At 39.2% G+C, this 60,948-nt stretch overlaps 1 protein-coding gene across 1 annotated transcript; it reads right to left on the bottom strand.

Moving 5' to 3' along the window:
• Positions 1 to 13,864: 13,864 nt before the first annotated feature.
• LOC121515880 (cathepsin Z-like) lies at positions 13,865 to 19,779 on the bottom strand. The gene is made up of 6 exons (XM_041796819.1): positions 19,582 to 19,779; positions 18,700 to 18,863; positions 15,713 to 15,892; positions 15,484 to 15,634; positions 15,163 to 15,325; positions 13,865 to 14,016 (listed from the first exon to the last, which is right to left on the bottom strand). Exons 1-6 carry the CDS (start codon positions 19,701 to 19,703, stop codon positions 13,891 to 13,893), a joined length of 906 nt encoding a protein of 301 aa, XP_041652753.1. The 5' UTR covers positions 19,704 to 19,779; the 3' UTR covers positions 13,865 to 13,890.
• Positions 19,780 to 60,948: the final 41,169 nt, after the last annotated feature.

Here is a 60,948-nt window from a genome sequence, read left to right as displayed (position 1 = left end):
ACATTACAATTCTGCAGCTTTTGTGAATCAATATCGTTAATCATTGTGCACGAGGAACATCAACGCCAACTCTGCCGTTCACACACTTTAACCCCTTGTTTTCCAGCAGGGAGCGAAGGCCCCTTTGTTCCACACAGCAGCCCTGCTATCACTGTCCTGGGAGAAATAATCTGTGCTGATGCATCCTATTATGTTACAGTGGAGTCAATATGAGACAAAGCTATTAAGAAAATGCTCAAATTTCCATGTTTCCTCCTGCTGAAGAGGTTTACGGCTCCATCAGGGAACATATAAATCTGCACAGGAGGATATTCAGCTGTGAAAACAACTTTGATTATGATATGTAGCTTTTCTTCCAAGAACACGGTCTCAGAGGGATTTAAGCAGGGCTACTGCATCATTCTGCACCACTATAGGTGTAAAAAAACATCAAAAGTTCCATTTTTAAGTACGGAAAATTTGGATTTGTATATAGAAAACAGCATCTGTGGAAACATTACAACCAATTTAGCATCAAAAGTCTGTTTGCTTCCCAGAATTGTCAATTTCCGAAAAGTAAACTGACTTTTTTATGAGATCTCAGTGAGTCCAAATGTTATTAAACCATTAGTGAGCACATGGTGTCATAAAATCCACACAAACACATGGCAGTCCACTTGGCAGGATGTAAACACAGCATGCAGAGTGGATTTTCAACAGGGGGCAGCAGAGTGCAGATACAGGTCAGTACATCTCAACCACAACAGCCCCCCACCCTCCTCTGTTCTCTCTTCTCTCCCTCCGAATGAATGAGAGCTCCAAACAAAACCTACAGTAATGACGGCCACTGGCTGCAAGATGAAAGTCACCCATGATGCTCCAGCAGCCAGATGTCGTTCATATATTTAGATTCCAGCGTGGCAATAAAAGGTCAAACAGAGAGAGGGGAGCAGACAGCCAAACCGCACAAAATCAGCCAATCAAATTAGGACTCTACATCCAAATGTTATCAGTATGCACATGCAGAAGTGATGCAGAGCCGCGCAACATAAATGTATTATTGTATATGTGTATTCAGAGAGCACTAACTGTGATTTAATGCTGAAATCTGGTTAAAAACAAATGGGAATGGGGCTCGTTTTCCATTCAAATGTTATTTAAAACTAAGAATTGATTGATTGCGCTTTATTTAAATGTCATGTGCACAAATTTCTCATCCTTCATAAGTTTATAAGCCAAAAGAGATCCTGTTACAGTGTTTCAACAAGTCAGTTTATTACAAAGCAAAACAAAATTGCACATTCCTTTAAGAGCTATGTCTTGAATAGTATAATTAGCCTCAGCTCCCTGGCTTTGCAGTTAAATCTGCTACAAAAAAGTTGCTTTTCTAGTAAACAACTTTTTTTTAAGTTGTCAACTAGAAGAAATTAACTTTAATGTAAGACATTTTTTAGAAAGCAGTCATGGCTACACTTTTGCAGTTACAAATGCAAAACTTAATTTAGTTATATAATTTTGATAACTTGTTCTTTTAAGGGTTACATATATAGACTAGAAAATACCTAAAACTTTGAAAAACAGAACAAGATTAATTTAAGATTCAGGTGGAAAAATATTAGAAACACTATCACATGCAGTGCCGTCCAGCAGACAAGCTCCACCCACTATGACAATAATCATTAGTACACTGTTCAAGTATGACATACACTATAATGCCAAAAGTATTCATTCACCCATCCAAATAATTGAAATCAGGCGTTCCAATCACTTCCATGGCCACAGGTGTATAAAAAACACTTTTCCACCACTTTTTCTGAAAATTTGAGCCCCTTTTAACCCATTTTTGCCACTGGTAACCACTTTCAGGCCATTTTTGTCCATTCTAACTATATTTCAGTGCTTGTTACACCCATTTTTGCTACTTCAAAGCCATTTTTGTCACTTGTAACTCATTTTGCCCACCTTTTTTGCCTCTTTTTGCCTATGTTAACCTATTTTGGAACATTTGAACATCTCTTTAAACATTTTTGCAACTTTTTGTCCATTTTTGCTACTTCTAAAATCTAATTTTCATCCCTTATTAATCCCCTTTCACCACTTTCTCTGCCCTTTTTTCCTGTTTAGACACTTTCTGCCTGTTGTTTGCCTCTTTTCACCCAATTTTACCTCTGCCATGAGGTTATGTGATCGGGTGGGTTTGTTCGTTGGCTAGTTTGTTTGTTAGTTTGTTAGTTTGTTAGCAACATAACTCAAAAAGTTGCAGACAGATTTTGATAAAATTTTCAGGAAATGTCAGAAATGGCATAAGGAAGAACTGATTAGATATTGGTAGTGATCCAGATTACCATCTGGATCAAGGAATTTTTAAAGGGTTCTGTACTATTGGGAGATAGGGCTAATGGTGGAGGTCTGCGCTGTTACCACTGTACACCAGGAGATGGCAGACATGAGTAACTTCAATCCCAGCAGCATTTTTGGGTGTGTTTTCATTCAAAGTTTTGGAGTTTATAGAGTTTGAAAGATTGGTCGAGGAGACGAGTCGGAGCGTAACAGAGAGAAAGACAGCAGACTGTAGCGAGATTACTCACAATGCTGGGAGGAGTAGAGGACTATTCACCCTCTGCCATGACTTCCAGTCATCCGGTGAGACCATGGGTGAGACTGTCAGTGCATCTGTTGGCACCCGTAGCGAAGCTAATAATATCTCTCATCGTGTTTCCACCCCACCAGGGAGGGAATGATCAAGTAATGCCATGTTGGGGGGCACATGGGGATGGATCCAGGAAACTTTAGAGGATTCTTCACTACTGGGAGTTAGGGCTAATGGTGGAGGTCTGCGCCCTCTGAGTGCTTTTCTAGTTTCTACTGTTAAGCCATTTTTAGCATTTTAAAAATTATATTTTACCACTTTTTCAAAAAAATGTGTCCCCCTTTTAACCCATTTTTGCCACTACTAGCCACTTTGAACCACTTTCATGCCATATTTTTCTATTTTTTACTGTATTTCACTGCTTGTTATGCCCATTTTTGCAACTTTGAACCCATTTTTCTCACTTGTAACTCATTTTGCCCACCATTTTTGCCTCTTTTTGGCTACGTTAACCCATTTCTGCCACTTTACACACATTTTTGCAACTTTTTATCCCATTTTATCATACTTCTAAAATCTCATTTTCACCCCTTTCATCGCTTTTTCTGCCCTTTTTTCCTGCTCAGACACTTTCTGCCTATTGTTTGCCTCTTTTCGCCCATTTTTTCTATTGTTAAACCATTTTTAGCATTTTTTAAAGAATTCTGTTTCACTATCGTTTCTGCCAAATTTTTCCACCTTTCAGCCAAATTTTTAAAACACTTTTCCACCACTTTTTCTGAAAATTTGTTCCCACTTTGAACCCATTTTTACCATTGTTTACCACTTTGCACCACTTTTATGCCATTTTTGTCCATTTTAACCACATTTCACTGCTTGTTACGCCCATTTTTGCAGCTTTGCAACCCCTTTTTCTCACTTGTAACTCATTTTGCCCACCATTTTTGCCTTTTTGCCTATGTTGACCCATTTTTGGCACTTTTAACCATTTTTTCACCACTTTAAACCCATTTTAATTCTGTTTTAAGAAAAGAGTTTACATTTACCTAAACTACAAAAGAAATAAAATATTTGTATTAATTCAAAATATTTGTTGCTTTGATAGGAGTGGTTATTATTCAGGTAAAAAATATAATATAGTTATCACAGCTTAACTTTAACATGGACCATGCTCTTGCAGACCTCCTTTGGCTCCCATCTGGCTGGGCCCCAGAAAGCTCTCCCCTTTACCCCCCTCATGGTCAGCCTTGGCTACCATTAAAGCAGATAAGATATCTGAGTATGTTCAAACACTTTTATTCATCACATTGAAGCACAAATCTATAGGCTGGAAATGCAAGACATCACAACCCTGGCCTGTGTTGAAGTATTTCCAAACCCTAATATTCAGTTGTTGTTGTTGTTGTTGTTGTTTTCCCACTTTGTAAACAAGCAGATCTTTGATGTGAAGTTTCTAATTCTGCCTTCAGCTGCATTTTCACTTGAAAGCAGTGAGCTGTAGCTTGAAGTATGAAATCAGTTCGTCATCTGAAACATCAACAACAGCAAAGAGAAACCTCTCTCTGTTTTCTAAGTGCCGCAGACATCCAATATGGCTGCTAGAGGGTGTTTTTTTGCAACAAAAACCCTCTTTATGCAGCCTTCCTTTGTCCGCTCTTTCAAATGCACATATCTGGAAAGCTCATTGCATTCAGAGAGATACGTTTAATCTTCTGCTCTTGCATCATTTGTTTTCCCTGTAAAGAACCCTCTACAAGTCCATAAAAGTACATTTTATGTCTCTACATTAATCCTGGCCATTAAATCAGAGCATATTTCAGTATGAGAAGTAATCTGGAGGTAAGATCCAGTGTGAAGATGAGCCAGTCGTCCTGAACAGTCGGCTCATTGCTGATCCTGTGATGAAGTGGGCAGCTCAGGAATGTGGAAGCGGCCCTCTTGAAACAACGATAACACGAGTGACTGCTGTTCTAATTAAAACTTCCAGGGGGAGGCTGCAAGAACCCACTGACTTGGAAGGCTCACATCTATTTTTAAGGGATCTAATAAGAATGCGCAGCTACCTTCAGAGAAACAGCGTGATAAAAGCAGAACAAAAGCACGCTTCAGTGAGCTGCAGTGTTTTTTAGAGGCCGCTTCTCTCCATTCTGTGTGTTCAGCAAGTTAGTTGGAGATAGTATTGACTGCTCATTGGATTTTCACTGCGTAGCCTCCATTCAGCTGCTGCAAAATATGAATTTTATGATGAAGCATTAATAATGAATGCCATCGCCAATTCTTTTTTTGCAAGCCTGGGCGGAGTGAGCAGCAGATTCGTGTGTTGCTGCAGTGTAACTGAAATATTCATGGCTGTATCATTCCTTAATTTTGTTGTGACTAAGAAGGATTAATACTCATCCATTAACTCAAGCTAATGCTGTGGATGCCTCGAGGCTGCATGAGTGCACTGGATGAGGAAGTGAGATTAGCAGTGGAATGATGCATAACATCAGCGGCATTGCTTGGACTGTAAATCGATGTAGGAATCACACAGACAAAGTGGTTGCTGTGTGAATGTTTCTTTTTGCCTGACAAATGGAAAAACACAGATCATCAGGAAAAGTGGGGTCTAGCTGAGGGAGACACTTTGTTTTTAATGATCAAATCATATCCCCGTATGAGCTCATTAGCAACAGAGAGGCCTACATCTTCTTTTTTTTTTTTAACTGTTTGTGCTTATTATGTATCATGCAAAGCAAATCAGCTCAGATGGATACTTTGCTGAAGTTAGTGCTATGATAATAAGTGATTTATAGAATCTCTGAAGGCTCATCTTCTTCATGCATCATGGTTGTAATCATGAACAGCCTGTGCTCTGATCAGGGCCTTTCAACATCTACTCTTAGTGGTTTTAAGCCTCTGAAAACTTATTTTGAAACAATAAAAATGCATTTCGGCCAGGAACACTCTCGTCATACATTTTGCCATTTCATTGCAAAAGGGGGATACAGTCTTACTTGGCTCTACTCAAAAGATGATCCCTGGATTAGCCAAGCAGCATGCTTTAACTTTCCAGGGAGTGCATGGCTAGAAACCCCCACATAAATGGATACATTTATAACAATGCGTACTCAATACAATAAATTAATCCATAGTAGCATGAATCTGAATATGAGGGTGCAAGAAGCTTTATGCTATAAAGGAGGAGGCTGGGGTGGAGGAGGTTAAGCTTTGCCAGCAGCGTGGTGCATCAGCTTCAATGCAAACTGGGATAAGTACGTCATATTTAAACACACTGCTGTGTTGAGAGAAAGAGTTGTAATTGGCTATGAGAGCTGGGGGGCAATAACTGGGATCAGATGGCCGTCAGCTAATCACAGCTGGGAATGTGACTGCTGTGTCCTACATGAGCTAACTCTAAACTTTATTATGATTTTGGAGTAGAGGTTTTATTCAGCTCCCAAAAAACTGTAAGAAAGCTCAGCTAAGAAATCGAGAGTTTCATGTTAGATGTTGTCTATGTTAGAACAGAAATACCTCCAAAACATTTGAAATAAAATTAATTAAAATGTCTTAGGGTTGACGTAATGGTTAAGATATCAAAAGTCTGAAGTTCAACACTTCACCTGCAAAAACTGCTAAACAATATTTAATAAACCTGAGTTAACAACCTGCTTATACAGGAAATAAAGCTAGATCTCCATGAAAACATTCTAATGTAGGAAGCTTAGCTTCCATAGCTTTGTTAGCTGCATGGGCTAAAAAGGTTATGTAGCTATGTTAGCTACATTAGCTATGTAGTTAACATACCTACATTGACTATGCAAGATTATCTCACTAAACAACTATGCAATGTTGTGAATATGAATATAACTGCAAGACTTAATGAATAAAGTTGTAAAAGAAATCTACACCTGGAAATACACTGTAGCAACAAATTACGGCATCTCCATTCTGAGACAGACGGTGTCTCTGAGAGTGACCATCAGAGGCAAACAATCTGCAGCCAGACTGTTTTGAAGAAATCCGTGTATTTGAGAGGCATCTGACTCCAGACCTCGACCGTGGGGCGACCTTGACCATAGGGCAGGAAGTTTACTTACTTTCTGGGTTAAGTAACACAACACTATAAGATATTTCTCTTTGCATTTTATCCTTGTATACTGGTCACAGGTATTTAGGGTGCAGCCCACTTTTTAGATAAAAAAGTGTTAAAGTGCTTCTTCCATGGCAAGTTTTATGGTACTTTGAAGGAGCCATGATGTGCAATAGGCCTTTGATCATCCTGTGTTTTAGCTGCTCTCATGGGTTCGCTCATAGGTGACTTTCTTCTGGAGTGTTTTCATTATTTTCACATCATTAAACATATTTCCATCTTAAGTGTTTGCACATTGTGTTTTTGGTTTCATGTCTTTTACTTTCCTGCACTGTTCTTACTCAAATAAACAAAATAAAATCACACTTACCAAACAAACTTGTGTTTCCAGATGCACACAGACAGGCTCAGAAATGATAACTCGTACCCATTTGCAGCAGGTTCACTCTCTATGATCTATTTCCTGCCACTGTAGAGCAGCCCTCAAAGCCCTAGAACCAGCCCAGCCCATCTGGGATGTGCCTGGTTCTCTAGATTAGCTCCTCCTGGCCTGGTATTACTCAACAAAAATCTTCGCTAGTGGCATATTTCTTGAAATAACTGTTTCAGCAGTATGCAAATCTGTCTGACACCTTGCCCATGGCATGGTTTCAGACATCAAAAATAGCCATATAGTTGAAGTCAGTCTTTATGTTGGTGATCAGCTTTGCTTTTGTAGCTCATGCAGAGACAGTTATTATAAAATCAGTTTGTTTCACACCCAGCTTAAACCCCCTGACAGTAGTTTCAATTTGAAGGAGTTCCACCCTTTACTTCCACTGGCATTTGCATAATCAAAACTTTAAAAAGGAACTGTGATTGAGTTCAAGGGCAAATGCCATCATGCATTTCTTTAAAATTTGCAACCAAAATGCAATTACTTTGACTCACCTCCACTGATTTTCAGAAAAAACTCACTCTTTAGAAGCCACTAAAAATGCAGATTATCATGCAAGTAATCATGAACTATTAAACAGCATTACTATGAGACAGACCAAGGGGAGGCTTTCCTTTTCCACATAAAAATGTCCACATAAAACGGCTGCTTTACAACCGTCGTTGCCCTCTAACTGACGTGAGACTTATTTTGGAGTGGACATTGAAACTCCACTAGAGGTTGCTGTCTATCACAAAACAACTTTGAAGCCACTCTGTCCGTCCATCCTGACCGAGGCACCAAGACGGGCAACTGGAAGAGCACAGCAGAGAGCAGAGATGCCTGTCTTTGTGCCTCAGTGAGCTAACAGCATAGATATGTTTGTATTTTCTAACATCTCACTCATTATTTGAAATTATTTCCTCAAAAAAATTGAAGTTGTTCCACCTTTTATCAAATGCTTCTTCTTCGTTGTGATTTGCTACTCTGAGTTAAACTGTTGGCTGCGTTGCTCAACACTGCCCCAAGATTGGTGGTGGTATTGCAACATTTGGTCTTTATCTGTAACTTAGAGAGGACTGATGAAAAATGGACAAATGAACAGACAGAAAAGTCAGTCCATTTCTGTATCAAATTTGGAGCATAGGGGAACCTTCAGTCTGATGTAAACAACCGCTCACTGCTTTAGCATTGATAGCATCTCATAGGAACAATTTGGTTTAGCGCTATTCAGATCTAAAAAATGGCGATAAGGTTGTCAAGATGTTGTGTCAGGTTGTACTTACTTACAACTGAAGCACTGAGGAAAGATATCCAGCTCAAAATGTGAACATTAACCTGCCAAAAGGACCAAAGAGAGACTATAGAGAGACTACTGCTATTGCTGCCAGCGTTATCCACATTCCTCAAACAATATCACATCATAACAGAGTGATGTGTTTTTACTGTTGCAGTATGAGGTTGGCTTACAAAATGTATTTGAGTTTAGACCAGTGCAATAATATTCTGTGTTTAAATGGATGGGAAATTATATATTTAAGGACACCAATTGGAAAGAGATGAATCAGAATTAAGCCAATGACTCCATTTTTCTTCATTGTGTCAGTTATAATACACACACAATACCCTAAAGTATAGTTACAGGGATTCTGTGGATTAATGCTTCTACTGGCTTCAAATGTAGCATTATGTTTAAAACCAACACCATTGGATATGGTGTTTCTAACCTTTCAGGCACATGTTTTCATGAAATACCAGCATGTTCTCTACAGCTGTCTGCTTATCCTTTGTGCTTTGTTACTTATTTCATGAGGCAAGTTTTAGCGCTGGCCTTGAAGAGGAGAAAGCATTGGGAAGGATTACACAAAGCACACAAGCTTTCTGCATATTCCTACACAGCTCCTGAAGGCAGCTTTCCTGGATAAATCATTACAATGCCTTGCTCAAAGATACTTAAGAAGTAGATATCCCCTTCAACTCCATTTAAGCTGATAATCCAGGCCTCGGCACGACCAAAAGGCCTCAGTAATACTGATTTCATAAAACAACCGCCCTCTCAGGGTCCATGTTTACGGAGCCCTGTATTGATCAGTGAAACAATGCATAATGGCTTTGCAGGAATTGCTGAAAAATCCATTTTGTCGTATCGATTAGTGTAATGAAGATGAATGCTGAATTGCTAAGTATGAAAATGGCTCATGTGCATTTTTCATATCATATTTTTGTCACACTAGAAGGACCGCTCTTTCTGCTTGGGCCCCAAACCCAAAGATTAGCATGTGTTTTCATTCACAGCCATTAGAGCTCTGTTTGTGATTATGCAAATGAGAAAACATGCAGGAAATTTAATCAGAGCGCAAATTTGATTTCACGTGAAAGATTGCTCAAGGATGGGAGGGAGGAGGGGGGGCTCGATCACGTAATATTGAGCAACCAAATTATGTTCAATATTTGTTTTCACAGTGGGCCTCCACTCGGACACGCCACGGCTTTATAGGCTTAAGGTTCGCCTCGGCTCCGAGGCTTGAAGTTAACAGCGCTGCACGAGGTTTGATTATCCTTTGTTCTCCCCAGAGATGCTGAATGGAAAATGCAGCTAATGGGAAACATTTCCATATCAGCAGCAAAGCATAGCAGCTTGTGTTTATGCATTTTTATTATTGTTGCGTCCCTGTACCAAATATCTAAGTGCTCCGTTTTCTTTTGTTCCCCAGCCGAGCAGCAAGAAAATGGGCTCTTTGTAATTGCACATAAACTCAAAGGATGGCATTGTGCTGCTGTGTGTGCAGTTGCAGATAACTGGTGATTAAACAGAATGTTTCTCCAGAAGCATGACAGAATTGAAACTAATAAAGCATGTCAGTCAATAAAGGAGGTGGGTCTGTTTATCAAGCTCAGAGATGTAGAACAATCAAATGTCAGACGGCTTTCTTAGTGGCTGTGTGACCCTGAAGTCTGAGGGGTTGTGTGTCAGTCACAATAGTTTGAGGAAACACTCAGTGGTGTTGAAGGGCGCTATGGCTTTGACAGTTTTTTATTTACATCCTCTTAAAACCTGACCTTGATGTAGCAATCTACATAAACATCTTGGCGGAGGCAATCCATTCTGCTTGATTTGCAACAGAAATGCATTGAAATATTGTCAATCCTGAATCAGTACAAGTGAAGTAGCTTTAAAGGAAATGGATTCAAGTTTTTCAGTGGATAGAAAGAGATTCTTTAGTATTTGGACAGCAGCATGATTTGTTGTTTTGCCTCCATTTACCACAACAATTGAGCTGAAATAAAACAAGATGAGACTGAAGTATATTTACAGCTTTCACAAAAATCTGACTTTTAACATTTAGGTACTTTCAGGAGTTGACTGAGGAGCAGTTTCATGACTAATTTAGATCTGTTCCTTCATTACTTCTAGACAAATGAAGCAGATACTGGAGATGCTTTCAGTATAAACTGGCATTCGGTAGCTTTTTGACTAAATTTAGATTATTTGCACAACTTGACCAATGTCGCTCCTTAGTCCGATGCAGGGTTAGAAGTTTACTTTTTCTCCTACCAGCCACTTTAACTTTACAAGCAGCATAATGAGATGAGCTATAGTATGAATATCAAGAATTATAGTATTTAGAGTTAGGTTTGTCCAATACTGCTTAAAATGCAGGTATTGGTATCGGCGAGTACATGAATTTATGCACTGATCTGATACCATTTGGTTTAGCTTGAAATTTTTCCTCGTTTATCCATGCTAAATGTTAGTAACCTTGCAAAGCAGATGGATACGCCTGTTTAAGTGTTTCTCACGGGCGAATCCATCTTGCAAAGCTCCCATCTGAACCATTTGGGCCTGGTTAGAAAGTGACAGGACCAATCGGTGTCAAGGGGCAGTACTTTTGGGAGTGGTGGAGCCGTGATGTAAGCAAGCAGCAACAAGAGGCCGTTGCAATTATGGCGGAAGAGATTGCCATGGATGCTGTTAAAGCATCAGTTTCATCAGAACTTAACGACATTTCTTCATTAGAAGAAGAACAAAAAACAGCATTGAGTTGTTTTCTTTTCAAAAATGACAAAAGTCGTGTAGTGACATGTCTACATTCGCCATGGTTTGTTGCTCTGATTGGCCCGTAAAGATGTGACAGACAGATTGTTCAATCACCAATCACCCCCCAAGTTTTTTTTCAAAGGCTCTGCGCGTTCCCAAATGCTGCCTATGGGAGGTTTACCAGATGGCTGTGTGAAACAAATCCATCTGGCATGTCAGGTTAAAATGTTAGTGCTATAAACTGGAAATCAATTCATCCCTGCTGTCAGAAAGCACTGCATGCATGGGCTACCATTTTTAGAGCAGCAAAGAAAAATCAAAGGACCCACTGCAGCAGTAAAGAATGGTGGCTGTGTGACAGTTTTCCTCTGAATATGTGGTTAAAATGCCTTCCAGACCGGCGCTCTCGAACACAAGAAGTGACACAGTTTCTTAAAAGTTTAATAACTTTTAAAAAATAAATCGTTGCTTCTTGTTTTTCCTCTTGAAGCTAGCCATTGTGCCTTCCCACTGACACTTTTTTGCTGCCTTTGAATCCTGTGGGCAGCATTTTCAGTGAGCCTGGAACTTGTGAGACTTTTGGCCACTTTAATGTTTAAATCCACAACAGCAAACCTGATATGTCTTTTTATCCATTTTAATACAAGGATCATTTATACTGGTAGCTTGAATGCTAACTGCCATATTGTTTTCCCTTTGTGAGGGTCTGTCAGCCAATGGCAGGCTGTTGTATAATCAAGTGATGCTGCCTGAATAGAGCATAATGGAGAGATAGAGATGCTGTGATACAGCCACCTGTATTATTGTTATTTTAATATTTAGGAGTAAAACTCAATCAGCAGGAAAACAACTTTAGGGTCACAGAGATGCTGAACATTATGATTCTGTTTGTTGATTCATGTTCTGAGTCAAAAATAGTTCTAAAATTATTTGCTAGTTGACACAGTCAGTTCAGACAGTTTACACTGGTATCTTGTGCACCAATGATACAAACTGTTGCTCATTTTAAAGGATGTTTTCGACCAGTTTGTCCTATTCCCATCCACACAAATGTTTGCTGCATGACATACGAGGGCACCATAAACTCATGCTGTGTTTAGATTATGAGTTTCAGAATTAAGAGAATTGAATATTTTGGGAACAATTCCTGCAATCACATGCTGGTATTCAAGCTATGTTCAAATACCTTGGACTTATGAGTGAAACATCTGTTTAAAGACATCTTTAGCAGGTAGACCAGCTGTAGCACTACTCACATACTGAGTCAAACCATTCAGCAGACTTAACATTTGACAGCAGCTCTAACACAGGGAGGAGGAGGCAGGATCCTTCAATCAATTAGGGATTCGGTCTGATCAGATCTGGTCACAAAGTTGGTAGAAGCAAGCAAAATTGATCAATTGATCAATCTACGTAGTTTACCGTCACAATGTCATTCTGTTGTATGACTTATTCACCAGCCCCAGTGGCTAGTAAGTCGAGAAAATTCAGGGACTACTCAAAAATACCTGCATTTGGCTGGTGGCAGGTGCTAATTTCACCACCCTGGTGTGATGTCAAAAATGTTTCTAGTTTATTTTTAAGCCTTAAGGTTAGTGATAAATCCAGAAGACATTTCTTTTTGATTGTTGCTTTTGAGTCAGTAGACAAGGTCACATAATCAGTGATTAACACCAAACAGCCCAGTTACCTTGGTAGACCGGGATGACATCCTGCGGTTCAGCTCGCTTAAATAAAAGCCAGTCAGCTGAGATTTTCCCCTTTTAAAGCTACCATGTTCATAAATTTGGCATTGGGAGCTTCTCACCACAGAACTTCATCCATCCTAACGTCCTCTCTCCTCGACCGACCCGGAAATCGTTCTCCCGCCGCCATGATGAAGGATCTTCCAACTCCTTAAATGAACCTGGAGGAGGGGAGGATGAAGGAGGCTCCTGGAGGAGCTCAGACCGAGGAAACACCAGTCTATCCTCCACGGAAGTCTTTTTACCAAAGGCGCAATGTGATTGGTTTACAGGCACAGCATCTGCCAAAAAGCCACACCTCTGATGGTTCATGACTGTTATATTTATTCTCACAGCACTGATCTGCTTAAAATAAAATTCTTTAATGATTGATTAGATATATTTATGCACTTAACTTCATTCAGGATGATATAATCTCACAGAATTATGGCTTCACTAAGGCAGAAGTTTTTGTTGTTCCTATTTTACTGAACATTAGTATTAACTCAGAGCTCTGTATTGGATTATTAATCAGATTACAAGAATGTGAAAGACAGCCTCAGTTATCAGACCTAATGACATGGATGTGTTGGCTACATACATGAGGACATGAACGATGACCAAATGATTGAATTTATCAAAATAATTCTACTGAAGATCAGATATGAACAATAAAGAATGCTTTAAGACATTTTACCATTCTTATGAGTCATCACATAGTTTTTGAAATTTTAAATGAGGGTCTGCTAAAGGTTTGGGCTCTGAGGTGAATCAGGTGATGGTCGGTACCTGACATCACTCAGACCCACACTGAAGTGAAGGATTTCTCTTTCACTAAATTGTGCATCCTCTCATCTCTCTCAATTCCTCGCAAGTGCAGCTAACAAACTAGGAAACGACAAACGGAGGAAGGAAGGATACCAAAATGTGAAATGAGAAAGACCAATTGAGAACTGCAACCAGTCTTATTGCAAATGAGTTTTTTTGGCTTTAATTCGGGTCAGCACTGACAAAGGAAACCACACCAAGACAAAGGCCATACTACAGACTAAAAGTTTTATTTTCATATCATACATAGTTATCTGGAACAATCATATCTCCATACACGCAGTCTTCCTCCAATGCAAGATTGTACTGGCTTCCACTTCCTCCTTTGTAGGCACTGGTCACAATCCTGAGCCAGCCTTTCTCACCCTAGAAAAAATAAAATCAGGGTCACAAAATCAAGAACAAAGTACATCAGTCCAACATTTGTAAACTGAAATTTTTAACTTCAGCACTAAGCTGTGAATTAATATCTCCAACCTCCAATAACTGTATCTGTCTTACCATCGTAACCATGATGAGAAACAATGAAACCTGGCATGCCAGGTTATATCTAAAGCCCCTCATACAGTGTTGGGAAAGGGCAGAGGCTTTTAAAAAAAGAAATCAAAGAGTGATTGGATGAACATTCTGTCACATCTTTACAGGCCAATCAGAGCAACAAAATGCGTGATGTAGCCGCTACAGAGGAGTAAACTCCATACAGAACTGCATAATGTGAACCATGGCGACTGTAAACATGTCAGTGCACAATTTTTGAAAAGCAAACATCTCACTGCTGTTCTTTGTTCTTCTTTTAACGAAGAAATGTTGTCAAGTCTGATAAAACTAGAGCTTTAGCAGCATCCACGCTAATGTCTTCTGCCAAATCTGCACTGGCCTCCTGTTGCTGCTTTCTTATGTCACGACTCCATTGCACCCGAAAGTACTGCCCCTCGACGCTGATTGGTCCTGTCACTTTCTAACCGGGCCCAGACGGTTCAGAGGGAAGCTTTGCAAGATGGATTCGCCAGTAAGAAACACGGAAACGGGCGTATCCATCTGCTTTGCAAGGTTACTTAGTCATCCTTTTAGCATGGCTGGTCTCAGTTCTTTGGAGATCCCAGGCAAAGACCTATGAAACCATTTGCCTGATACAAGGAGATTTGAGGACCCCTTAAAAACTTTGACAATATATACATTTTGTTGCCATTTCATTTTTGGTCCCATATTTAAAAATACACATCTTTCAAAGGAATTTAAAACATACCAAACATTTACTGCTTGGATACAATAATTATGTCTTGAGGCCCCAGGCTATTTCCTACCTTTGCCAAATGGCAAACAATCCATAAATTTCAGATATACAAGTATGCAGCTTGCCCATCATTGCTATATTCAATAAAAAATCTACATTAACACAATTTACAAACCTTGAACACAGCAGTAGTGCATTTATGATTGAGGCATCTGTTCCCAAGCATAAAGAAATAAACAAAGAGGGTCACCATGAAAAGGTGAATATGTTTTACTCACCCAGGGCTCTCCCCAGGAGTTGCGAACAATCCAGTACTCTGTGCCATTTTCTACTCCCCAGCCTGACACTGTCACTATGTGGTTGATTTCACGAGACTCAACATACTCCAAGTAAAGACCCCCGGAGTACTCGTCAAGTTTCTCCGTGGCCATGATTCCACAGCTGAAAGATAAAGAGTAGTTTATTATTTATAGTAGAAGTGGTATTTATAAATTCCAACACATTTCTTCATGTTCTCATATTCAAATGATCACCATGCTTACAACTGAGGACATTTATCTCACAAAATAAAAAAAATTGAAAACTGTTCAATTAAAAACCTGATTGGCCCTCCAGTGAAGATTTCTGCCTTCATAGCATCACGTCCACTAATGGCTCCAAAGTCGCCCACTCTCCACAGAGTGTAGTTCTCCACGATGTTGCAAATCCCAAATGTTGTGCAAGTCCCACAGGCGTTGAATGGGTTGCATTCTGAGAGAAAGAGGATTAATTAAAACAAAAGCTTGTGAATGAAAACTGAGTCAGTGTGCACTGCTGCAGGGTTCTTACTTTGGTCAATTGCCTGGTAGTTGTTGCAGGTCTCATCAGGGATGCCATGCTTGTGGGCATACTCCCACACACCTCCGTGGTCCCCTCCGTCACAGGTCCCACAGTCAGAGCAGTCGACAACGTGTTGGACAGAAAGATAAGCAGATGGCCAAACTCCTTTGCGCTTGATGTTGATACGATCTGCACACGGCAAAGACAGCAAAAGTTAGCCCAGAAATGTAATATTTGGTCTAAAAAAGCTTGGATCAAATCCCTAGTGGTTCGATACCACAGAGGATACCATCTGTTATTTTGTCCCAGGATTTAATTTGCATGCTATTCTTGAGCATAGTCAGACTTCCCTCCAGCACTTCCATGTCCAAATTGGTGAGCTCCAAACTCATAACAGCCGACACATGAGAGCTGGTGCACCAGAACCATGTGTTCAAAGAAAACACTGCAAGGTTTGGATGAGGCGTGTTAGAGGAAAGACGATTTAGCCATGTTCAGACACCTTTTGAGAGAGTTGTGTTCAAAAATGACAGCCACACATTTTAGATTTTGGTTCAGTTAGGGATGTTTTGCTGCCCAAATGTAGTCTGTTGAATTGCAATAGATTAAAAAGAAAGTCAAAGTTCAGCACACTAAGATTGGTGGTGTAATTTGGTACAACAGTTATGTGGTTTTACTCTGTGATCCAGCTAATACCAATCTAAAGCTACAGAATTTCTGCACTGCAATGTCAGTTAAAAAAAGAATAATCCCAACCCTACGCTAGTCTGAGTTCTTATTTCCTCAAATATTGCCAGCGATTTTCAAAACTAAAGAAATTCTTGAATTTTTAAATTCTAACAGGTCCCGTCTTGGTGTTGTTGGAGCCACCATTACAGGCACAACTTGTTAATTATTCCTATGGAAATGCTGGATGCTATGTGACAAACAGCTACATAATGTAGAGGTAACTGCTAATGGAAGCTGCCCTTCTATTGCTTCCTCTGATTTGTTTCCTTCTGCCTACTTATGATGGATCAGTTTCTCACTCCCATAATGCAATCCCACTTATTTGGAGTGCAGCTCGCAGCATGAACCAGGAAGGAACCTGTGAACATCTTTTCTCCCTCATTTGAAATTCATAAATAAAGCAAAACATTAGTTTGCAGTTATTCAACAGTGTATTGTGATATCATTTTGATTGATCCCTCTGATGGCAAGATTTCTATACTGTACGTTTTGTCTGACCCAAACAACACACATGTCACTCAGTTTACTGACAAAATATTGCCAAATGGATGGCTGCTTTAAGATTCTACTCCCTGTCCTCATTTACGTCCAGGTAGTAGAGTGGTGGAGAGCAGGCTTGATGACTTGAATATCAGCAGGTCTGTGGCAGCGTTTATTTCATTAGAAAAAAAAAACTGACTAAAATGTAAGTCAACTACCTTCTTTCATAAGGAAGACTGATTTTACCATCTAAAAACAAATTTTTGGTGATTACAAACTCAGACAAAAAAAAAAAAGGTTCTCATAAATAGACCAACTAAAATGTTAGTGGACGACTGTTGGACGTTCAAAACCATAACATTCCTCTATGGCGTTCACAGCATGTAGTTTAACCAGTATATTTTAAATCCTTTAACATATTAGTAGTACATTGATGAAAATATTTTACACATTAATTTTACAACTTGGAATGCCTTGACTAAATGTGAGGTCTTTTGACAAAGGGGACTGAAATGTTCGTGCTATAGAGTGAAAATGACTAAAGTGCGACTAAAACCGAACATAATCCAAAGGGGTCTGGCCGAATCTGACCCATTTTAGAAGTGGTTATTGGATTAGCAGCCTGCTTTAGCTGCAGCTCATGTAGCCAAGTAGTCAACATCACTATGCAAGCCGATGAACCTACATTAGCTTAAACTTTAGCAACATGAACTTCAGCAAACGTAGCTAATATTAGCATAGCCATGAAGCTTAGTTAGCTTTTGCTAACTTAAAAGAACTTAATCAAGATGGTGAATCCCAGTAGTCGTTTGCAGCAGGAGCGTCTGAGAGCTGTAGTCTGCAGCCAGAGTGTCTTGTTTTAATCAAAAATATATTTAAAATACCTGAAAAAAATACACCACACTGGTCTGCAGCTGTATTGCAGTGTGAACATTTGATCAGCATCAGGACCCAAAATAAAACTTTTAATAAGTCATTTGAATAATACTGGTGTAGACTGGTTAATGACATTAACATGCAAAGCCATAATTTTTGTTTTTTTTTAAATCAAAACTCTTATAGCCTGTTAGGTATATTCAAGTCTAGGGATACCTTGCAATGTGATTCACCAAACACTGACCAAGACTGATGCACTTGCTTGCCTGCATTCAACATGGAGCTTCAGATCATTGGTTGGACAAATTAGAACATGTTCAACTGGTTTAAAGGCTGTAGGCCCACATGTATGGCGAGAATACCAATAGGAAAACCAAGTTCAGGGCTATCACTAAGGTAAACTCTGCATAAACCAAAATTATATGGCTAAAAGTAATAGGCAAGTTTAATTTTCTCTTTTGCAAAGTTTGCCTGGCATTTTAGGTGAAAATAAAAATCAACATTTAACCCTAATTATTTTAAAGATTTCAGAAACATGCTCCTTTCAGGAACAGTAATATGGAGATCTACATTAGATTATAGAGTGATTCATTCTATCCCTGCAAAGAGTAAATAACACATTTTGTCTGAGCATTAACTGGGATACACCAAGTTCTACCAACTGCTGAATCAAATAAAGTTTTACTGGGTGCAAAAAGTCCCCTGTTGGACAAACTCATTTCTTTTCCTGTCAGTGGTCAAAAACAGGAAAAATATAAGGAGTCTAACACTAAAGGAACTTGTGAAAAAATGGTGACTCTCCAATATCACTTCAGTACTATTTTTATGAGTAAGTATGTAGCTTGAGTGCAGTTTCAATGTCTATCAGCTAGCGTACACCACTTATAGCTATAATAAAAGCAAAATCAAACCAGCCATGGCACTGGTACTGCCGTGAGCCCAGCAGGAGCCGCAGTACTGGGGGATGTGCTGGTTGCGAGTGGTGCTGGCGTAGTTGATGCCGTTGACATTCCTCCAGTCCCAGGACTTTGGCAGCTGAACGAGGTTCAGAAGTTCATGAGGACGAGCTGTGGTTCTGTGAAACACAAAAGACTTTAGTTCTCAGTCAATGAGATTGAAAGGGCAGCAGGTTCAGTCGGGTTCTAAAACACACCTCAGAAAAAAAAGAAGGCAAAATCTCAGCAGGTGAGATCAGTGTGCTGATCACAAATCAGGAGAGACTGAGGAATGTAGTCAAGATTAATCCCAGTTAACTATTGAATGAGGCCTTTAAAATCAAGTTAGACATATGACAAAGTCAGTTAATGCTGCAAAGGACCAGACAAGCCTTAACCAGACTTATTATTATGCATGACTTAATATGTAAACTCCACTTTCTCATTACCTTCACTGCAAGGTTAACAGATCCAACATTAATTGAACAAACATTCATCTTTAAGACTGCAAAATTTAACCTAAGCCCTCAATAACTCAAAGTAACACTCCAAAAAATTACATAATTATCTTTTTAGATTAAACCTCATAACAGAAGGTCAAAAGTAGGATTTAGCCAGTTTATATGCAAAGGTTAGATTTGGGAAGGTTGCCCCGATGTAAGTGATGAGTCTCTTTGGAAGTGATAAACCATCTTAAAATGTAAAGTTTTTTGGCACATTCATAAATCTGCAAATTTAAGGCAAAAGCATATATGCATGATTGGCAAAAAGGCCATTAAATCTGATGTGTTGTAGTTAGTTTACCACACCAAAAGCTACAGAAGTAAAGAGTGAAAAAAAAAAGACATTGCAACTTACTTCACACCAAAGTCTGGTTTCCTCACTACTGGGTGATAACAACTTGGCCTATCTTTATGAAAGTGTCTTCCAGAAGCAGCAGATGTCATGAGTATGAAAATACATAAGAAAAACCAAGCCATAGTGAACCACGGAGCACTGTGCAGCACACTAAAGGCTGCTGTGAAAGGAATAAATGTCCTACACGACACAGAAAAGAGAGCACACCTGCTGTGAGTCATCAAGCTAATCAGGCTGTATTGATCTCACCTGTGATCAGCTCTGAGTCAGAGCTGATCACAGGTTTTCAGTGGAGAAAAAACAAGCAGGGTCTGATTCAACCTGGTGCACACTTCAAGATCATCTTTCAGATTTTAAACCAAAGTTTGACCCCCTTCCGACAAAAGTCAGCAAAGTCCAGATTATCTGATGATTCTAAAGGTTCTTGTGGCAGATTTCCCTGTGGTGTGAGGTGTGTTAAGAGTGATTTCCTCTCCTATCAGCTTGGAAGACAATCAGAGAGCTATTGCTGTGTTCCATTTACCTCGGAGGTTGGAAGTCGGGACTGGGAATGACGTCACATTAGTCTGCAAATAAGGAATTCCCAGTTGTTTGCGTTCCATTTATCATAACGGGTTGGGAAAAAAAGAGCGTTTCCATAGTCGCTTATTTTGGTTGGATGTAGAGCAAACCGGCTCCAAAGCTCGGTTAAAAGAAGAGGATGTAATTTATTGCTATGACAATGGAAAAAGAAACTGTCAAAAGCTTTGATATTTTGAATTTACTTGTATTGTTTGATAAATATTATATCCATACATGTAAACTGAATGAAAAGTTATGAAAGATACAACAATCTAAAATGGAAATAGATTATTTTATGAGCTCACTACTTGGAATGAAACACAAAAAAGCGATGAAAACTCTGGACATTAGTGAATCCCTAAATATGTTTATTTAATTTCTATTGGTATCCCCTGTATATAGTGTATTAATTCATATATACACGGGTGAATCATTTAAATGTTTGTAAGTATGCATGTATGTGCTTCCCATATATCAATAAAAAGTTGGAAAAAGGACGGATGTTGTTCTTGCGTTAGCCTGTCATTGTTTTTAGCATTGTTGATCAGTTGTTAGCCGATAAACCTTTAAAACAACACATTGCACTGTACTTCATGTATTAAAAGACTGTTGCTACACACGACATGCAACCGCAGGGTAGTGCTGTGTTTCCAGTTTCTAAAAAAGCAAGGTTCTGAGCAAGGTTCTGAAAAAAGGTCAAAATCAAAGTTTTTACTACACTTAATACTTTGTGCCACCTTGTTGGGATGTCGAGGTCGGGGTGCTCTGTGACAGACCGAGTTCATGAGTTGTAAATATGACTTGGAGAGACGTTCTATTTGTCACTTCTGGTCGGAAGTCGGAAAAACAAGTCGGAATACGAGTTACAATGACAAATGGAACGCAGCATTACTCAAGTCGAGATTGTAAATCTTTAACGGTTATTCTAAAATGTACAATTTGAAATCCTGTTGTGTGGGGGAAACCCTGCAGACGGCTGAACAGGATTGTGACGTGGAATGGTACAGCAGCCAATCAGGAGCAAGCTGACAGCAGGGGGAAGCACAACAAACAGCACAAAAATGTAAATGTGAAGCATAATCTCACTGACCTGATGCGACAGGAGTATTTATGCTATATTTCTTATAAACCACAAGCAAATTAACAAGGTAGGGAGCTGCACCAGAAATGCTACGTTAATGAATGCAACTAGCCACATTTCGCTTGTTTACTCTAGAACTGCATATGACCAGTGATGGGGGTAACGCATTACAAAGTAATCCGTTACAGTACTCAGATGACTTTTTTGTTGTAACGAGTAACGTAACGCGTTAGTTTTACAATTCAAGTAATCTCGTTATTAGTTACATTATCATAAAAGTAATCCATTACTGAAAGAAAAATCCAAAATTTGCTCTCTCTTCCGTGGCTTAAAAAAGAAAGAAAAAAAGGAAGCTCCTTGAAGCATCTGCACTGTTTGTCCGTTTCTCTTCCTGTAGTCACGTTGGCACATAGCGCCATGCCAGCTGAAGGTTAACATTCTGTGCCATTACGCTCATTGTTAGCTTGTTGAACCAGCGAGATGATAGAGAGGACAGCATGATACTGTGGAATTATCCCCATTATGTTGGATTTTTGGATAAAAGGGACAAGAACCGCATCATGGTGAAACGTAAGTTTAAAAGCTCTGTTTGCTTTCATTGAATCAGCTGTGCAGCTGTTACAGTCATTATTATGTGGTTAGCGGTGTTCTCAGGCTGCAGAGATATGGATTATGGGCTGTAAATTAGGCTGTACATTGGCATTAGAGTCTGCATATTCAAATGCAGACGTGCAGTCGTTATCTGTCGTTTTTACAACAACCGAGTGGAACGAGTGGCTAAAGGGTTTTAATATTTAGTTACGCGAAAGTACTCTAATGCATTAGTTTTAGAAGTAGGTACAGTAACGTAACAAACAACTTTTCTTAGTATGTAACACAGTAATCTAACGAGTTAGTTCCAAAAGTAACGCTACCCAACACTGCATTTGACCATGCACAATTTTGAGTTTTGAGAGTGGGGACTCTGGTTGTTGGTGTGCTGTACTGGTCAGGGAGTAACACAATACTGTATCAATAAAATGATTAAAGTTGTCATATGTCTCCATGTGTGGGGTCTTTCACACGAAAAAAACAAACTGTTAAGATTTTGAAAATATTTTACTGTGCCAGGCTTTAGCTAGAAAACACCAATTGAAAAACTATTAGACCTGTATTGTATGTTTTGTGATCTTTCAACCTAAACTTACCCTTGAGTGTAAGTATGTAAAATTCTGCCACCAGGGAGCTCTCAACCAAAACACTAACAAATCAAGACCAGCGCTGCTCAGCGTTGGTCATCTCTTCTGTTTACTTCTTATTTTAAATTGAGGATTCTGTTTAATGAAAATGGCACCTCATATGGTTTTCATTCACTAAACAGGAAACCAGTGTTTTATTTCATTCAAAGTTCTAGCATCACTTTCATCACACATGGACCGCTTTCAATGTGAATGCAGAAGTGCACTTTTAAGTGCATTTGTGCTTCATTCAGAGACATTGATGAATGAAAAAAACATTGGTTTTCTGTTTAGTAAATTTACCTTACCAGGTGCCTTTAAACAGAGTCCTCAATTCAAAACAAGAAGTGGAACTGAGAGGGAGGCCATTAAGGTGGGCGGAGCTAAGCAGCTCTGGTCTTAACAGGCTGGAAACTAGTGATGGATGATACCGCAAAATAAATCATTAGTCCAATATCAATATACTAATAATACAGATACTTTTCACATATAAAAGCAGCAGTGTGAGTAATTCTTATATTAATATAAATAAGGCTACAAATTAAAACTCTAAAATAACATATCACTTCTTTATCATTCATCTAGAATTGAGCGTTTTAACAGTGGGATTTTCTAATAATATGTATTTTTCTTATATAGTCTTAGTAATAAGGGAATTATTTTGATTTATATTATGCATGACAATGAACCTCTTGTTGAGGCTGTTTTAGTGGCTGCATTAGGGCATAACTTGCACTTGCATTTGAATTAAATACAAAAACATGTTGTCTTTGCTGTAGTGATGGGAATTTAAGCTCTTTTTAGTGATCTGAGTCATTTTGCTCAGCTCACCAAGAATAGCCGGCTCTTTCAGCTCTAAATGGCTCTTCATTTACGTATCAGTTTGACTTCATTTGATCTGCCAAATTTAGGACTGCCATGACCTATGATTGATATTTGTGCTAGTATTTTACTTCAATTATGCTTCTTCATTTTTAATTATTGGAAATATCATGGAATTATTTTTCAAAATGTTCAGTCTCTTAGAAATACATTGTAGGTCAGATGAAATCTGCTCAGTGGCTGGGCTATAAGACACACCTGATATTAAACAATGTCCCACCATCGAACTTGTGTCCCCAGTGTGTGGTTCACCTGTAGAGTAGTGGAGAGAAAAGATCATCCCTACAAATCAATCAAATGCACACACAAAAATAAAATAGTAATAAAAATAATAATAATAATAATAATAATAATAGCACAGCTGTCAAACAGCTCTGTTTGTAACATCCCTACATGGCTGTGTTTGTTGTGCTTCCTCCTTCAGTCAGCTTGCTACCACTTTGAGTACTGGTTCGTTCCACAGTCCTGCTGACGCCTCCCCGTTTTCCCCCAACACAACAGGTCTCTTATCCTAAATACTTAGCATGCATATCTAAGATCTCAAGTTGTAGGGCCTCCAGTCATCCTGTTGGAGAGGGAAAGATCACAACTTACACATCTCAGACCACAAGAAATCTGGCAAGATAATCTTTAGAACATCAGACAATCTGGCCTTGGCTAAATTTGCTCTGAAGGAGGGAATCAGACCAAAAATGGGCATGATTATCTTGCAGTGTGTAGACTGTGTTAGGAAGAATTTAAGGGCCAGTCTGCCAGATTTTTTTGTAGAGAGTTTGTGCATATGTGAAAACAGCTTGTGACAGTATGTTTATTGGACCCTGTAGGAATAGCTGAGGCATATGCTGGAGCTAATGGAGACTCTTAGAAAGAAAGAAAGAAAGAAAAGCTTGAATGTACTCTGTTTAACTACATTGTAATAAAGAATCCACAATGTTGCACATTTACGAGTTTTTTTGACTTGCAAAAATGTTATTTTAGAAACCTTAAATGTGGTTTTTGGTTGACAGTTGAAGTTAGTTCATCAAAAATCCCTTTCAAAATGTTGCTTTATTATTGATCCACTGGTCACTGACAGATGCTCATCACAATGCCACCTCGCTCCCTCACGTCACTCAGTGTTTGTGCTCCGACAGCCTCAGTGATAACAAAGACTTTATCAGGCTTCACTGAGAGACAGCAAACAGAGGGTGACACTAATTGACTGCCAGCCATCCCCTCCCATCTGCAGGAATAGAAAGTCATATTTAATGCGTTGATTAAAATCTAATCCCTCCATGTGAGTCGGAGATGAAAGTAATTTTAGTGTAATGGAGACTATTAATATTTAGATATAGAAAGGAAACCAGAGCCCAGATTTGCAATCAGCTGGAGGATGGTAAATGATATTTAAGGCTGCCAGAGAGCCGGGAAGCAAAGCCTGCAATGCAAATAAGTTTGACTCTGTTCCAATTAACATTTTTTCCCCTCTTGCATATAAATGTATGTTTTTCATCGATTTTTCTACCTCATAAGTTATAACGAGACCCTCTTGGTTATCATAAATCTAGCCATACATCATGGAACAGCAGGCAGACACCCCAAAACTGTTTAATTACAACACATTAAAACTTTGACTGTTTAACACAACAGTAGACTTTGTAAAAGTGAAACATTCTTTGGTGGCCTGAAATTTTGGCCCCTTTGCCCCTCGGTGCCAGGATAAAGTGAGGGGGCTAGCCCCTTCTTATTGTAATGCATAAGTTATCCTTCTTCACCTGCTTTTGCTATTTTTTCATCTTCTGGGTGACAAAAAGTTTTTGTGAAGATGGCTCTAAACACAACAATAACTGCTAAATGGTAAAAACTGCTCCTTATGTAGGCCGAGTCAGTAAATAGCACATGTGATCAGTTACTTACAAGGACAAGGTGTAGTGAAGACTGGCGGTGCTACCCACTCCTAATGCTAGCTTTACTCTACAAACTGATTTACATCATTTAGATGCTTTTATCCTGTGTTTGGCAAGTTTTCATTTAATGGTCTTTGAGATCAGTCCCTAGGAGCTAGTTTAAAGGTCACATATTTGACCCCTTTAAGGCAAGTTTATGTTTGTCTCAGAGGTCCCCAAAACATGCCTGTGAAGTTGTTTCTGAAAAAACACTACAGTATTGGATTTTTGCATGTCTGAAGATCCCTCTGTTTCAGCCCTGCTCAGAACGAGCCCCCTCAGGAAATGGATGTGGTAGAACTTTCTTCCAAGCGGGGAGGGCCAACCGAACCTGGAGGTGGGGCTAACTCCCCACATGACATCATGAGGGGAAAAATTGAGAACGGCTTGTTTCAGCACACATTTTCTGAAAGGTGGAGAAAAAGAGGGGGTGGAGGAAACAGATTTTTCTGATTCTTGGGGGGATTATAGACAGGCCAGGGGCACACATTTTTGATAGAAAAGCCTGAAAAAGTGATTTTTGCATAATATGTGATGCTTTAAGACATAATCACCTTGTAATTGCAACTGGTCTTCATTAGCAGTTTTCCATGTGTTAGAGAGCCTCTCTTAGTTTTTGGAACTTTTTGTGCAGACTGGCTACACTCAACTATTTTTACGTTGTAACTTAGTGATAATCAACAGGAGGCCTGGGGGCCACATCAGGCCCCCCTGCCTTCCCATCGGCCCCCAGGGGATTATCAAATTCAGGACATTTGAGAGAACACAAACATGGCGTGCTTTTTTTAACCTTTTTTTTTTTTTTAGTTTAAATAAAAACTTTAACCTAGCAGCTTATCAGACAAGCAGCAAACTAGTATTTCTGTAATTTGGCATGGTAAACACGTTAGAAAATAAAATCTAATCATGTTCTAATCATGTTTGCATAATGACTGTATTTACATGGACTTGAGAAGCACTGTTTCTGTCTGGTTGTTTGAGCGTCCTGGTTTCTGGTTTTTTTTTTCATACCCTTTTTAAATTCACAGGAACTGACTTATGCAGACCTGCTTTTATTTTGAAAGAAAATAAGGAAAAAAATTAACTTAGTCATAGGCAAAAAATAGACATAAAAGGAACAGTAAAAATGTAAATGTCTGATAAAACATGGTTAAGATGACTAGTCCACTCAGCTGTCTGTGAGTTTTTGAAGTGAAATGAAACATTAAGGAGCAGTGGTGGATTTATGTTACATCACCGTGTTTGCAGGGAGATGTGGCAGTGGCTGAACAAAAGTGTGCTAAAAAGTGAGAACAAAGCATGTGCTTAATGCTAATTAAAAAAAATGAAGTATGAGAATGAAATGAAGTATGAAGTAAGTATTTAGTTTAAAAGAAAACTAGATTATTGTTGTTTCAATGCAGGATGAACTAGGATATAACTTTTCTAACCCTAATGGGCCCCTACATGGCAGCTGGGCCCTAGAAAGTTTTCCCCTCTTCCCCACCTTAATCGTCAACATGTTTGACATTAAGGATTCCAGATAAATGAAGCTCTTATTGATAGGAAGCAGTAAAATCCTATTGAAACCACACACTTGAAGATTATTTGGACAAATATTCATTTACAGCAACCTCAGATAAGGCCACGTCCTACGGATCATATGGGGCCAAAGCCAGGCTTTCACACACCTCAGACCATGTGCTGCCTCTGTCATTTAAGACATAACTCACAACTGAGCCATGAGATGAAACTTCAAACAGAACTCTGCAAAATACATAAATATTGCTGATATGGCAAGCTTTTAGGAAATTAAAATGTATGTGCTATCTAATGACATTTAAGTTTATGGAAAGCAGGTTTGAATATATGGAATACATGAATAAAACCTGAATATATGGAATGAAATCAACATACATTCATTGCAAGTTTGAATAAATCCAATCAAAGTTCGAGTTTATGAAACAAAACTTGGGAATTTTGAATGAAATCTGATATCATCAAACCACAGGCATAATTCCGAGTCTTTTGTCTGCAACATTATTCAGTAGAGAGGCTGCTTAAAGAGATGAGTCAGCGCAGAATCAGGTAGAAGCAATCCAAAGAAATGGAGTCAAATTCAAGACTATGGCAACTGTATATCCAGACTAAAAACCCATTTCACATTATTGAAGAGCTTGAACAGAAACATGGTGTATAAATGACCTTGTAAACCAATCACATGGTATTTTCTTGAGCTCTTTCATGTGATTGGCTCTTTTGGTTGAATCAGAAAGCGTTCCACATGCTCACACATGAAAAAAAACTTCCAGCTGAAGTCAAACGGCAGCTCATTCACCGACACGATGGCCTGTTACTTCAGTATCAGTGTGATATCTGCATGATTAGCATAGTTAGCTGCCTCCGTGAGCATGTCCTCTCCTTCATTAATGTCAACAACATCATTAGCGCGCTCTCGAGTCAGCTGATTGATCTGTACATGTGAGAGTGCTGCAGGCCCGCGGATGCATAACTGTTGGTGATATCTCTGTGTGTGCATGAGGGATGGATAATATCCGTGTTCAGTGATCCGTGTGAAGCTTAGAGGTCAGTTAAATTTCTCTGACATTTCCTCAGGATGATTCCTCGCCCCCACATATTCTGAGCTCACCTGTCAGCGGTCATGAAGGAATGAATGTCAGATAAATGACAGTTGGGTTAAAGAAGGAGCTGAAGGCAGGGGAGTACAGGACGCCTAAATACATTTTTTATGCTGTATCTATAGAGGAGAGATACCTTCATATGTTTTCTTTCCTTTGAGTCAGATTTATAACACAGTTTCATGACATGTCTGTTCAACCATAATAAAGTAACATTTACATATTAAAAGATAACTAATCAATGTTTCTGAACATCATGTTTCTACTGGTTTTCTTATAGTGTCATTATGGGCATGAAAACAAATTTCACTCCACCAGATTAGTGTAGTCTTTAATTCAATGTCAGAAAAGCTGGTCTCACTTAAAGATGTAAACCTGTTGCAGCTAATTTTATGAAGGCCTGCACCTGAAATCTTCCAAAAATAAGTCCAGTACAAATGACTCAGTTATTTTATCCAAAATTTAAAAGAGGTCTGGCTGCAGAGTGTTCATCTAAGACACTGTAATCCCAGAAAGGAAATGCCATAATTTGCTGGTACAACGTATTTCACGTTTTCAGATTATTTCTTTTGTTCAACTTTATTTATAAACAAAGTTTGACGGGTACATTCTTTGAATGACCAGACTTCAAACATTACACCATAAGTGAAATTTCATAAATAAAACAGAGAAAAGGTCAGCGGTTTTATCCAGAACTAAATTATGGATAGACCCATTTTAGAAGTCGTTACAGGAACAGTGGCTCACTTTAGCTATCACAATAGCTACACTAGCTACACAATTACCATTACTACCTAAGCCAATTTATCTCAGTTAGCATTAGCAGCACGAGCTTAAGCAAATGTAGGCAAAGCTAATGTAGCTACATAGACAACATATCAACTTGTCTTGCATACCTGCGCCGACTTTAGCTTTAGCTAAGTAAGCTATGTAGCTATATTATTCATAGCTAACTAAGTAGCAACATTAGGTTAAGCAAATGTAGCCTAAGCTAACTTAGCTATGTTGATAATATAGATGTGTAGCTAACATAGCTAAGATCACAAAGTAGCTATGTAAGCTATGTAGCTGTGTTATCTATGTAGCTTATGCAGCTAATAGAGCTATGTAAGCTATGCTTATTGTGTTAAAATATTTTCATGGAGGACCTGTAAGCAGACTGCTTACTCTGCTTTTTTTAACAACAGGTTGGCAGGTCAGTTTTTTTAACTTATGGTATCCTGTTACCTACACTCTTACCCTAAACAGAAGTTTAGTCCAATTTTATTTTGGCCTGGGTTCAATTCCTGTGCAGCTACCTACATGTCTCTCCTCCTCTCTCTCATGTATGTTTTCAACTCTATCTCCTGTCCTCCTCTCTAAATGAAAGCATAAAAAGCCCCAAAATAATCTTGCTTTCCATCTCACCAACTTGGTACAGAACTATGACACGCAAGTTTGTGTCCTATGAAGATCTCCATCAGGATTGATGGACCCAGTCTGATATATTACGGTGTGCAAGTGTCATTTTCCCTTGTTTTCTCTTTGGAGTACAGAAAAATTTGCCTCAAATTTTTAATTAATTTTTGCAGTGAATGAAAAAATAAATAAATAAATAACATCTGACTCGGTGTGCAAGGTTCCAATGTGTGACTTTTTAAAAGTTTGTTATGATATAATGTACCGAAAAAATGTGTCCCAAAATGGCAGACCTTTACTCTTTCACACAGCCCTTGCAGAGTAATATTTCCAGTTCTGATATAGCATCCAAGGTTATTGTCAAAGCAACACCTTTTCAATCAAATCTATATCTTGATGATGTCGATGTGGGCAGTGTAGAATCTCAGCTGCTGGAATTTGTATGTAGTAATGGTATGTTATGAAAACCATAAGACATAGCTGTGCTATTGCTGTAGCTCCCACGTACGTGTATCTCATATTACAGAGCTGATAAGAGGTGGCGTAAATTCAGCTAAGGAAGCTGTTAGCTAAAGTAGATATAACTACATTTGCTAAAGCTTTTGTTTACTAAAACTCTTGAGCTACGTTGCTTCATGTAGTTTGTTAAAAGGAGCCCTGCATGATCAGACAATTTCATCTTGTTAGATATTTGTATCTCTCATATGTATATTGAACTAAGAAACTCACTAGATAGCTGCATTTTGAGTAATTTGAGTTTATAAACTCACCAGGAGCTCGCCATGTTTTGGTCCACACTGGCACTGTGACGTCAAGATTCTGCAGCGCTCCTATGCAGTAACCGCTGTTTCAGCCTGACAGCCAGTGTTAGGGCTGTATCTCACACACGATAGAGGCGCTGCATGTCTCACGCACGGAGAATTTTGAGATACAAGGTTTCGTCTAATTTTTCCTTGCACCATGAGCGGTTATCAGTCAAACTAGGCAGGAAAATGATAAATACAGAGCCATATTTACCTTGTCTTTGCAAATATGTACGTCCACATGGGTAGAATGTGTTCGAAATCTGTTTCTTGATGAACCTGATGAAGGCCACGAGTTAAAATGTGTCTAATAAAGTTGTTCCCAAAAGTTCTACCATTTATGGAGCTTTCTGTTTCCACACAGTTCAAATGTTGCAGGTAAAGATAAACACAGCACAAAAATACTTCCGGTTTGCACTTTTCAAAGTAAAGACTTTGGCATTTCTTTGGAGTAACTCCCTTCGTATGTACACAATGCTTTTATTTTGAAAAGCTACCCGCACGCTTCCACTATACACTAAATCCAGTCACTTGTAGGGAGGTTGACTGAGGTGAAACTTAAGAGGAATGACAGAGTTTTGACAAAGCCACCACGCAGCAAACTTGTGCCTGGTATGAAAGCTGTTATGGCAGCTAAGCAGCTAAACCGTCTGAAAAAAAGGTACTGCATAGCAACGGTGAGTAGCGCTGTGGCTACATGACATCACAGTATCAGAGCGGACCAAAACATGGCAGCCTCCTGGTGAGTTTATAACTCAAATGTACTTAAAATGCAGACATCTAGGATATCTGCAGCTCAGAATAAATATAAGTGATACAAATATCTACCCAACAAGATGAACCCTGATCATGCAGGGTTCCTTTTAACTATGTAGCTGGTGTAGTTGCTTCATGAAATGAAATGTGAAATGAAATGTTTCTTAGTCTGTAATGTTTGCAATGTGGTTAATTCATGAATGTAACTGCTAGACTTTATGAACAAAGCTGACAAAGAATAAAATTTAAAAAAACATCTAAAATCTTCCATTCTGACAGAGATGGTGTCTGACAGTAGTGGTTTACAAGAGGGGACATCTGAGGTCCACGATCTGCAGACAGACCCCTCTCAGTTAATATTATTTATCATGAACACTACAACGACAGTGAGCCAGTATTTAATCTTGCGCAAGATGCAACATCAAGTAAACACCCATCTGCAGGAGGGTTGAAAAATTCACACACACTTGGTGTGTTTCTCAAAATTCTCCTGTCGTCTTTTTTTTTTTTTTTTTTTGAACAATAATTCTTTGACTTGAAGAGCAGAGAGAGTGGCGTAACTTGTGGGAAGCTGATGAATAAAAAATTAACTGAAACAGTAAAAACGTGACAAATGAAAGCATGTCTTCAAAGGTACAAATAGAAAAGCAACATTTCTAAAACTTAACATGTTGATCTCTGTAAAATACAGCTACTATAATATTCATTTAGCAGGTTCAGGGTTTTTTTCAAGCCGCAAACTTTGATTAGAAATATCTCTAATAAGTAGAAAACCAATGAAAGACACTGGTGAGACCGAACAAAGCAAATGTTCGAAAGTAAACGTCTGAAGTAAATGAAACTTTGCAGCTGATTTCATCATTTTATCATACAAGCTAAAAAAAGAAGAAGTCCCTCTCCTCAGTGGATTCTAACCTACTTTAAGGTGACATTGTTTTTTTTTTTAAGCATGCAGTTCAATTTAACTGGGAAATATCCTTGGACTGTCTGATTTACTTAGAAACTGGGGAATTGATTTCACCATGTTGCACTATGTTACAGACTCAGACACTTCTGTCTTAAAACCAGTTGTTTTGCTCCAGCTAGTATTCGTGGTTTAGTACAATTCTTTTTACATGAAAAGGGCAAAATAATAATAAATTTGCTCATGTTCTCCATTTTTAGAAGAGAGCCTTCTGATGCTTTTAAAGCCTGTATCTTACAGAAAATGTCAAAGGTGTGCGTGTGTGTCTTTTATTTGGGGCAACCGGAATCTGATACTGTACTTAATGCAGCATGAACCTAATATCTGTACATCAAAGCAAAGTAAGGTACAGTATGAAGTATCTTTATTTAGAAGCCCAGTAGTATTTTCTGTTTTTATTAATCTGGACACATATTTACTTAATAAGTTCACTTTGAAAGCTGTTTAGCTCTTTCTCTGGCTCCCTTCTATGATCTCATAGATCGCATAGGCTGCAGAAACACTAAGATAAAAATGTAATATATGAAGTAACATGCAATTCTTATTCTGTTTAGTTCTTCTTATGGAATCGCAATCACTGCCTTCCTCCTCATTGATGTTCCTTTGCCTGCATGAATAAGCAACCAGCTTTTGTTATGTAAATGAGACTGTTTTTTAAAGCTTTAAAAACCTGTAGGCTATGGAGACTGAAAGCACCATTGTGCTGGAATGACTAATAGTGTGTTAAGGGAAGAGTTGTTATCATGCGAGTTTAATTGATATTTATTAACTTCAGCTACAAGTTGAGCGCTTGTCACTTTTTCCTTCCCAGTATATCTGATTCTTATGAGGTTTATAAAACCAATAAACTTTAAAAGTGTACTTGGTAAACCAAAGGTGGTTTTACCATTAGGCAAGGTAGGGAATTACCAGGGGATGCCATCCTTTAAGCCCTGACTGTTATTATGTAGCCCTGAATATAATGTGAATTTAAGTCTTCTGCCAGATCCTCCTATTCATACACTATATGGACAAAAGTATTCAGCCACTCCTGCTACTTATTGAATTCAGGTGTTTAAGTCAGACCTGTTGCTCACAAACATTTGTGATACAAAAAGGGTCGTTCTGAAGAGCTCAGTGACTACTGTGATAGGATGCCAAAAAGATGGTTCGGGAAATTTCATCCTTGCTGGATATTACAAAGCAAACTATAAGCGATAGTATTAGAAAGTGGAAGCATTTAGGAACAACAGCAACTCAGCCACGAAGCAGAGGACCATGTAAAATCAAATAGCAGGGTCAACAACTGCTGAGGTGAAAGCAGTTTAAAAGTTGCCAGCGTTCTGCTGATTCCATAGCTGAAGAGTTCTGAACTTCCTCTGGCATTAATGAAAGCACAAAAACTGTGAGCTTCATGGAATTGGTTTCCATGACCAAGCAGCTGCATGCAAGCCTCACATCACCAAGTAGTGTAAAGCCCACTGACACTGGACCGTGGAGCAGTAGAAACGTGATATGTGGAGTGAGGAAGTTGTTTGGCAGTCAGATGGGTGAGTCTTGGTTTGGCGAATGCTAGGAGACCATTACCTGCCTGACTGGATTGTCCCAACTGTGAAGTTTGGTGGAGGAGGGATAATGGTATGGGGCTGTTTTTCAGGGTTTGGGCCGGGCCCCTTATCTCCTATGAAGGCAAATCTTAAAGCTTCAGCATACCAAGACATTTTGGAAAATGCTATGCTTCCAACTTTGTGGCAACAGTTTTGAGGAGGTCCTTTTCTATTCTAGCATGACTGTGCTCCAGTGCACAAAGCAAGGACTATAAAGACATGGTTTGATGAGTTTGGTGTGGAAGAACTTGACTGACCCCGACAAAACCCTGACCTCAACCCCATCCAGCACCTTTGGGATGAACTGGAACAGAGATTGCAAGTCAGACCTTCTTGTCCAACATTAGTGCCTGACCTCCTAAATGCTCTACAGAATGAATGGACACAAATTCCCAGATAAACACTCCAAAATCTTGTGAAAAGCCTTCTAAGAAGACTGAAGGCTGTTACAGCTGCAAAAGAGGGTCAATGCCATATTAAAATGCATGTATTTAAATACAATGTCATTACAGTCTCTGTTGATGTATTGTTCAGGTGTCTGAATACTTTTGATCATATAGTGTATGCGTAGCACACAATCCATCCTCTGAAATGCTGAGTGACACAAATCACAGTGCACCATGCTCTATAGAAAGCAAGCTTTATGCTATTAAAATAGAGCCTGATGTATTATTCTTCTCATTGAAAAACAAAGATGATATTGTTTAATAAGTGTACCATTTCTGATCAAACTCCACATGATTTTATACAATCCATTCAGACAGGAATGCACCTGCAAAAAATGAAAAAGACAGGAGAAACACCATAGATGAAGACAGACCAGAGCAAGCACTACACAGCATTACCAAGAGGCTATCTGAAAATGCATGTATAGTAATTTTGCAATGAACTAATGTTTGCAGAAATGTAGATTAATTATTCCCTGACACCTTTTACTGTAAACACTCATTTTATTCATTTTATTTATTTCAAAGGGTCCCATTTCATGTTATTTTCTGTTTTATCTAAAAAGATTATAAGCTCTTAGACCTTGCTCTGGATGAAACGCCTTGGTCACTATTCGTGGACCTCTCGTCGTCTCAAAGCGGCCCCATTTTTCCAGTTGAAAGGATTTCAAAGGCTCTGCACCAAGCTCCTGCCTCCCCTGAGGAACCACCTGTCCACCCAGACCAAATCCCTCAGCCTCAAAGTTCACCGTCGGGGGTTTCTTCACCCAGCAAGCCATTTCACATTCGATCGGCTCAACTGACGCTAACAAAGCTCTGGCGATGACAGACTTGTTAAGCGCATTTCAGTCATCGCAGCCATAACTGCTTTTTAATAGAGACAGCATTAGAATATGTTCAGAGGCCTCAAATCTGAGAAGTGGGGGGGGGGGATGTCTGAGGAATCCTGGTGATCTTTACCACTCGTGTCATAAAGCCGATAATGTTAACGGCCCCTGTGGTTCATCTGAAGACAGGGGGACAGCAGAGGTTAAGCAGACAGGAAGACTGGAGGTACTTGGGCTAAATTGGATGCATCAGTTCAGACAGGCAGCAGTAACTGGTATAAAAGAGGAGGCTGAAATCTGGAGCAAAGTCACCCTCAGTTTAAGAAATAACAAATGATTCTAGTCTTCAGCTACTGTGTTCATTACATATTGTTTCAATCACGCTTTAATCACAGTAAATATGAGTATTATACTTTATTTTTGAGCCATCAACATACTGTGTTTTAATATTTGTTTTAGTTCTTTACCTCTTGTGCCATGGCAACAAAAAAATCAAAGTTTTTGGCATCCAGTATTTTTCACACATCAAAAATTCACCTTAAACTTAAAGAAAATGTTGACTGGGAAAGGGCAGCTGAAAAACAGCTCAGGAGTTTCTGTCTGAACTTGAAGGGGTAGTGAGGCTGACCGCATGATAGGACCCCCCCCCATCATCTAGATACTGGTGATGGTGATGGAAAGAGTAGGATAGATTGAGGAGTGACCTCTGAGAAGCTTGACCTGGACACTGATGAGATTACTTGAAGGGGTCATTAAGGGATGCAGGACAGAGGAGCTGGTCCTGGACAAAGGTGAAATGTAGTGGAGGTGGCTGGGGTGGAGGAGGGTTGCAGCAGCCACACTGAAACTTCTGCCTGCAGAGGAGAGGAGACAGATTTTAAAACATGACAGCTGCAGGATGATTGAGATAGAGAAAGGGCCTACCATACCAGCTGATTACCAAAGCAGAAAACAAAGCGGTAAAACGGAGACTTGAGTTAGCAATTATCAAGTTAAAGGATAAATGGAAATTAAACAGTCTTCCTGCTTGAACTTACGCTAAGCTTAATTTTAATGCAAATCAACAGCCTTAATGCAATTAAAAGATACAGTTTTTGGCTAAATTCTGTATAAACATGGCCTTAGACCACTGTCCATTAAATTTTGATTAGGTGTGTCACAAAACTGGTTGATTGGTTATCCAATCAGAGAGATAGAAAGTAAATACATCCATCTACACTGTCACCTTTAAGCAGTGCTTTTATTTTGAAATTCTTCTTGTATACCTGTTGAAAGTTTCTGCCCATCAGCGCTCCTCAACAAGTTAGTAGTAGCAGGAGCAGGCGAGAAAAAGAGGACTATAGCTAGAGATTTTGGGCCCCCCAAAAGAATATAACACAGTCCCCCTTAACTGGCTAGCCAAGCAACAAATGTTGCATCATTTTTTACAAATATCTCTGCATTTTAATGTATTTTTCAAGCATAATTTTCCCATTTATGAGCAATATTTTTACTGTGGTAATACTGAATTTACTTGCATTATTTCGCAGTGCTGGTATAGCATTTGGTCATTTTTAAGGGAGGAACAGAGCCCCCCAAGTATTTATTTTACTCATTTTGATACAAATTTCAGTCTGCTGACCCATTCATTTTGTCACTTTTGATTTAATAATGTCACTAATTACTAAGAAAAATAGATAAAAACACACTTTTCATTGCAGGCTCCTCAAGGGCCCCTCACTACTGTGGGCCTGGGTAAGCAGTACCCTTTTCCTCCCCTGTGCTATGCCCCTGAAAAAGAGGATATCCTCTCCTCTCTTGGCTTTGTGGACAAATTTCAGACTACTGACCCTCCCCTTATTTTGCTGACTATCTACAAATTTTACCCATATAAAACCATCTTATGAGATCATTTACAGACATAAACCACTCTCCCTTTGTTATGGCTGATGTAGCACAAGTGATGTCTGATACAGGCTCTACAGATAAACAGAGAGGAAAAAGTTAGATGCTTCATGCCTCCTTTGAAACCCTGATTGAAGTTCCACATCTCATGTTTAAATGAAAGTATAAGCTGTCAGAACTCGACATTGATCAAGCAAGAGCGCTGCTCTCTTAATGGTAAATAGATTTGAGCAAGTATAGCACTTTTCTTGTCATCCCACTACTGAAAGCGCTTTCACACCACTGGTCACACCTACCCATTCACTCACACGTGAGCAAATTAAGTGTCTTGCCCAAGGACACATTGACATGTGATGCAGGAGCTGGGGATGGAACCCACAACCTTCCCATTATGAGACGACCAACTCTACCTACTGAGCCACAGTCGCCTCTCTCCCCTTCTTTTTTGTTATTAGGCTGTTCATAACAAGATCGTCCATTGTATTAAACTTTGTCATAATCAAAAATATGATTAGGACAAAAAAATAATGATCTGAATTAATCACTGTAACATCATATGCTACAGATTTTATTATTAAGATCTCATAATGTCTAATATAGAGCAGAAATGATTGTTCAAGTCCACATGTGTAAATGTGTTCAAGAAAAACTTCTAAAATAGGAAATAAGGCCAAAACAACTGATCATGAATATAAAAAGTTGCAGAAAAACTATATTTTGGTGCCTCAGAGTAGTCAGAGTACTTGAGGAAATAAAAATGTGTTGTACTTAAGGTGTTTGCTGTTATAAAATCAGATTGTTTAACACAAATGTACATATTATGTTCCATATTTAAAGGTAATCAGGGTCCCTCAATTTAAAATCAGCATTTAATGCAATGAAAAACAAACGTAACTGTAAAGAAATGGAGCTTAGCGAAAGTTCAAGCAGGAAGACTGTTTTGCTCATCTTCAGTCACCACTCATTCACACCTCTCCCTTTCCAATTCTCTCTCTTCCCGCTCTGACGATCAGCTGATTATGGGCGTTCACTCTCCTAAGTATCCAGCTAATCACATCCTGCCACATCCTTGTTCGACCAATCATCATTCACCTGTCAGATTTTAAATATGTCATTCTCTTTCAGGTCAGCCAGTCATTCTGCGCAGAGGCTGCAACCCTTCTCCACCCCAGCCACCTCCATTCAGTTATTCAGCATCTGAACAGATCTTCATAGGTCTCCTGCTCATCTCATCCTGCATCTCTCAACACCACCACCAGTGTCTGGACTCCAGGGGGGATCCTATTCCTGCCATGCGCTTCACTACCCCTTCAAATATATATCGTCTCGGTGGAGTCTAATTGCCAAGGACTTTGCACAATTCTCTTTCACTCAATTTGTAAAATAAATCATTGTTAAAGTTGTATTAAGTCTCTCCTGATTGAAATGCAAGTTGGTATTCTTTGTGTTAAAAGAGATTGTTCCTTTTATTGATCACAGAAAACTTTCAGAAATGAAATTGCAAAAACTTCTTTTTTTTCTGTGTGAAATTTGTGCATGACATCACCTGATATTGATTGTCACAAGTCACTACATCAAAAAGTGAAGCAGACTAACAAGTCTTTGACTGAAGGAGCTTAAGTGAGATTTTATTCCCTCTATTTGTGATGATTAATCCCCCTGTCTTTCTGTTCCTGTTTTATTGTTTGTTCTGCTTTTTCTAGAGAGAACATATCCATCAAACAGCCAGAGCAGCTCTGTGACGTCTTCCTGTGGACTTTGTGTTAATAATCTTTGATTGTGTCGGCGGTGCTCTTTTCTGTTTGTGCTGTCTCGCTCATTGTTGCTCTGTTTATTAGTCGCTCAGCAGCACCTCAGGGCTGGCTGTGTTTATTGATTGGTTGATTGGTTTGTTTACATTTAAACACTTTTTTTCCCACCATACACGCTGTTCAGGGAAATCACAGTCCTCAGCTGTACAGAATCCAACAGAAGAGGAAATACAATGTGCACTCATGCTTCACGTGGAGATGTCAGAATCGATGTAGATTCATTCTCCCCCGTCATTCACCCCCTACTTACACCTTTTTACACTCCAGCAACTTAAAAAAGTGCTGGCATTTTAGTACAATGCATTAAAAGCATCAACTAAGGTTGTCAAAATGTTTGACACTTTGATATCTCTTCAAAATGTGGTGCCTTAAACCAGTGGTTTCAAAGAGCTATCCTCAGCCAAAAAGCACACTATCATAGACGACGTTGGAGGAGATGCATGCATGCATACATGCCGTGTACATTGTTGTGTTTTTGTTTCTTATTTTCAGCCCAAATCTTACTGTTGCAAAGCTGATGGTTGGCCAGATTCCATGTCTGTCATCAGGCATATCCATCTCGAAAAACTTTAAGCTTTAGACTGGACCAATCGGCATGATTTCAGGAGAAGGACGCTGTAGCTGTGGGTGTGACTTTCTTGAACTCTAAGCTTTTATTAGTGCACTTACAGCTATATTTCTTTTTCTAAAGATTCTCAAGAACAACACTGAAATATTTCCTTATTGGCAAATAATTGTGCGATTAGCTTCAGCAAAAGTTTGATTTACCAACTGGCTCCACTGACTGTAAACAAAAATAGCAGCTACCTGTTGAGTTTGCCAGATGTATTTTATAGGCTGTTTGCAGATGATGTCACACAGAGCTTCCATTGGGGGGCAGGAAGTGATTTCTGCATAGAGAAACGCTACCAAAAGGTCATGTTTTGAGCTGTTTACAACCATGTCAAGCTTTCAAATGCCAAATATAAACAATATTAGCTCTAAAGCTACTTTTGTGTTCCAAAATTAGTGAAGTATTCAGGAAAAAAAGCAAAAAATGGCAGCAATCATGAATTATAAAAGCCCCCATCTAAAGCCTGGGTGAATGTATGGTCCATTTACACCAGAGGTGTCCAAACTTTTTGCACATAGGGTCACATACAGAAATGTATTAGGATGGTGGAGCCACTTTCATATTCCTTGCCATGAGTATTTTAAAGTTAGTAAGACAAATCCAATGTAAGTTAATACATGCTTATCAATTGAGTATGCTGAAATGGCTAGTTAATGGCTTACAGGGCAAAAAGAAAGTCATTTTCAGGATTTTGGGGAGCCAATCAGATTTCAGGGGGCCCCATTTAGCCCTGACTACCACTAGCTGTGCCCCTGAAAAGTTATTGGTGGTTCTATTTGCTGTGATAACCAATCAGGATGTTATTAATCAAGATATCTTCTTGTCAAAATGTTTATAAATTCAACATGGCAGCACTGCCTTGTGCTGAAAACATGAAGTACAGTACAGTTAAGCACAAGCTTCATATTTTAGCTTGGGTCATATTTCATTTTATCTCTAGAATTTGTTGCAGGCCAATCAAAAATAGGTGGGGGGTTGCATTTGCCCCCCCAGGCCCCAGTTTGAACATCCTCGTTTTACACGAATCGGTCCAGTTCGGTTCAGTACAGTTTTGCCTCGGTTTAGCACATTAAACTTGTGTTTCCTCCGCTCAGGAAATCTGTCTCTTTTAAGAGATCCTGATCATTTGGCATTGCTCGGTGGAGCTGGTTGTTTGGCTGGGTGGCAGCCGTAATAGGCTCCCAAACAGCCACCCGTTTGGCGACAGGTTGGCTTTTTTAAATGTGGATTTAGTAACGACAAAAAACCCAGGAAAGAAAATTGGCACTCAACAGAGAGCTAGCTAACATGGCTCACGCTCCAGAGCCATTTTGTAGAAGATCATTTGTGAACGGCTCATAATTACTCAGTCGCTCTACCCACCAGGTTTACTCAGTTGATTTTACATCACTATTTCAATTAAAAGCATGTTTGTGACAAATGAGGATATTTTTACATGTTATAGGGGTTCAGCTCTCTTAGCTCAGTACATGACTCTCGTCTCCCTTCATCTGGCTAGACGATTGTAGACACTAGGGAGTCTGCAGGACAGAGCAATTTGCAATATTGATCACCATACCACATAAATAGGTTAAAGGGTGGAAATTGCAGGGATCACACAGAATGCATGTAGAAATTTTCTGATGATAATTGTAGCATGTAGGTGCATTTAGAGCTGTTAAAGGGGACATATTTTAACCCTTGAAGACAAGTTTATATTGGTCTCAGATGTCCCCAAAACATGCCTGTGAAGTTTGTTGCTGAAAAACCACTCCAGTATAGGATTTTACATGTCTAAAACCCTTCTGTTTCAGCCCTGCTCAGAACGAGCTGTTTCTGTGCCTGTGGCTTTAAATCTTACTGAGCTGTCTGACTCTGCCCCTCTCAGGAAATGGATGTGGCTAAATGGATGTAACTTTCTGTGAGAATGGCTTGCTTCAGCACACATTTTCTGAAAGGTGGAGAAAGGGGGGGGGGGGTTTCTGGTACTTGAGGGGATTGAAGACAGGTCAGGGGCACATATTTCTGTTAGAAAAGCCTGAAAAATGGATTTTTATATAATAGGTCCCCTTTAAGTACTAACTTTCCTCGGCTCCCATTCATGCCTTATGACTGACCCCAACTTCCTGCCACCCAAAAAGACATTTAGGATCACATGATTGCAAACAGAAGTTCCCCAGGCCAGCACACGCTTACAACATTGTTTGTTTTGCTGCCCTTATGGCATGAAGTGAATATCATGTCTGTGAGGTGTTACCAAGATTAATATAAAATATATTTCATGCATTGGATATATGAAACAGTCTAGTTTGTCGCAGGCATGCAGAGAAGGAAAGCAGTGGGCGATCAACATTGAAATTTAGAAGACATAGCAAGTTCTACTATTTGCAAACAAAGCAAGCATTTTCCCAGTGGTTGCACACTAAAGAACTTAAAAAACATGTTGACACCTCCTCACAAACATGCAGGAAGCTGCAGGCTTTTGTTTGATAGCTGCAGCAAAAAGCAGAATCATACACTTCATCTGGATTATTAATGATGATTCTGAAGATTTATCATTATCATTTAGGTATGCTTTATTTTCAGAATGATATTTTTGTATTGCCGTTCATTACTATCAGCAACATGTCTTCTTTGGGTTTATGCAATGACCCCTCCTAATGTGCAGGTTTGAGGTCAAACCAACTAAAGTGACCAGTTATGGCATCTAAAGGTTGAATTTTCTTGCTGTGGTTTCAAAACAGTTATTATGTTGTCCCCCCCCCCCCCCAGTATCATACCAAAATTTTAATTCTGGCATTATGCCAACTCTAGCACCAGCTCCTGTTTGTCTGTGAAGTTTTTCCGTAGGTCTTGTCTTCTACTGGGTGTTTAGCTACAGCTAATATAAAAGCTTTCATGAAGCGGACCCAGGTGAATCACCATCATGTCGTATTAGTCTGTGACACATCAGGAGCAGCAGAGCATTAAAGTTCTCTCTCAACCTGCAGCTACATTATCTTTCCTTTAGTATCGTCTGTCAGATGCTACTTAAACCCGCAGCTCTGACCATCCTCTGGAACATTTACTGTTTATTTGACTGTGCAGTCCTGCAGAACTGAGCCCCGTTGGGAACAAAAGGTCACCTGACACACGTTGAAGCCGGTGTTTTGTGTATTCCAGCTCTAGCATGTCCACCTCTTTGTGGTTTTATCCCCCAAGCACTCTCTTTTAAGGCCCTTGGAGACTGGAAAAACATCCCTGGAGCACAAACTGTGGACGTTATGAGTTTGCTTAGCCCTCCTGTCTATAGGCTTACCTTCGCTTGGCCTGAATTTCTTTTCCTCTCTTGTCCTTTAGCTGGTATTTCTCTTGTTATGCCAGCAGTTCCCCCCTTCTGTGATGTAATTTTTGTTAAACAAGTCTTTCAAAGTCAAGAAAAGGAATCTGAAAATGGTAGGGTATGCCTGAGTGCTTGATTCCCGCTAATCCCCTGACTGAACTGCCCCCTCTGATGTAGTCAACGTATAGTTGTGCGTGCACATATTCTGCTCCGTAAGGTCACTTTTGTTTGGCTGGCTGGATCACCACCACAGAGGGCTAATCCTGCAGAATTAGTCCATTCAGTGACCACCTCTTGACCAGGAGGCATTGCCCATTAAAATGGTTACAAAAGGAATGCCTGAGTCCTTTACAAAGGGAGTTTTTTTCCTCCATAAGGTAAAGGTAGCCCACAGAGCCAGTTACAGTTCCTTCAACACAGCTTGAAGCCGTGCTGCAGATTTCATTCTGCACATTGATTGTGCTTATTAAACATTTAAGAGAGTCTAATTGGAGCATGTGCAGGCTGTACTCCAATAATTAGTTTTCCTGCAGAGCCGTGCAGCCGAGCAGGCTTTGATTTATTTCTTAAACCAGAATAATAACTTGCATTGTGTGATCAAGAACAATAAAACAACAGTAGGGCTCTTCACCAGCTTAAAAAAAAATTTAACACATCATGGACACATCTGTAGGAAATCAAGAGGCCTAATTTTTCTGGCAGCAGCATACCTCTTTGTCTTTCCCATGATAAATGTCACCAAGATGCCACATTAGATTACTCCTCTTTTTCAAATCGAGACCTAATTCAAGCAAGAGCTATCTCCCCCTGTTGAGTGGTCTTGACAGAAGCAATTTCCTCGTTCTAATCGAAAGATTTCTTCATTGGTACAATCTACTAAATACCGAACCAGACTCCCAGCAGCACCAGATGTGTCCCAGCGTCCTCAGTCACACTCCAGCTTATTTGTGTGCAGACTCGCACAGATGCATGGAGAATATGTGCTGAATTTTAATTTGAAGTTAATGAATGTTTGGATGCATTCATGTTGAAAAAATCAGTTCCTTCATGCATGGCTTATCTTTACTGCCTATACTGAGAATCACTGTAAAAAATAATCCACCTCTGCTGCTAGGAAACTAAGCCTGATCTTTCTGAATGAAGTTCATTCTGGACTGATAAACCTTTAACCTATATAGCAACACATAAGCACTTGGGTATGTGCTGTTTGTTTTAAATCTTTTTCTATGAACAGGCAAGGTGCTTCAATTATGCTCACTTTAGACCATGCAGACACATTTTATGATTTCACACTTTCATGATTGTCTGCAGAAGTTGTTTTCTGAGCTGTCAGTTTATTTTCCAAGTTCAAAACCATCTCGTAGAACTTTTTGGTATGTTTTTCCATCTTTCTCAGTCTCTGTCATCTGGGTAAAAATAGGCACTCGATAAGTACAGTCCTAAGAACTGTGTGGGAGCTGGTAGCCTGGTAATAATGTCCACATGTCTGGTGTTTATAAGATATTGTCTGGGAAGCATGCGGGCTGGGTTTCAACCTGGCCTGTGGTATGAAGATCCAAAGGAATATCACTCCTAGAGATTTTTTAATGTAGACAAACTTCACTGAATGTATTACATGTAACTGAAAGCAGCCTCTGAGAGCAGGCCTTTTAGAAAATGTCAAGATTCCATGTTTGTTAACAGGCAGATATATCTTGCAAAGCTTTCAGCTGATAGCTTGTTTCCGGTCAGAGATCAACCAGACCAATCAGCATCGTTTAAAAAGACCAGGCCTGTAAACATAGTGGCTGGTGAAGAAGTCAAAGAAGAGCAAAGAACCGCACTAAAAGCTCTTCTTAGTGTATAAGAGGTTTCTGCTTTTCCAACTGCTTTGGCAAGATTCTAATTTAATAGCATCCCATCAATGACATGATACAGCTAGCGTAAGATCAAGCATGAAAACTGTTTTTGAACGTGCCAGCTGGCTCTAGATTAGGTTCAGGAACCGACACGGAGACCCGCCAGTCTGAAAGGCCTAACTGGCAGGAATATGGCAAAAGAAAGGATTTGACCATCTAGCCTACAACGTTATACAGGAGAGAATGAAGGTGAGATATAGCTCGTCACATTTTTTTTTTTTTTCTTTGGTTTGGTGATTCTAGTGCAGGGGTGTCAAACTCAAGGCCCGGGGGCCAAATCCGGCCAATGGGACAGTTAAATCCGGCCTGCAAGATCATATGATATTTCTGTTATAACTGGCCCATCAGTTATGAGGGCTGCAGATTTCCTCAAGTATAAAAATGTCCTTGATGATTTAAGATATCCTTGTTAAGTCATAAACTCTGAAAAGTAAGGAGTAAAATAATTTGATTAAAGTCAGGAATGTGGGAAAATGAAATGATTTGTATTTTAAATCCATATTTCCAATTTTGCATCTCACAATAAGGACTCAAACTTGGAATTTTGGCTTTTTATTTTGTACTTTGAGCATTTCAATTCATAATTTTGACTTCTTATTTAGTAATTTGAGCTTTTAGATTCATAAGTTAAAATTTCAAGTCATGTTTTGACATTTTTAACCAATTATTCTGTATTTTATCTCATATTTTCAACTCCTTACTTTGACTTAATAATCCCATAGTTTGACCTTTTAGACTCACAATTAAAAAAATTGAATCATATTTTGACTTTTTATTTCATTATGACAAATTTTGTTTCATATTTTGACCTTTTAAACGCATAATTTTGACTTTTTTTCTAATATATTTGCCTTTAAAACATAATTTTTCAATTTAAATTTCATGTTTCATGTATTTTTGTTTTTTAACTAATGAATATACTTTTCTCAGATTATGAGCCTTTAAAATTACTTTTTTAACCTCAAAATCATTTATTATTGGTGCATAGTTGTTGTTTTTTTTCATATTTTATTTCTGGTGAAATGAAGTTGACAGTTTATGGTTTAAAAGGTGACCCTGTAAGGCCCTCAGGTTAGACCTAAATCCAGAATCCGGCCCCTGCTGTGATTGAGTTCGACACCCCTGTTCTAGTGCCTGGTGTAGATTCACCGTTGGCCATATGTTTTCTTGAACAGATGTCTTATAAAATGTGCCACTTTGAATATCACTACGCTCTCCTGTTAAAAATAAGCCGTCATTCGCAGCACACCTGCTATGATTACAGAATACTGAATAATTATGTCAAAGGTGATTTATGCTATTTATGTGTCTTTAGACAACATACTTTTGATGAATTAGCCAAAAAGGTTGAAACACGAAAAATTAAACTTACAGAATGAGGAAGGGTAGGATGGCCATCCGTCCAGGTGACATGTCATTCTATGGATAACACTGAAGATGTTGATGGCCAAACTTAACTTCTTCTTAACTTCCTTTGGTTATTATCATGGATAATTTCATATCAATCTGAAACACAGCATTTTATTCCATCATTACGTAGCTGCGACGTGTTTGAAAAAATTCTAATGACTGAAATATTGCATATGACCTTTTCATTCCCCCAGTGAATGTCACACTATATTGTGTTTTTTATTATCATACAGAAGCAACTGTCTCTTAATGAAGCATTTAACTATCTCCATCCACATTTTATACCGTGTTAACGGTGTGTTACAGTCTGTTTGGCCCATCTGTTGTTTCTGCTTGGTAGGACAGGCAGGTGGTCAGCTGCTAATGTGCCCCAGCTTTAGACCACCATCCATCTAAGCCCACTCATTCTCCACACGGTGATCAAAAGCAACTTGGCTGCTAAATATACAAGCTCATACATATGCATGACACGGCGAAACAGTCTCCGCTGACACCCATTAGTTGTACAGTCACACTACGGAGGCCTATTTGGAGAATTTGCATGCAGACATTAAGCAGATTAATCACGAGTGACAGTCAAGGGAAAGCTGCGGTCAGAAACCACACGGGAGCCAAGATGGACCCTGACCTACATGTACCTGCTGGATTGCTGGCCTGGTTACTTTATGAGATTCAAATGATTAAAACGCCCCACTTTCCCTCTGGCCCTGTGACGTGAGCCCACAGACACAGAAGAAACCAGTCAGTCAGAAAAGCAAATTACAAATTTAGCATGTGAGATGTAAAAAATAGACACAGGAACATTGTTTCCCTTGTATCTGTGTTTTTCACTTTCTGTAGGCAGTTACTTTTTTTAGTTTGATTTTGGAACATTTTCACCTTTTGCATTTCTGCCTAATCATTCTAAAAGAGGCTTTTTTGATGCCTGTAGCCTTGTGGTTAACCCATTAACCTCGGGTTCAAAGACTGTTGTCCTCAGAGCACGCAGGAAGTTCAAATCTGACCTGCTGCTCCTTTCCACATGTTATTTCCCAACCTCTCTCTCCCCAGTTTCTGATTCTATCCAGTGTCCTCCTCAAATAAAGCCACAAGAAGACAATAAATAAATCTTTAGAAGAAAGAATAGGCTCTAGACTAATGTTTCTTACATCGAACAATGCAACAATTTACAGTGCCTGTATAAAGTTATCACTCCTTGGATGTTTTACCCTTTATGGATTTTATAAATCTGTCATGATCAATATCATTTGGCTTTTTTGACAAAAATGTTATGAAAAAAAAAGCTCTTTAATGTCAAAGCAGAAACAGATTTCTACAGAGTAATGGCATTGAAATAAATCTTTGTAATGTAAAATATGTGACTGCATAAAGTGAACAGCCCTTTTCAAGTCCAGCCACAAATGTTTTATTGGATTGAGGTCTGGGCTTTGACTCTGCCCCTCCAGAACATTCACTTTGTTGTCTCTAAACCCTTTCCATGTAGCTTTTACTGAATGCTTCGGGTCATTGTCTTGCTAGAAAATAAATCTTGTCTAAAGCCGTAGTTCTGTTGAAGACTGAATAAAATTGACCTCTGGGATTTTCCTTTATTTCGCCACACTTATTTTTCCCTCTACTTTTTCCTTTAGCTACACCACTGCAGCATTTTTAGTCATCAAAAACTGTATACAGACATAATACTAAATAATTTTGCTTTGATATTTGCTTTTGTAGATCATGTCAAGAAACCAGTGATAATTAATTTTATTAGATTATGATTTAGGTCACGTTGGTTAGGCTAAGTTAGGCTACAGTGTTATATGTTTGGTAGTTTAAGATATTTCAGGTTAGGTTAGGTTACATTTTGTAAGGTAATGTTAACTTACGTATGGATATGTTATGTCAGGTTGTGTTAGTTGAGGCCAAGTTAGGTTACAGGTCAGTGGTTCCCAAAGTTATTGTATTGGACCCCCCCACCCCCCACCCACATATCCACATGTAGAAACATGTAAATGTACGACAGACACACTGTTATTCACAGTTTTGCAAATGAATTCCTTTCCCTAGAATTTATCCCAACATAAAACCTAACGATGTTGGGTTTTAAAAATCTCACTCTCTAAAGGTAAACAGTTCTCTGAATATAAAAACTAAATAAACATCTTTAAGATTTATACAACCAGTCCTGCAATAATTTCAGTGACATCTGTTGGCTTATTCGGCGCTACAGACCTTGTTGCGTCTTAGGCGCAGCTGTGAGACTGCCACTCTCAGTTCATTTTCAATGCCCGGCTATGATTTGATTTTGTACTGTAGATGCAACAATCTTTTGCAACATCCTCACACAGGTAGGATGATGCAAAGGGAAAAAGTGTGGCAAAGGCTCTTGTGCCTCGCTACTACCACTCCTTTTCCACTCCAACCTAAAATGCTGACAATGTATCGGACTTCATCATTTTTAACCAATTTTTGCCACCTTTTCTCCACTTTTGCCATTGTTTGGCCACTTTCTGGCATTTTTTTTCATCAGTTTTAACTCATTTTTTATCACATTTCACAAATTTATCCCATTTTTCCACTTGTAATGCATTTTGCCACCTTGACAATTTTCACCTATTTTCATTGTTTTGCCATTTTTTGCCCAATTTTGTCATATTTTTCCATTGATATGAATATGACATACCTTGGGCAAAAAGAGTTTAAAAACCAGTGGGTTAGGTTTCACTTCATTATGATTCACTATATTAAGTTGCATTACACTTACACACAAAGGACAGCAGTGAGTTGTTTTCTTTTTGATTGACACATAAAGATGTGACAGATAAAGCGTTCATCCAATCACGCTCCAAGTTTTTTCAAATCCTCTGCCCTTTCCCAAACGCTTAGTATTGAAGGTTTTCCAGATGGATGTGTGTGTCAGGTTAGCATTACACTGTATTGCGTTAAAATTGTCGCGTCATGTTATGCAAGACAAGCAGCGCTCATCAGCTATCTCTTTTGTTTTGGCCCTTTTACTCCTGGTAATACACCTGGAGGCCTCTAGTGGTTTTCAGGCCCTTGGGACATCCACAGCAAGGGACTTGTGGCAACCCTTCTACCCTCCTGGATAATACTGTAGGCTGTTCTTACTTGCCACATTCACCCCTTACACCACCCCGAGGGTGTGGACATTGTTATTTTTCCAACAGATTATTTTCCTATGCCCCTGGTAATATGTAAGGACATCCGGAGCATGACTGGGGTTGTGTCAATCCTCCTTCCTGCCCACCTCCAACAGGTAGGCTTAATCACCACGTCTAGGCCTTAATGCCGCCTCAGTATTTGGCCCAAACATGCCTAAAAGTTCCACAGAGTACTGTACCTTACTTCTTCTCATGCACACAGTCAGGACTAACTGAAAATAGCTCTAAGATCTTATTTTGAGAGCAATTAGCTAAAAACCACTAAACTAAACTACTTACATTACATTATGTTATGTTATATATTACAAACCCACTTCAAAATAAAACTTGCAATGTGCTTTTGTTAGTTAAAATGCATTCCTACATTTGAGTCTTTTATGTGACACAAATGTTATGAGAGTTGTTATCTCCACCAAAAAAAAAAATGGCAACAAAAATCCTCATTGGCATTACCAAGCTGTGTGGGCTTATCTTTTTTAAGAGAAAATGCCAAATAGGATATGTGTTGGAGTAAACTGCCAGTCTGATTGCACCATACTAATATTATGTGGTCACCTTGCTAACATTATTCTTAACAGTTTCAGGGTTATTTCTTCTGCCAAGGAATTAAATTCACAATCAATTCAATTCCCTGAAAACTGCTGGAAGTAACACTTCACCTTCTGTGACTCTCAGTACACAACAGTATCCAAATGCTGCAGGGTAAAAACCTTATAACATTGTAATGATTTTTTTCTTCCTACCTACACATAGATGTTATATAGAAGTGTGCATACAAGCGCTCACTGTCACTACATAACTACTGTGCTGTCCATTCCGTGAGCGGCACACGCTACATCATTCATATCTACGGCTGTCATGGAAAATAATTTATCAGTGCCTATTTACAGCACAGATGGACTCTGGCTCCTGCGCCCAATTTACCTGTTGCTGTGAGAGTCCCCGAGTGAGCGAGGCTAAAATTAGAAACAGCGTATCGCCCAGCACTACGGGTATCAATCACACATCTGTCACACAGGAGAGGAAGAGGGGGGAAAACAGGGGGGAGGTGGGGGGGGGAGAGTGTAAGGGTGACTAAACCATGAGGGCTGTGCAGAATGGGAGCCTGAGGCCAGATACTGATACTGGGCTCTATAATGCTGTATCTCCAGTACCGCTGGTGTTAGGAACCGCTGTGTTGGGATTTTGATTTGAGGCCAGTCGTGCTGTTTCATTAAAATTTCATAGCAGCCTGTCACTGAGCTCAGAAAAGTGTAGATTAGATCAACGGTTGTCCTTAACATTAAGTAATTTTGCTTAAATATTTAATATACATTCCACAATAGTGTGTAAGAATAAATCTGATATCATCATCCTGCATGTCAGTGAATAGTTTAACCCTTTATCATAGGTTTTATTCATCAGGTAGCTCTGAGGTTGACTTTTAATGCACACTTCCACACCATATACTCAATATGAGCATATTTTATCTCTATTATATCCATCCATCCATCCATCCATCCATCCATCCATCCATCCATCCATCCATCTTCTTCCGCTTGTCCAGGGCCTGGTTGCAGAGTAGCAGGCTAACCAACTCCACCCAGATGTCCCTTTCCCCAGCAACACTTCCCAGCTCCTTCTGGGAGATCCCAAGATGTTCCCAGACCAGACAGGATATGTAATCCCTCCAGCATATTCTGGGTCTTCCCCAAAGTCTCCTCCCAGCCGGATGTGCCCAGAATACCTCCATAGGGAGGTGACCAGGAGGCATCCTGATCAGATGCCCAAACCCCCTCAACTGGCTCCTTTCAATGCAAAGGAGCAGCGGCTCTACTCCTCGCTCCCTCCAGATGTCTGAACTCCTTACCCTAACTAAGGCTAAGCCCAGCCACCCTCCAGGGGAAACTTATTTCAGCCCCTAGTATCCACAATCTCTTTCTTTTGGTCATTCCCAAGGGTTCAGTGTCTTGCACAGCCCTGTCCTAAGGGTTGGACCCCTGTCCTTCTGGTTTAAAGTGCCTAACTGAACCACAGATCTATAGCTGCCCCATAAAGTCTGAGTTTTATCAAGTATATCCAGGTCTCCATGCTTATAGGTGTTTCACACATGCTTTCAACTCCTAACTTTCCTAAAGTATTCAGAATGAGTCACCTGTGAACACACAAGTCTGACATTTTCACCCCAGCTTTACCCAGACCACAGGTCAGTTTTCCATTTTGCCTCAGAGATGTCGGCTTTATTTCTGAGTTTGTTCACCTATGGCTTCATCTTTGCATAATACAGATTTAACTTGCATTTGTGGATGGCACAGTGACCTGTGCTGACAGACAATGATTGTTGATTTCCAGTGCAGAACCGTGCTTTTTTAAAAATGGTGTGATGCCTGAGGGCCCAAAGATTACAAGCATCCAGTACTCACCTTTGGCCTTGACCCTTGCATACAGGAATTTTTTCAGACTCTCTTAATCTTTTGATGATGTTATGTACTGTAGATGGTGGAATATTCAAAGTTTTCACAATTGTATATTAAGGGAACATTTTTCTGTTTGGATACAGTTTTTCACAGGTTGGTGAACCTCTGCCCATTTTCATGTCTGAGAAACTCTGCCTCAGTAAAATGCTCCTGTTTTACCCAGTCATGCTACTTATCTGTTGCCATTAGCCTAATTAGTTGCAAAATGCTCCTCTAACTGTTTTTCATTAGTACCACTTACTTTTCCAGCCTTCGGTTGCCCCGTCTGATATGTTGTTCAGGTTATATTTTGAATAAAATATGGGTTGATTAGATTTGCATTCTGGTTTTATTTACAGTTATTTTGGGGCCCCAACTTTTTTGGAAGTAGGGTTGTATAATGGATTTGCTTTACTAACCTTAAAGCACTAAAGGTGAGTTAGTGGCCCTGCCATCCTTATATTTTTTCTGTATACAGCCTTCAGTGAAAAACATTTGGACACCCCGGTTTATGATGAAGACTTAACAGTCTCTTACTGTTGTTGCCTGTTATTCTAAGAGGTAAAAGTTCCTTCATGTGCAGAGAAGAAAAGAAGGATAATATGAAAACCGCAGCAACCCCGACTCCCAGGCTGAAAAGTTAAAATGTGTCAGCTCAGTCAAACAAAAGGCTTTTATTTCTCCTGCGGTATTCAAACCGCACAGGCATAAACACTGGAAAATGCATACGAGACAAGTAAAAACACGTGAAAAAATATGTTAAAAGAGGTTGTTTTGGGTTGAATTTCCCCTTTGAAAAAAAAGGAATTTCATTTGAGCCCGCCTGGAGTTAGTGATTAGGAAAAAGGCACTGACAATGTATGAAATGCAGGTGTGTTTCTTTGACACAAGTAATCCTTGGTTTTATTGGTTCTGTGCTCCACCTCAAAGGCCCGTGGCCACTTGAAATTCTTTTACTGCAAAAACTCTGCAGCCTGTGAAGCCTCTTTAGCAGGAGAGAGGGAGGAGTCGTGGGCTCCATTTAGCCTGATTTCCTGTCTTTAAAAAGGATGAATGACCAGCTTTAGGCCATTGAGAGTGCCCTCACCTATAGCACTCTGTTTGATCTCAGCATCATGGCCGCAAACAGGTTGAAAGAGAGCGGGCCCTTAATGTCAAGACCATTCTTAATGAGTCTCAGCGGACAGGACCAACCACAGGCCCCTAAGAAAATGTAATCCCCTGCTTTAGCACAATGACTTCCTGTATGCTCCACGTCTGGTTTTGTTCCACAGCAGCAGCGTTGGGCTCCTTTGGAGGAAATATTGAATTATTTGAATGACGTTAAATATTTAGACGTTGATCTAATTAATGGATTTTATATTAGTCTGGGATTGTGGAGTTTAATTTGTTATAATCGGGTTATTGTTTTTGACAGTAGCTAATCTTAATCACCTCATTGTTTTTGTTATTATTGTTTTGTCTGGTGTGAATTCATCTTCTGGCGATAATGCTGCTTACTATCAGAGCCTCGATGGGAATTAAAGCAATATCAAAGCTTTATCGGGTTTGAAGTCAGGCAGCGCTGCTTGATTGACGAAACGCATGGAGATAAGCAGGGGAGGAATTGGAATGACTTTGGGGCGACTCCATTTGTGCTCTGCTTGGAAAATCACAGAAAATTTGTGCAATTTAACTAATCACGTCCCAAATGTTGCCATTTGCATATGTTAATAAAGCGGTTCCAAAAGCATGGAGGAGAGAGAGAGAGAGAAATGGGGTTTTAATTTGGAATTTAAGGCTTAATGCGATACAGATTTTAAGGCTCTGTGTTTAGGAAACAAGTCTTTTTAAACAGGCCTGCAAATGAATTTAATTGCATTCACAAATTTGGCCTTTGCAAGATCAAAGAAATGCCTGATGGCAATTATTAGCATTAAAAACATAAGTTCCACCCATAAAATAAACTTGATGCAACCACAGATTGTGTAATGTGTTAAAGAGGCTATTTTGTTTGGATATGAATATGGTGTGCCTTGAGACTTAGCCTTGACCTTAGCTATGCCTTCGGCAAAAATGTCAGAAAACCACCACTCTTACATATTAATGTTTATGTCCAGCTGTTCTCACTTCCTTTGCATGCACAAGGGATGCAAAGAACACTAAAAATCAGTCTGCACTTAATACAACTCGGCCTAAATTCATCACAAACACATTTTTGAGACCAAATATATACATTTAAACATGTCCATTATGACCTTTGATGCATGTGGCATCAAACATTAGCTCTTTTCTATTTTTTACTACAGTTAATGGCTTAGAAGCTGAACAGCCATGATGGAATGTTAGGGTTTGTCCAGTACAAGTGGGATGTAGAGGGCGTGTAGTAAGGTCAGCTGTTTTATTACTCAGAGAGCTGGGAGTGCAGGGACAGAGTTTGTAAAGGACACTTACAGAGATGTCAGATGAGGCAGTTAAGGCCAATGAGTGGATTTGGATGAGGAGGAATAATGTTGGCAGGGGGCCTAATAATGATTGATATTTGTAATTATGAGTTGTGCTAGGGTTGAAGAGGGAGGTAGAGCATCAGCCCAGCCTGGGTGGGTAAGAAAGAATGTTTCTTTGTTGTCATGGTGGGCACAAGAGCTAGAATTGAGGAGGATGGCTCTGGGATGCTGGAGATCACTGTTCTGTAGTCTGGAGGTGTTGTGGGACTAAATGAACTACCAATGAAGCAGGGATCCCACTGATGACCCTGGAGAATTGTTGCCTTTTTTTTCAGCAAAGTCAAGACAGTCTGGGTGCAGACCACTCATTACCGACAGCCACTCCCACAGACCGTTCATCTGAGACGCCGTTTATCTCAGAACAAAAATACAGGCTAAAGCTCTTGAAATAAAATTTCATTATACTTCCGTTTAGGGTTAAGGTAAGGGTGAGGATACCAGTAGTTGAAATGTAAAAAAAAATCTGACCTACAAAACCTGATTACAAAATATTCAATGAAGCAAAGTAAACAGTCTGTTTACAGGAACAAAACCCATCGTCCATGAAAACATCCCAACACAGTCAGCATAAATTCGAGGTTCTGTTAGCTGCATAAGATACATGGATAATGGAACTAAATAGCTAAAGGAGCTACGTAGCTAAAGCTAAGCTCACAAAGTATCTATTTATTCTGCATAGCTAAATTAGCTTTAACTAGGCTTGCTAAAGCTTGCATTGCTAAGGCTAACTTAGCTATAGATAAAGTATCTACGTAGCTACAGTGGCTTATGTAGTAATGTTAACTGTGTAGCTAGAGTAGCTATTTGAGCCTTAGCAAAAGCTAACAAAACTTAAAAAAAAAACATTTAGAATTTATTGGATTCTGTGTGCAAAAGCAAATTAAATTAAGCATTATTCTTTGTATTAGCATAATGAAAGCTAAATATTCGTTCCCTTTCTTGATTATAAGTGATTATAATTATTAAATTAAACATATCCGATGTTTTGTTACAATCTGGCCTTGTGGTAGAGATAATCAAATCAATTTGGCCCTTTCCGTGTCCAAAGTAGCTACGTACCTAAAGCTAATCTCACAAAGCAGCTAAGTAGGCTATGTATCTATAGCTAAGATAACATACCTATTTCAGTTACAGTGGCTTATGTATTAATGTTAATTATGTAGCTAGTGTAGCTATTTTAGCTATAGCAAAGGCTAACAAAGCCAAATCTAATTTGAAAAAATGTTACATTGTCTTAAATTCTGTGTGCAATGGCAGATTACATTAGGAAATCCTGTCTGTATTAGCATGATGAAAGCTAAATATGTGTTTCCTTTGTTGATTGTAAGTGATTATAATTATTAAAATGAAAGTATCCCACGTTTTGTTACAATCCGGCCTTGTGGGAGTGATTATAAAATTAATTTGGGTGTCTCAGTAACCAAAGAGCTAAAGCTAAGCTCATAAAGCTGCTAAGTTTTGCAGGTTTGCTGAAGCTTGCATTTCTGAAGCTAACTTAGCTAAACAGATTATGTAGCTACATAGCTATTTTGCATAAGTAGTAATGTTAATTAGGTAGCTAGAGTAGCTATTTTTAGCTGTAGCAAAAGTTAACAAAGCTGAAGTGAATCACTATTCATGTAGCCACTTCTAAGATAGTTCAATGCATAATTAAATCCTGGATTATACCTCTGATCTTATATTCTGATCTTTATGAGATGTTGCTTAGTCTGTAATATTTGAAATGTGGTTATTTCATGAATGTAACTGCCAGACTTTGTTTATGAATAAAGGTGAATTAAAAAAATCTTACACTGGAAATACATTTTACAGGCAAATCATGGCATTTCCTTTCTGAGATATACAGTGTCTCAGACACCACAGTGTCTCAGAATCTGAAAGAAACTTCCTTAAGAACAATTAAAAAAAATGTTTTTTTCAATATTGATGAATGAGGTCAAATGTGCCAGTAGATCTTTAGTGAGTAACTGAAGGCCTGAGGGCTTCCTCTTATATCCATGAGGCACACAAGACATTTTTAAATATCGTATACATTTGGTTAGTTGTTTGTTGATGGCTGTAATTGTGTCCATCAAAATCGTTATTATACATCATTAGATGCATTTTATATCCATATATACTTTATATACTATAACAATATATACATATATTGTTACACTCTGGCCTTCTTGTTGTAATAATAGAAATAATTTGGCCCTTTCATTAACCAGAGTTTCTCATCCCTGCTGTAGAAATTACCCAGAAACTGGACACCGATTGGTGCTACCAGCAGACCCGTCATAGGCTTGGTGATCTGTGTTGCTCCAGTGTATTTGTTTTTAAGGAGTTGGACAACAGGTTACATGCTTTGTGTAGTTTCAGGACTGCAGTGTACGTATTGTACATATTAAGCTAAAACATTAAGAGAATATAGAATATGTTCTTTTCTGAGGATAAATCTTGTGCCATTTTATGCTGTTAATTGTTGTTTACTCAAAGGCCCAACTAGGAACAAGACTCTCTGTGCAGTACATCAGATTCATGCTCTGCTATGAAACTATGTTAAACTGCATCATCCCTATCAAATAAATAAAATTCAAATTCAAATTCAAATACTGACCATTAGATGTTTTTCCTACCCTTACATAATTCTTGCGTACATGTTATTTGTACGTATTTAAAAAATACCCTGTAATTGTGATGTCACTGTTGATCAGAATAATCTTGGTCATCTTTTCTGCCCAAATCGTGCATCCCTGGTTGTTAATAAGAAGCACAACAAGAGACTACTCCGTCTTTGTGTGAGCCTCTCCTGAAATCTTCCACTGTGCGAGGTAGCCCCTTTGTGTCACTGTATTCCCTCGGCTCTGTTCCACCCCTTTGTTTGCTTTGGTGCTGTTTCCGTGGTGACTGAGCCCAGGGCCCCCAATCAGAGGCCCATAGCTCTGACAGGCTGAGGGAGGGTGACAGGAGGGGGGTGGGGGGGGCGGATGCAGAGCACACTGACACACACTTAATATACATGCATGATCATGAGCGCACACACATATGAATCCATGCACATTTTTAGCCCCACATACACCTACAGGCCATCAATTATCAATGGTAATAGCCCACTCTGGACTCCACCATAATAAATCCAGTAGTGGTGGATGCATCAATGACAAAATGCCCTTGTGATAACACCCCGAGCTGTTTTTGCACCCTAACGTAGCATGTGACAGCTCAGAAATTCCTCCTCCTCCTCCCTCCTCTCTCTGTAACCACAACACCACCTTCCATTCAGGTGAAGTCTTTGTCTACCTGGAGTCTTCCCTTTTGTTTGTTTCCCGTCTCCCGTCACCTTTCCCTGGAAAAAAAGGAAAATATCACAGGAATTCAGAGGGTTTTACACTTTGAAATGTTAACTACCACCTGCCATAGCTACAGGCTCTTCAAACCTCGGGAGTTTTTACCCAGTCCCATTTCGAATGCTTCATTTGACCCGTTGTTATTCAAGCGCTGGAGGGGGAGAATACCATTTAATCACCGATGCTGTCCAGCCAAAACACCCTCGTATTTTTCTTCTTCTAGGGGAGTAAATTTGGACTCTGAACTTCAAAGAAGATCTTGAAAGTTGATCGTGTTGTGCAACATCGCTCCATTATCCCTCTCATCTCATCCTCCCTCCACCTACATACTCTGCCCTCTGTCATCTCCATTACCTGGAATCTGGGCAAGGTGCTCATATTGCACCCTGCTGATTGACTTGCAGGCTTGTTGTCACGCCTCCTAACCTTTTGTCGAGCTTTAATCATCTGTTGCTGGCCCTCAGAACCCCCCCCCCATCTCTCTCCTCACCGCAGGCTACTGAAGCCAAGAAACTGCTGTAGGTGCAGCTTGCCGAGGAGGCTGCAATTTATTTCAATGAAGCTTTTTTGAAAGCATGTGTGGGTGGTTGTGGATGTGTGGGGTTCCACATGCATTGGTGGGCTCTGTGTTGGGGTGTCTTTGTCCACAGCTTGCTAGCATGCTCTTTATATTGTGCAGCAGGTGACTGGAATACTGATTGCCTCGGGGTCTCCCTGCAGCACAGAGACTTATCTTCCTCTCTGCAGCCTGCCATCAGATGAGATTTTGGATGTGGAAAGGATCATTCAGAATGTGGTCAAAGGAAGAAATTGTACTAAAATCTTGTCTTTTAAAGGCATGATATGCAAAAAAATTTGCAATGAAATGTCTAAATTAATTTAAAAATGACTAAATCTAAATAAGGTATATTTTTAGATGAGTACTTAGATTAGTGCAAATATTTCCATGATTTTCTTCAGTCTTAATCTGTTCAAGAAATCCTCAATGTCTAAAGTTGTCTTTCCGTGGAGATGTGTAAAGCTGCATGTAAGGGGGGGAAATCTTTCTAGGGCAAAGTTTCATTAGGGGCCCATGGAGGTTTAGACAAATCTTCTATCAAGTGATGATAAATGAATATTACCTCTGACCTAAATACTCACCATCACTTATTAAAGCAACAAAAATGCACAATTTATTAGGAGCTACGCACCAAACCTCAGAGCAAGGACCCTATTCAAACTGAAGGGATTTTTTTTTTTTTTACTATTCTGTCAAACAAATTGCTAAAATTGCCTCCTAGTGGAAATTTACATATTCTACTGGTTTTATGCAAGTCAGTTGCACAGGGGCTACACAGGGGGGCTGAACATTACTCAGATGACTGAGTAAGAGCTACATGCATGAAACACATATGTGTCATGATGAGACAAAAGAGTCTCTTGGGACCATCCTCTAAAATATACAGAAACACACTACAAACAACTTTTGGCTGACTGATTTTGGTGTTTTTGGCTGAGTCACAAGTTTCACTTTTATTTTTGTTCTACTCTGAGGGATTTCATCAGATTTACTCCAGATTCTTTTTGTTCATTCTAGAAAAGTTGTACATATAGAAAAAAAATAAATTTTATATATATATATATATATATATATATATATATATATATATATATATATATATATATATATATATATATATAAAAGATTGAGTTTCGCCAAAGTGTGGGGCCGTAACCAGGGGCCAAAGCTAGAAAACTTTTTCTGCTTTTTTGCAGTCCTTCCAGAGCAATAAGCAAAGATTACTCTGAAGTGCTTACATCAATCTCCACCAAACTTCTTAAGAATTCATCCTGAATACATTCATGCATCAATTTCATGACTTTGTCACAGCGCCCCCTTCTGCCAATTAAAAATGTCTTCCACTGTATTCAGATTTTTTTTTCCTCAAAAACAACCTCAAACATTCAGCCCCCAAGATAGCAGTTTGGTATCTTGCTGTGTGTATCAAAACGACTGGTGATAAGAACCAATCAGGGGTGATTAGCCTAGAGCTAAGTGTCTAGCAGTGCTTTTTTAACAGCTTTTCTCCCTCATGTTGTCTTAAAACAGTGTTACACTATTCATTAAACTGTGTTAACTATTTATACTATTTATCAGTACATCAAGTAGGCCACTGTTAGATAGAAATGACAACTTATTCAAAACAAGTTAAGTTGGAGAAGTGATGTGTTACTCACAGTATCTTCTAAGAGTTAGTTGCTTTTGTAAGTAATGGAGACCAGCTTCTGTTTGAGGAATTGTTTTTTCCCCTTTCACGCTGTTTAAAAGATACAAAGTCAAAAGAGGTACCAGAGAATATTTGTTGTAGAGCCGAAAGACCAGGGGTTAGTGACTCATACTGTAACAGAAGATTGCTTCATTCATCTGAACAAGGAAATTATATGTGTCAGTTTGTGTTTATCGCTGTGGGATTGAGCAGGAAATCTCTCCCATGACTCCCTGCTACCCTAAATATCTTTTGTTGATTGAAAGCCCCCTGGCAGTGATATTTACATATGGTATATTTAAATCAAGACAATCCCCCAGGGCTGACTAATGTAGTTGTATTAAGAAACCTTTGGGAGTTCTAGTCATCTTTAACACAATAACATCCTTAAAAGCTGACAGCTGTTGCGCCCCTTTAAGAGAAAACTTTGTCCGTGTGTCTCTCAGCATGAAGCTACAATTGATCTCAGTGAGACTCCAGCCAATTTCATCACACCCTGATTGGCAACTCAAATCAAATAAAGGGCCTGGAAGTAAAATAATGTGTGAGCGCAGGAAGGAAATCATGAGTGGTGAATCAGAGCAGAACTCACGGACCGGGGAGATCACAGTGTTCAACGGGTTTGCATACTGACCTCTTTTGGAGACATTTTGAGACTAATGAATGAAAGGTTTGCTCTGGAAAAAGAAAATCATTTGGCAAGATTACTATGAACTTTACTGCTCACCTTTTTGGTGGTAATCTCTGTGGGTGAACAGCTTGAGAAAGGCAAATGAATCAGATAATCACAGACATTACGATGAGGTAAAAGTTCCAGGCATAAAGGTTAAAGAGGAGACAAACTCATTTTTTATAATCCAGGCCAATAACTATCTTTTTAAATTTTAATGACCATTCAGTACACTTACTACTGAAATCTAAAATATTCCTGTGAACCTTAGCCTTTATCCTGCAATATACATGCTAATACTCTTTTTAATACTATTACACCAACAGGGACTGTAGTGCCATTGTATTCAAATACATGAACTTTAATATGGAGTTGGTTCCTTTTTGCAGCTTTCACTCCTCTTGGAAGGCTTTACAAAAGATTTTGGAGGCTTTTGTGGGAATTTGTACCCATTCATTCTGTAGAGCATTTATGAGGTTAGGCACTGATGTTGGACAAGAAGGCCTGGCTCACAATCACTGTTCCTGTTCATCCCAAAGGTTCTCGATGGGTTGAGGTCAGGGCTCTGTGCAGGTCAGTCAAGTTCTTCCACACCAAACTCAAGAAACCATGTCTTTAAAGTTCTTGCTTTGTGCACTAGGGCACAGCCATGTTGGAATATAAAATGGCCTTTCTCAACTGTTGCCTCAAAGTTGAAAGCATAGCATTGTCCAAAAATGTATTGGTATTCTGAGGCATTAAGATTGGCCTTCACTGGAGATAAGGGGACTAGCCCAAATCCTGAAAAACATCCCCATATTATGTTTGTCATTTCACAGAACATGTTTCCACTGCTCCACAGTCAAGTGTTGGTGAGCTTTGTACCACTCAATCAGATGCTTGGCATTGGACTAGGTGACGTGAGGCTTGCATGCAGCTGCTTGGCCATGGAAAACCAATGCATGAAGCACAGTTTTTGTGCTTACTTTAATGCAAGTGAAAGTTCAGAAGTCTTCCGCTATGGGATCACTCGAGTGCTGGCAGCTTATGCACCACTTAGCACTCTGTGATTTTACATGG

Source organism: Cheilinus undulatus, linkage group 10, assembly GCF_018320785.1.
Source record: "Cheilinus undulatus linkage group 10, ASM1832078v1, whole genome shotgun sequence".
NCBI classification, from domain to species: domain Eukaryota; kingdom Metazoa; phylum Chordata; class Actinopteri; order Labriformes; family Labridae; genus Cheilinus; species Cheilinus undulatus.
The sequence above is the reverse complement of the archived record's forward strand: the minus strand, read 5'-3'. Positions and strand labels throughout refer to the sequence as shown.

Coding starts and splice junctions, on each gene's coding strand:
- LOC121515880 (XM_041796819.1), bottom strand. CDS start 19,703: ATGGCTTGGTTTTTCTTATGTATTTTCATACTCATGACATCTGCTGCT. Junction 15,893..18,699: donor CAGTACCAGTGCCATGGCTG/GTTTGATTTTGC, acceptor TGCCGTGTGCAG/ATCGTATCAACATCAAGCGC. Junction 14,017..15,162: donor ACTCCTGGGGAGAGCCCTGG/GTGAGTAAAACA, acceptor TATTTTTTCTAG/GGTGAGAAAGGCTGGCTCAG.